We start from the raw sequence: 72,089 nt of genomic DNA, 5'->3' as shown, positions 1-72,089 counted from the left end.
ACAGCTCACCAGTATCATTTCATATGTAAGTAAGTGGTGAGAAGGATAACAAATGTTGCATTGTTAATATTACCACTTAAAGTAACAGCCATGTAAGGAATATTTAGTGATCACAATTAGGACGAATTTGACCCGTCAAGATTGTTGAGTATTCAGAAACTTAGGCCTGGGAGTCCGGAGGGAAACAAAATACTGAACAGGGCCATTAAGGTAAATGCCATCTTTAGCTATCTATTTAACTTGATGGTAGTTTGTACAAATAAGGTATGAAAATTGTTTGTGTGGAGTATGTTGCAATTCATCTTTTCCTTGCTATTTGCAAAAGGGCCAGAGATTTCACTGTCTCTTTTAAAAAGTAGACACCTGGTATGACCAAACTCTAGATTAAAAACACCCCTCCCCCCAATTCCTAATATTTAGAAGAGAACATGAACTCAAAGAGATTATTGCTCTGGGAATGGGAAGAAACGTACCTATATAAACCACTCCTTCCCATATGAATTCACTCCTTTCTGGTATGATATTTCTGTAGAAGTGTATACATGTGATTGCAGAGCTCAGCAGACATAACCCAGTTCTTTCCACCATAACTCCATGCATCCCCTGGGCTCCAGGGAGGAGCTGGCCCCAGTACGAAATGCAGGTAGGAGTTAGCTTATGCAGGGCTCACTGTGGGAGACAAGGTAACCTTCAATGCTTTATTCATCAGCTCCCCATCACCTACCAAAGAATACAATTCCTTAACCTGCTCCTCAAGGATTGCCACGACCACTCACTTCATGTTGGTTATGGATATACTGCGAAGACTTTGCTTACAAAACTTTGCCTTTCTCTGATCATGCTGAGATACTTTGAACTGAATATGTTTGAACTATTGAATGAACGAACTAGAATTATGTTTGGTTTCCAAATTCTGTAAAATTTGGAATGATCTCTGCCCCAGGAGCCACATGGTTTAACAGGGAGATAAACCAAAGGGCTGAGGAAGGCTCCAGAAGGTTTGGTGCAGGAGCCCAAGTGCTCAGGTGCAAGGCCCTGGAGCTCATGTAAACTGTCCAGGTGCCAGTGGCTTTGCCACCTTGTGTATAGCAGTGGGCATAGGTTCAGTGACCAGGCTCTGAAGTCTGTGAACCTTCTCTGTATCTCACATGTCACGCTCACTGGCTGCTTTTATTATTATTATTATTATTATTATTATTATTTATTATTATTATTATTATTATTATTATTATTATTATTATTGTTTAAAGTATTACTCACTGGCTGCTTTTGACCTTTGAAGTGATGGAAGCACCAGATAACCAAAATAAAGAAGACATGAGGACAGAATAACTAGTCAAAATCAAAGTGTATGAGCGAAAAGGAATGTTTTCTGGTTGCCACAAGTTAAATTTTTTCTTATAAATATATTGGCATAAAGAATAATTCCTGGGTACATTCCATTTGTCCTTTGTTTCCTCCCTTGTATGGTTATATTATTATTGATGTCATTAAAAGTGCATCCATCAGGCCTAGCTGTCAGAGAGTTGCACTTATTTGGTGCCCACAGGCAGTTTTGAGGTAAATCTCTTGCTTTAGGGCATTAGCTGATCAATACCGACATCTATAGTGAGGGATTGTTTTCCCACCTCCCTCTGCATGAAATCACTCTGGACGGAGTGGGGAGTCTAAGAGAAGGTGCCCTTACAGACCCTTCCTTCTGCATCCCCTGCCTTTTCAGGAGGGGCAGCCTCCTAGGTCCAAGGAAAGGCCTTGGAAGGAACATGACAGCTTCTGATCACCCCTATCCCTGCCGTTTTTTCAGCTTATTCACTCTTCCTTCCTGGTTTTCAGACTGAGACTCTCAAGTCTTATTTTGTCTTTGAAGTTTATGGGACCAACATTCCTTCACTTCAAGACCAAAACCTTCCTGTTATTGCCTTTATTTACTTATAAGCAGGAGTTTATCTTATTCATTTCTGTAATTGGAGACTTAGCAGGGACAATACACTTGACAGGTGGTTAATATTGCTGAACTGAACTAATTCCTAAAATGTGAGTTTGTTTCTTTTGTTTAATAAAAGGCATCCCCCTGCCCTCTCTCCTTTCCTCCCCCCACTCACCTCACCTTCCCCTCCCACCAATTCAGCCGCATTTCTCTGCTGTCTAAATCACACAGGTATTCCACCAGCTTCATGTTCTTGGAGACATGTCTTCTAGAGCCTTCTTACCAACTCTAAGCTGAACTGGTTGTTCTCCTCACCCAGTATGTAGGGGAGACCCTGGGACCTCACCTCATCCTCCTGGAAAGCTCCTTCTCTCTGTGTCAGACCATCTGTTTCTTGGATCCCATGTGGCCTTTGGTTTGGTTTACTGTCTCCCTTTGGTTCTTCAGTACTTTCCTGATGAAGGGAATATGGGAGGTAAATTATTTTAGGCTTTGCTTGTTGAAAATACTTTTATTCTATCTAACAACTAAATTAATGGTTTGATCAAGATTTCCTCAGAATTTTGAAGGCATTATTTTCCTTTCTTTTATTAGCTCTTGCTACTGATGGAAGTCTTATTCTTAATCTGTATTTTTCTCTCTGGAAGCTCTTATGATCCTCTCTTTGTTCTCAGGGTTCTGAGATTTCACCATCATGTGACTTGGGAGTCTCCTAGCAGTGACTGTGGTGACAGCAGTGACTGAGGCACAGGCTCCAGAATCTCACTCTTTAGGTCCAAAGCCAGTGCCACCACTCAAATAGCTTTCTGACCTCTGTGCCTCAGTTTCCTCATCTTGAAATGGAGATGATAATATTACCTACCTCATAGGGTTTCGTGAGAATTAAATAAATTAATATCTGTAAAAAGCTAAAAACAGTGTTATTTAAGCATTATCTTTTATTAATATTCAAATATGAAAAAATGATCTCTTAGAGTTCTGTGAAGTTTTTTGACCCTGTGCCTTGAGTATGAATGTTGGTCTGGAGAGGGGGGATGGTTGTACAGGGGAAGATGTGGCCGAGTCTCTGATGTGAGACGAATTTCAACAGGGTGAGGCTGATAAAGAAATAGGTAACTGCTATTGCTGGTAAGACACCCCTGGACTATGGATTCTCAGCTCAGGATTGGAAGAATAACAGGGAAAGGAAAGACAATCTTTGAAGAAATCTGGTCACTCCAATTTAGAATTCAGATATGCTCCCTGGAAAGGTATTTTTGTTTTTCAGTTTATAAGGAAATATCATGACATAGATTCAGAATGACAGAAAAATGGGAGGATGCTTTAGAGATTCTCGATGTCTTTATGAATGAGAAATATCTGGTGATGATGCTGTCATTGTTAGTCTTCATTAATGGTTAAGCTGGACCAACACAGGCATTTCCTAATTTCTATATTAGGAAGTCAAACAATTATTTACCTTTCTAGTAATTGAAATTTTAACATATAAAGTGTTCACAGACTTATACTCAAAATGCTCTATTGATAATAGGAATGACAATTCAGGGTAATTCAAGAGCCCGTTAATGAGGGGAAGCTCTACATTAAATAATAATTCCAAATAATTCATTTAGAATAAAAATTTTTGAAATCACCATTTTGTACCACTCTCATGCAATAATTGATTTGAAGACCATTAAGAGATGCTAAAACCACTAGTTGAAAGGGAGGGGGAAAGGAGTATTCACATGGTGCCAAAGTATTGTACATAGAATACTTACTATTTGCAAAGAGGCTTCCATTACAATGGACAGATATGCTATCAACAGATGATCCCACTATTCAAACACCACATCACTAATAGTGAGATAAGCCAGCACGTGGATCCCAATATAATAAACATATTTGCCAAAAAATCTTTATCCTGATTCTAATAACTAAGCTTTTAGGTCTGCCTTCCATCTTAGAGAATAGGGGATAGAGGAACCAGGAACATGATACCATGAGGAAAACATCAAGCCAATCCAGAATGTGGAACATTCTACAACTAGCCTTATCTTTTCAAAAAGGGGCCAGGACAAGGAGACTGGTCTACATTATGATATTTAGGAGATATAACTATATGTAATGCATGATCCTTGATTGGATTTTGGTTGAAAAAACTATGAAAGATATTTTTGGCATGATGGGCAAAATTTTAATAAGGAATGAGCATTAGACATACTATGCCATCAATGTTAATTCTGTCAGGTGTCCTAATAGCATTGTAGCTATGTAAGAAATGTCCTTTTCAGGGGGAGAGGGGAGACTGTCAGCAGAAGCATTTAGGGGTGTGATTTCATGTCATGATGTAATTTACTCTGAAATAATTTAGATAAATTGATATGAAGCAGGTTATGGCAAAATGTTAACTGTTGTTGAATCAAGATGGTAGGTACATGGATATTCATTGTTTTATTCTACTTTTCTATTTGTTTGAAAATTTCTATTAAGAAATTTAGGGAAATGGCCTGCAGATGCAAAGTTGTGTACATCTGACCTGACAGTGTTTTCGAAGGAACACGAGTGAGTGTGTCAAGGGCCACATTTGCTTTGGGCACCCTGGAAGGAGCATTTGCTCTGTGTGTTCACCACAGCAATGGCGTGAGATAGTCATTCGCTCCAGAATATAGGAGAGTTTTGGAAGAATTAATGTGCTTCCCAGAGTGCCCACGTTATCGTCAGGAATGATTTACTCACTGGAGGGGTCAGATTGAATGATTCATGTTAGGACTGCAATGGAAATGCTCCTTGTTTGGTTGCTAGTGAGATTTTCTCCCCCAAATCAAGTCACTTAAAATTACCTCCTTTACGTAAGTTTTTTTTTTAGGATGTATTTTCTTTTCTTTTTTTTTTTAAGCAAACTAGTTGTCCTATCCATTCAAGCATTGATGTAGAGGGAGAGTTAAAATGCTGAATTGCTTCCTGCAGTGCAAAATTGTTCTTAAATTGACCTTGTTGCTTAGGAAGTGAGTTCACAGCCCCAACCAGTTCCTTCGTTTCTCACGTGATTTCAGGGAACTGGACTGTGCCATGTTACGCCGCCTGGAGAAGAGGATTCTGGTTGACCTCCCCAGCCAGGAGGCCAGGAAAGCCATGATCCACCACTGGCTGCCCCCTGTGAGCAAGAGCAGAGCGCTGGAGCTGCACACAGAGCTGGAGTACGGCACGCTGAGCCAGGTAAGCTGCCCCGGAGAGGCATCGTAGGCCAAGCAGCCACCACGTGACCGTCTTCTCGGCAGGTTCTTCTCATGAGCTGCTCGGAGCCTCTTCCTTGAGTCACTTAGAAACGATCCAAGCTCCCCAACAATGCAACGGGCCTCTTCTTCATGAAAGAATGAGCTCTTTGTCACTCGGAAATATTCAAGCAGGGAGAAGCAATATGATATGGTAAAAACAGCACAGGGTTTAGACCTGGAGAACCTATGTCAAATCCTTGCCCTGTCAGCTGCTTACTATCTGTGTGACCTCAGGGGAGTCACTTATTCTCTGAGCATCAGCCTTTTCATCTATAACAGCGGTTCTCAACCTGGGGGTCGAACGACCCTTTCACAGGGGTCGCCTAAGATCATCAGAAAACACATATATAATTACATATTGTTTTTTGATTAATCACTATGCTTTAATTATGTTCAATTTGTAACAATGAAATTGGGGGTCACCACAACATGAGGAACTGTATTAAAGGGTCGCGGCATTAGGAAGGTTGAGAACCACTGATCTATAAGGTGGGTAACAGATATGCCACAAAGGATTACTGTGATGATTAAATGAGAAGTCTTTTACAAATCCAAAAGCTCTAGGTGCATATCTGTTGCCTTCATTGTCACTGCTATCATTGCCTTCTCTGAGTGGATACTTGAACTTGATGTTCATTGAGGTTCCTCTAAGGCAGCTTATGGTCTTATTTGCAAGAACAAAAATGTCTACTTAAATTTGATCATCCTTGGATTTGGCACAAGGGCCCCATTAGACTAACATGGGTGGTCTAGTCTTCACCAACATCTTATAGCATATATTTGGAGGGGAATTAGGAAGTTGTTGCCCAGCTTCTTAGGTTATCCAAACATGTTAGAGACCTCTCTTTCCCCAAGCATTGTCTATCTGGGAATCTTTGTACAGTGTCCATGTGGGGCAGATCCAGAATCTAAACAGGGGCTCTGACATACTGGGTCCTGACCAGAAGGATGTGATCACCAACATTCTGCCTGCTGACCAATGGCTGGTTTGGGGCTCTTTCAGGAGACTGAGGGCTACTCAGGCTCAGACATTAAGCTGGTCTGCAGGGAAGCAGCTATGCGGCCTGTGAGGAAGATCTTCAATGCACTTGAAGATCACCAGTCAGGTAAAGCTGGGACCACAGCAAAGGTGCTCTGGGAGGGAAATCTGTTTAAAAATCCAACTTTCACCAGCAGGTGGAGCCTTGTGCCTGTTCTTGGGGGCTCTTTACTCTTGCACACAATCTTGGTCTCTCTTTCCTGCACTCACTCAACTCCTTCCTCCTCTGGTGTTCTGTTTTGGATCCACTTTGCCCCAGATGATAAACTCCTTAGGGCTCGGGCTTTTATTTCTCTGGCACACGATGATGTTGGGCTGGATCCACTGCGGCACTATATAAATATTAAATAAAACTTTGATGATACATTTAAATCACATATTTTTGTCTGGACTTCAGGGGCTGAGTTGTACATTAAAGAATTTTCATCTGAGCCCTCTTTAGTGTTGACTTTTCTGCATTAACCATTAAGAATGTTGCATTATGCATTGTCTTGAAAGAAGGTCTATTAGCATTTCAAGAGCATTGATCACCATAAGGTCGATTGTTATGCTGTTACTGTTGTTTTTATCTAGAGAGCAGCGATTTACCTGGGATCCAGCTGGGCACAGTGACCACTGCTGACTTTTTGGATGTGTTAGCTCACACCAAGCCTTCAGCAAAGAATCTGACTCAGAGATACTCAGCCTGGCAAAGTGAGTTTGAATCTGTTTGAAATCACATTGACCCTGACCTGTCCACAAAGACAACCACAGAGGCCTTCTGCTTTATTAGTGTAAGTGGAAGAACATAATGATTGGAATAAGAAGAGAGAAAATCATTCTTGAAGACTGAATTAATTTGGACAACTGTATTGCTTTAGAAATGAGATATTTTCATTAATTTTTCATAATTGATGTCAGCAAAATATTAAAGATTTCAATTACAGTCAGATGTGCTATTAGGTCATACAATGGAGACTTTTCTTACAATTAAACTCTGTAAAATTTTGAAGAATAATCTGTTGCCGTGTTCCTCATTTGTGACTGGGATTTTCCTTTTGATGGAAAGAAAAATGTAGTTAGGAAAAGTGTGTTGGAATGCAGGGGGTGGTTCTGAGATGGGGAGCCAATTGGAAGCTAAGCTTGATATAGACCATCTGACCTACAGACAATTCAAGGGTGGATAAGGACGGGAACAGGAAAGGAAATGCAGGGTCTATTTCTTTTGACAATATTCTGCATTTCATCAGCTCTCAGTACTTCTGACCTCAACCAGTTTTATCAGCAGCAAACCCCTAGCAGAGTAGGCCTCACTCGGAAATGTCACTCCATCTCTAGAGACCGCTGCTTGGAGTCTAGAGCTAACAGCAGTGGTGACTAGCACACCACCACCACTAGCTACCAGTTTGAACATTTTGAGTTCTGACCCCTAATAACATCTTTTGACTTTACTGTGTGCGCTGCCCGTCTCTTCCCATTACACAGCACCTCGTTGGATCCAAAGCTTCGGCTGGATCTGAGCTTCTAGAACAGTCATCCCCAGTCTCCCTGCTCTTAGGCTCCTCCATCTCTCCATATGGGTCATGAACAGCTAGAAGCATCTCCCTCAGAAACCCCCATTGGAGAAGCATCCACTTTCAACTCCTGATAAATTCTGAAGGCTTCCACTAATAACATCATCCCCACCCCCAACTAGAACTTATCTACAGTAAGTCACCATCTTTTCCTTGCCTTGTTTCATCATCCCTGCAAGACAGGCTCCTCCTCCAAAGAAAAACTTCCAGTAAATGGGACATTTGGATAGGTAAATATTCCAAAGGACTTTGTTTACCCTTTTAAGCAAAAACAAAGCATGAGGGGGGACATTATTTTGAGTAGAATATTCTCAAATGTCTCTTAAAATGCACTCATGGGAAACTGTAGTCAAATTTAAAATATACCTTACGTAACAAATTCAAAGTAAACAAAAAGGTATTTTACCATAGGATATGCTAAAAAATACTTCATTATCATTAGCTATTACCCTATGCCGCACTAGTGATACCTGAGGCATAGGTCTCTGAACTAAATGGCCACAGGCTGCTAACTGTTCAATTTCCAACATCTGCTTCCTGTGCTTTTGGGTTATTTCCTTGGTCAGGCTGCCAGCTGACATTTCTTGTAGCTGGTAGTCCATTTGCTTGTGGCTACTTGTCCTTTCTGATTTCATAAAATCCCAATTAGCTGGATCCACTATTGTTAATTTGTTGTGGTTGGAAAGTAGATAAGTTTGCATTGTATGTGTATCTAACAGTGAACACATAAAGGGCAGGACACTCTGTGGACATCCTTCGTAACCATATTTGGGCCCTTTTAGCTTACGGCTGCCCGTTCCTGACTCCTCTCAGGGTTATGTGTGGTTTTGCCATCCCTCACAGTAAAGACACCCAATCTTCTTCCACTTCCAGAACCCCACACAGTCCACTGTGTACCGAACACATCTCCACATCCTTCCTCCATTCCTTTTAAGAATCTCTAAGTTCATCTTGTAATACTTCCAACTTCATTCAGTCACATATTTAATCCTTCTCTTTCTCCCTTGCAAAGATTGTCTCCAAATAATTATGCATGTGTTTTCAGGTCACGCTTTTATTTTCGTGAGTTCTTTTTTAAAAGACAGTTTATATATTAAAATGACTTCCTGCTTTGGATGAAATTAAATGTAGGTCTTTCATCCCTCTGCCCTGTCCCTACCACACAAGTATGTCTTTTCTTATCATCCCAAATAGTCATGTTATGACGTTAGGTTAACTCAGTAATCGGTATTCACTGCAGAGCCAATTATCGAATTTTCTTTTTTGGTGACTTTTGTCTTACCTGGAATTAATAACTGCCCTTTCCCCCTATTTGCTTAGTTTTCTAAGTATCTTTTTTCTTTTTTTTTTGCAACACATCCTTCAGATCAGTCAGTTACCCATCAGTATTATTTTCCAAATGGCCAAATATCAGACAAATTTTCAATTCTATCCCCGGGCCCTCTGGTCCTGGGATGCAAGGGGAAGGGAACCGAGGACCCCTGTAGTATAAGTAGACATGTGCCTAATTCCCATTGTCAGCCCCTCATCATCTCACCCTGGCCCACTGCCATACCCACTGTCCCCAAGGCCTTAACTTTCATGGTTTCACTTTTTCAGAAGATAAACCTCCATTCTCCTGCCTAGGCTGGGGGTACTCATCTGGCTCTCAGGGTGGGCAGGGTCTAGGGCTCCATTGTGTTTACCAGCTTTCAAACAATTCCTTGCTCTCAACCCTGCCGCACACCTCACTTCCTCTCTACCTAGTACCTCCCAGCCTTGAGTCTTTGAGGTGGTTCTTCAGGATGAATTTTGGCTCTTTTCTTTGCGCTGATTTTAATTACCAACACTGCATTCACTTACCGTCTTCCAAATTCTCACATCCTCTCATCCACTGATGTTTCTTCTACTGTTCTCTTGCAGGTTGTCTTCCTGGATTTATGCATCCTTTCTTCCTTTCCTCTTTAGTAAGGCTTTGAAAGAGACCACCTAACATATATGATTAATCCACTATGTTTATAGAATCTACGATTATTTTTAAAGTAGATTAAAAGCACATCTGAGTTTATAGGGATATGGGAGATTGACCGATTAATTGAAGGAAGAAAATGTAACCTAAGCCAACATGTGGTGTTTTCTTCTAAAGCAGAGGTCACAACTCAAATTCCTTTAGAAGCCTAGACTGTAGTAACACATGAGTAAAGTGAGGGGGGTGTAAGACAAGGAAGAGTTGGGGAACATGGGGAAGTGGAGAGGGCCAAAACTCTCTGAATGGCAATAGTGACTCAGCTCCAACTGAATACAGAAATTCAGACCTAACCTTGCCAGATCTTCCAATCTTCCGAGGAAAGCCAGTAATTGATCTGCACTTGAAATACCTGACAGATGTTGACACTACTCATCTAAAATAACCCCCTCATGTTGGGAAAATTGGACAGATACATGCAAAAAAATGAAACTAGACCACCAACTTACACCATACACAAAAACAAACTCAAAATGGATAAAGGACTTAAACATATGACGGGAAACCATAAAAATCTTAGAAGAATCCATAGGCAGCAAAATGTCAGAAATGTGTTGTAGCAATATCTTTACTGACACAGGTCCTACAGCAATGGAAACTAAGGAGAAAATAAACAAATGGGACTACATCACAATAAAAAGTGTCTGCACAGAAAAAAAAAAAAAAAACCATCGACAAAACAAGCAAGCCCACTGCATGGGAGAACATATTTGCTAATGTTATCTCTGATAAGGGTTTAATCTCCAACCTTTACAGGGAACTCATACAACTTAACAAAAGGAAGATAAACAATCCAATCAAAAAGTGGGCAAAGGACCTACAGAAAGCCTTTGAAAGAGGACATACAGAAGGTCAAGAGACATATGAAAACATGCTCAAAGTCACTAATCATCCAAGAGATGCAAATCAAAACAACAATGAGGTGCCATCTCACACCTGTCTGAATGGTATCATCAACAAATGACAAGTGCTGGAGAGGATGTGGAGAAAAAGGAACCCTCTTGCACTGCTGGTGGGAATGCAGACTGGTGCAGCCACTGTGGAAAACAGTATGGAGTTTCCTCAAAAAATCAAAAATGGAACTCCCATTTGACCCAGTAATCCCACTTCTAGGAATATATCCTAAGAAAACAGAAACACCAATCAGAAAGGATATATGCATCCCTATGTTCACAGCAGCACAATTTACAATAGCGAACATTTGGAAACAGCCTAAGTGCCCATCAGCAGATGAGTGAATTAAAAAACTGTGGTACATCTACACAATGGAATACTATGCTGCTGTAAAAAAGAAGGAACTCTTACCATTTGCAACAGCATGGATGGACCTGGAGAGCATTATGCTAAGTGAAATAAGCTAGTTGGAGAAAGATTAATATCACATGATCTCACTCATTTGTGGAATATAATGAACAACATAAACTGATGAAGAAAAATAGAGCCAGAGGAAAAAATATTTTAAAATAGAAGTAATCTTGTTATTTGCAGGTTTTTAATATTTCCTACAACTTGTGATATTATGTCAGTACAGTTTTGGTAATATTAAAAAAATTTTTTCTTGAAATATTAACGTTTATTGCATTAATATTATATTTAAAATAGTTTTTCTTGCAATATTAATGTTTATCGCATGTAAATGGCTAATTATTTTGTATTTACAATGTGGTAACAGATTTATTTTGTATATTGTAAAATAATAACATTAATTATAAAATAACCCCCTCACTCTTACTGGCTTTAGTCATCTTCATCACTTTATCAGTATCTGTAGTTATGTTTCATCTGCATACTCTATTCAAATGTTAACACCATGGTTGTGATACTTTTTACGCTGCTATTGAATGAATGAAACATTTGGCACTGGCCAAAGCACTTAGCTCACTGCACATGACCTCCTCTCTGACAGGACTTATACAACCCCTTGAACTTGCCAGTGTCCTTTGCACTATTAGTTCTATTTTTATATGCATCGATTTCCCAACTAGAAGATATGCCTTTAAGGAGTGGGAGCTACATTCTGCTCTCTCTTCCTTAGTGCTTTACACACAGTGGGCATTTAATCTTCTCAGGCACAACAGCTAGTGAAACAAATAGGTGTTGAGATGTGTATGACATGAGAGTAAGCACTGAAAAAAGTAAGGTATTCAAATTGTTGGATTTTAACAGATACATAGTTTCAATTATGATATTTTCTGGTGCTTAGGCGCCTTGCTCTGGTTGTCTATTATAGGTACCCAAAGACTTCAGTTTCATATTACAGAAACGACGATTGATCCAAAACCAACTGAACACAACCTGTGTTTTTTACTTACCTGTCCAACATGCTACTGTAATATTTAAATGTGAAATTAAGGTGAGGAAACTTCTGGCATCCACAGCTACAGGTGTTTGATGAACTGTCGCTTAGGGTGAGCTCCCTTTCCTTTCCTAGACATTACAATCGGCTCTGACAGACGTAGAATGGTAGTAGAGCTATGCAAAACTAGCAGATTCTGGAGGTGTGAGGGAAGGTGCAACAAGCACGTGTCTCCTCTACTGGCCTGGGGCTTCGTCCTCCTCCACCCTAGCAAGGACCTGGCTCACAGCAGATACTCAATAACCATCTCCCGACAACGGGTGTTCTCCAGTACCCTTTCTAGTCCTAAGATGTCACTTAGTCCCTATTCTGGGCCCAGGACAGAATTACAGTAAACCGGATGCAAATATTGTCCTTGAGGTTAGGACCACAAGATAGCCCTTTACATGGGAGGGCTGAAAAATGAAGTCCTTTAGATAGTTTGGTTTTAAAATCTGCTTCATGAGGCCCAAGACAGACCAACCAGCTGAGCTGGGAAAATTTATACTAACCTGGATCTAAACCAAGATTTTTATTTATCCTCATGAACCTGTGGACAGGTGGCTAGTGAGCCCTATATAATGTTTGTTAAATCAATAAAATATCAAACTGAGATGGTAAGGGCCCACGGGGCCAAACCAGAATGAAGCAAAATAGAGAAGCCATTTCTCTTCGCTGGATGTTATGCTTAAGTGATCTCACCCATTCCTGTCACTCTAATTCCTGGCCATCAGTGATGCCTACCTCTTGGCTTTGGCTCTAACCTGTCTCCAGAGCATTGGATCCATTATTTCCAAGTGTCTAAGGGGGCTTCCCCTATGGCAACAAGTCTAAAATGAATCTTATTTTGTCCCCCCCACCCCACAGCTATACCTTCTAACGTTAAATTCCTGTAATATTTACAGCTAGTTTTGTATTGGTTCAGTAACCATCTGAGGGCCTGTGCTGTAGCAGATATTTTTTAAAAAAATGAGCCACAGCCCTGTCTGGTGGGGACAAGAGACGTGTGAAGACCTAAGTGTAATCTAATAAGTGCTACGCGGCTCGAAGGTGGGAATACCTCTCTCCATCCTGCAGTCAGGATGACATCACAGAGGACGGATGGAGTATTTATGTCTGTGTGTTCCCCTCAGCTCCCCATGAGTAAGGGTCCTCCAGGCTAACTCCTTTTCTTACACGCTTATTTCCTAGTCTGGCACGTAACACAGAGCAACTAGCACACAATCACGGATCCAGGCGCCCAGATGATAGGCCAAAGTTTAATGCAGCCCCTGCACCAGGCACCAACCAGCACTCTACCTGCATGCTGAGCTTCTCTGAGTGCGGCTGAGCTCCGAGGGAGCTGAAACATATCAGAAGATCTTTCTTTCTTTTTTTTCTTTTTTTTAAACTTGCAGGAAGACTTTCCCCATTGAAGGAACTATAGAGAGGAATTCTTTCCACATTGTTAAACAATGTGGATACTGCTACATCACCACCAATATCTAGCATTTGCTTGATTCTGTTCTAAGTACTTAATGTATGAACATGAATTTAACCCTCACAACAAGCCTATGTGGTGGACATGATCGTTATCTCCATTTTTACAGATAAGGGAAAGGAGGCATGCCAGGCTAGATCACTTGCCCAGGATTACAGAACTAGTTATGTGCTGGTTAGGCTCCCAAAGCTATGCTCTCTGCCACTCACTCATCTTTCAATCTAGGGTTGTGGTCCTGTCACATCTATCTCTAGGATGTTTAGGTACCAAGTTGGGGCATCTGCAAAAACAAGAAGAGTGATCACCAAACTACCAAAAGGAGACGAGGAGAGGAGCTGCCATTTATTTAGCTTTGCTCCCTCCCATCTAAGACCAAGCTGATATCTAAACAAGAATCAAAACCCAAAGCTCATTAACATCAGTGTGTGCTTCAATAAGGTGAACACTACAATGATGTACAATTACATGCTAATAATTCAATGCCCAAGAGTCCTGTAAAACAATTGCAAAGGCCCAGGATTATCACAGTATGCAAATGCACTGGAAAATCATTACCTACTTGGTCCCCTTCATTTTGGTGGGTTTAACATGAGAAGAATAATCCATGCTACCAGACGAGATTTCATTTTACAGCTGTAGTAACCAAGTACATAAAAGCCTGAATCTGTCCCAATAGCTTCTAAAAGATTTTTCCCATAGTGTCAGAGGCAAAAATAATGAAATCTTGCAAATGTACAGTAAATAGGACCCTCGTGGACACTAACTTCAAAAATGCATGGTCTATAAGACATTAAAGGCTTGATTTTAGTTTCTGCACTGTTCCTGTTAATAACAATGTCTAATTAAAACATCTGTAAAATACTGATAGTTTTAATTTTACATAAAATTTCCAAAACAACTGTTACACACTATAATAGGTATCTGCAATGAATAGGTTATTAATGGAAATATTATTTTAAATTAAAATCAGGTTCTAAATTTAAATTAGTCATCTCTGGCTAATGAAGAGAAAAAGAAGTCATCCGTGCTGGGAATAATACTCCAGATAATCTAGTTTTCAACATCCGTTAAAGCAAATTCATTCAATCACTTGGGCTAAAGGACAATTTATTTTGCTTCTTCTGACTTGTACTCCACTTGGCACTTTTGATGGGTTTCACAGCTGAACTGAATATTAAAACTATAGCGTAATGCATCTTTCAACTTCATTCACAATCTGAACCCACCCTCCCAATTTAGCAGTGAGGAGACAGCCGAGAACTCGACTCCCTGCAGTAGCTTCTCCCTCCCAGCCCTGCCTAATCTGATGAATATTTTAAAAGGCATGGCATAAAATCTCAGCTTTCCTTTTCTTCAGGTCTCATCTTCTTTTACAAAATACAACAAAAGAGATAAGCAAGGCTTAGTGGCTAGCTGTAATTCAATACCTTTCTTTCTAATTAGTGCACAATACAAAAGGGTTACACATCTCAGCACTGGGGGCTGTGTCTGCCTGTGCTGGCGCTGAGTTGGTAAGGAATTCATTCCAGACGATGAAAAGCTGCATTTCAAGTTGCTTCTGATCACACAATGGTTCACAGTAGATGCTGCAGAATGTGGTCCACAGCATGAGGGAAACTCTCACACGTTAAGTAAGGAGGTGGACTAATTTTTTCTTCATCTGCTGCTCGGTATTTTCCTGAAATGGAAGTAAAGATAGTGAACGAAGGCTACTGCTAGAATGCCAGTGATCACAGCCTGTGGACACCTAGGCCACTGCAGAACTGCCCTTCCAATTACTCGAGAATCAGGGTCCATATCTCCCAAAGCACCTTTTACTGAGGCTTCAGGATGCACTGAGGCAATTCAAAGAAATATCACATTCAGCATTTTCCAGGCCTACCTCCAGCCATTCACAATCAGAGGTACTAGGTCACCTGACAGCTAAGGGTCCCTTCAGAACTCCACAGCTGATGAAATTATTTTCTACCCCCACAAGCCCTGAGGACAGAAATGGTGAGTAAATCAATGCTTTTAAATGGAAGCCCAGACCCCACAGGGCAGAGGCCCTGTCAGCTCCCGAGGGTGACTGCTGCCAAGCAGGAGCCCTATGCACCTGGGACATGAGAGCGCCTGGGGGTGGGGAAGGGAAGAGTGATGGATGCTCATAGGTCCGGGCCAGACCGTGTGCATGGAGGGGCTCAAGGGGCAGGACACTGTCCAACTCTCCCCAGACTCTGGGCCTCAACACAGCAGAGGCCCCATTTCACAGTGGTCACAGAGAGCTTTCACTAATGAAAATCAGATGACTTGTGGTCTCTCTTTAAACACTCTTACTGGGTCCCCCAACCCTTCGGAAAGAGCCCCAAATCTCTATTGTTGCCTAGCAGGCCTCTGACATGGGCCCCAGCAGCCCTGTCACCCCGGCATGTGCACTTGTCACAAGGCTGCAGTCCTAGACTGGACCTGGCTCTTTTGAGGGCTGTCACACCCGCTATTCTCTGCCTGGAACATTCTTCTCACCCGATTATCACCCTCATACTTCAAGTCAGATTCCATATTCCATCCAAATTAGATCCCCTCCTGGTTATTCTCTCTTAGTGCCCTGTTTTTTTGCCTCCACAATATTTATAACAATTTATAATCTACATATATAAAAGCCTAAGCAACCGTTATGACCGGACGACCACACAACTGGATGACCGGCTGGTGGCTATGATGCACACTGAACACCAGGGGGCAGATGCTCAACACAGGAGCTGCCCCTGGTGGTCAGTGCACTCCCACAGCCAACCTCACACGGTTCCCCCCATCCCGCCCGCCAGTCAGCCCTGATCACTGGCCAGGCCAAGGGACCACACCCATGCACGAATTCATACACCGGGCCTCCAGTCTATAATAATAAAATCATAATATACTCATTAGACTGGATGTCCTTCCGGACAACCTTACGGACAAAGCCAGGGCTGCGAGGGAAGCCCGAGTCCCGGGTGCTAGAGGGAAGCTGGTACCAGCAAGCATGAATTTCGTGCATTGGGCCTCTAGTTATTTATAAATTTGTTTAATGTTTGACTCACACCTGAGATTATTAAACTCTCTGAGACTAGGCACTAGGCCTATTACATTCCCCAATGTACCCTCAGCACCTGACATAATGACTAGCACATTGTGAGCATTCCACAATTAATTTTTTTTAAAAATATATTTTATTGATTTTTTACAGAGAGGAAGGGAGAGGGATAGAGAGTTTGAAACATCGATGAGAGAGAAGCATCAATCAGCTGCCTCCTGCACACCCCCCACTGGGGATGTTCCTGCAACCAAGGTACATGCTCTTGACCAGAATCGAACCTGGGACCCTTCAGTCCGCAGGCCGACGCTCCATCCAGTGAGCCAAACCAGCTAGGGCCACAATTAATTTTTAAGAATGGAAGAAGAGCCCAGCAGGTGTGGCTCAGTGGTTGAGCTTCAACCTATGAACCAGGAGGTCACGGTTCAATTCCTGGTCAGGGCACATGCCTGGGTTGCAGGCTCCATCCCCAGTGCACGAGGAAGCTGATCAATGATTCTGTCTCATCATTGATGTTTTTATCTCTCCCTCTTCCTTCCTCTCTGAAATCAATAAAACTTTTTTAAAAAGAATGGAAGGAAAGAAGGGAGGGAGGGAGGAAGAAGGGTTGGGAAGATATTAACTAAAGAACTTACATGCATATACTAGTATGCATAACCCCTGGACATAAACAATAGTGCAGTGAAGGCCTCAGGGAGGAGGGCACAGGGTAGAGGGGGTAAAGCAGGAAAAAGGGAGACATCTGTAATACTTTCAACAATAAAGATTAAAAAAATAATAAAATAAAATAAAAGGGAGAGAAGAATTGCAAAACACTGCTTCAGCTGAGGTCTTGAGGAAGAGCCAACTGCCTTGTAGCCACCCTGGCTGCCTTTGGACTTCTCCTTGCTCTCCATTCCTTTTTCTGTGGTCTCTGCAATTCATTTTTCTGCATTTTCCAGTATTCTCTGCCTAAATGCAGCTTCCCCAACACCAAACCCACCATTTTCTACAATTCCTTGTTTTCTACAATTTTCTCTTTAAGAGGCTTTGCCCAGCAAACACAAAGCCTAAAAACCCCGTTCCACACCTTTGCACTGCAGTGGTGAAGATGCTTCTTATCCTACTGACTGTGAGTTCCTACAGAAGAGGAGCCAGCAGCAAATGTACAAAGGTAATGAACATATACCTCACTCACCTTAGCATCTTCAAGGTACCTGTCCACAGTACGCAGCAAACTACTGCTAGTTTTTTCTCAAGCTTAAATCCCTTTAAGGATTAACTCCTTTGCAAGGTTTCTACTGGTCTCATAGGTAAGTTAATGACTAACTATTCCTCTATCACCTAATCCCTGCACCCCATGGTCTAAGGGCAAATATGTGAAAGGCAAGTTTTGTGGCCATGTTGATAAGGGCTCGCAGAATGCTTCTGCATACACTGGCCAGCAAGTGGGCTTTCTAAAAAGTACAAATTGACACAGTGGCTTACATATGTGTGATAACTCTAGCACCTCCCATTGTGTCAGGCATACAGTTGGTGCTCAATAATGTTGGCTGAGTGAATGAAGCAGGCCATCATCACTCCTGCCTGACCCACTCACTGTGGCAGTCTGTGCTTTCCTGGATGGGTAAGTGAATAGGCTTCCTGATCTAGTACTGCACAGCATGGGTCCTCCCATGTTTTTTCCCTGTAATCCTAAGACCATTTTATTCTTGCTTTGTGGCAGAAAGAGAATTACAGTGTCCAATGATTTGGCTTTGCCATTTCTATAAGAACTTTCCTTTAAGCAACTCTGTATCCCACCATCCTGTTTCAGAAAAGGCTTACAGAAGATACATACCAGTTTTTACTAAGATGCCCAGCATGCCAACATCCTGAGCCCCACCAACATCATCCCTGCAATCCTAGAAAGCACAAAGAAAGCATTTAGTTCAGGGTCTTCAATTTACTTGCCAATAAAACCTACCAACCAACTGATTTGACTTATTAGGCTGGGATGGCCAACTGTAACCCCATGTTTGTTTTTTAAATGAAAGACAGAAAGATGTAAAAATGGGTAAATTCACATGTAACAGTCTGAGGCAGCACACCATTTGGAAAGGGAAGTGTCACAGAGGTGGATGGTGTACAACAGAGCAGTCATTCTAGTACCAAACACAGAGAGCACAGTCACAGTTCTTCAATGTTGCCACGTGCGTGCATCGATCTCCTCTTAAAACAGATCATGGAAAAAGCATCCTATCCATTTGGCAGCGTTTAAGGTGGATGATCCAACTGCAAACAGTGAATGAACTAGACTCAGAAGAAAGCTTTTCTGCCACCCATGTAATATATTATCCTTACTTTCCATCTGATTGTCCGTAACAGCCGCAATCAAGTCAATTCAGTATGTTTAGACCATGGGACTGTCTGACATTCACTTCACACTTGGGAACAACAGATCAGTTAGAAAAGGAGGTCCTCTTTCCAATTCTTACTCAAGATGGGGATGAATATGCTTGGTTGATTGTGATGATAAACACAAGGTAATAAAATCCAAGGGCTGGGAGAAACATCAAGAAAATCAATCCTGCTAACACATATCTATAAGCAGGATTCATTCAGATCATGCCTGAAGAAAATATTTTTCCATTAAAGTCATTAATATTATTCAACAACAGCCCTTGGAAATGAGTCCTAGAATGTCAAAATCTTCATTCAAAGTCTGACTTAAAACCTTTTCTGTAGCATCTAAACTTTCCCTGTTGAAGCAGTGAAGATGGGGGAGAAGAAGAGAAAGAAGGGAGGTGGGGAAAAGTGGACAAAGAAAGGGAGGGAAGAAATCATGCCTCTCTGGGCTAACCAAGGACCCTGCATGAAGCTGCTATTGCATGCCTTTCCTGCCTCCCACCCTGTCCCCAAACCAGTATCTCCCGGGATAAAAAACTCTGATAACCACCTTTCAAACACATATCTGCCTAGGAAAGTCAGATAAAGACTTGATTATAGATGTGACTGAAAAGATGGCTTCTGAAAACAATACCAAGTTCAATGACTATCCTATTCAGTATAAGGTGAACACACCCCAAAGTGGAAGAGGTGTCAGGAGAACTGTGAAACACTTGCACCATCACAAGTTACAAAAGCAAGGGATCTCCAGTTTGTCTTGGCAGGGTCCAGAGCCTCAAGTTTTACTTCCAGCTGTGCCACTAATTAGCTGCAGGAATGGAGGCATGCAGACTTCCGGCTCCAGGCTTCAGTTTCCCAGTCAAAAATGGAGAGATTCGGACCAGACAGTCTTGATGGCCCCTTCCAGCCTAACACGTTATTCTTTATAACTAAAATATACTAGTAATCACTGCCACCTATTTAACACAAGGCAGTGTGCTTTCTAGCTCTTTCCCCCTCATGGCACACGTGGATGTTTCCCCAGGACACTAGAGTAAACTGACAAGGTCTTGCTCATGGCCAGAGCCTCCAAACGTCCAGACCTGCCACTCAAAAGGGCTGAGGCAACCAATGCCTGTAGCTATTTGTGACACATTGGGAAGTTCTTCCATATAGCATTTACTAAGAAAAAAATCAATAATGGTAGAATTCTTTAGGTATAGGTTGTTCCCTGCATAAGTAATATTAGAAAAATCTAAATTTATGTAAAGGTTTCTTTAAAAAGACCTATCAAGCATTTGAATGACTTGCATTTAATGGTCTTTTGAATTATATATATCTCATCATACTATAGAGAATGTCAGAAATAATCAAAATTTCAGTTCTTTAGAAGAATACCACTACACATCTACGTGAAGCCTGACTTAGAGGCAGCCATTTCTCTCCATCTGATGTCATCAGCAGCAGAGTCTGCTTGGGTGTGAAGCAGTGCTTCCAAGCTGGCTCAGCCCAGCATGGCAGGTGAGCTCAGGGCATTTCCGGGGCTCTTCTACTTACGTCTCCTATCATGACGGCCTCCTCAGGTTCACAGCCAGTGCCCCGCAGTGCTTCCAAAAAGAATGTTTTCTCTGGTTTTCCTACTACTGTGGCTTTGGTATCTGTGGCATACTCCAAAGCAGTCACAAATGGTCCGGGCCCCAGGGCTAAGCCATCTTTCCTCTTGTAATACCTGGCTTTGTGGATTGCTATCAGAGGTGCCCCATCCAGGAGTAACCTAAAGAGATAGAGAAAATGGAGATTGGCTAAAAGCAAGGCCTTTATGACTGGAAAAGAATGTCAGACTTACAAAGTGGTTTTACAGTATTCACATTCACAGAAACAAAGAGTTTCTTATTAACTTTTAATGACTTGCTATCTTCTAATGAATTCTCTAAGAACTGCTGGGAATTAAATTCAAATACACTGAAGAAAGGTGATAGATTATTAAATTTGGGATTGCTTCAACCTTTTACCTTTAGAGGTTTCAGACACTTTACCGGAATCACCAGGGAAAGAGAATTAAGAGAAGTAAAGCTAAATAAGACACTCAAGGGAAGAAGCTTAACTTAATGAGACAAGTTGTTTCAACCTTCCCTAATGGTAAGCAGGAGGCTCTTGAGCCCTTTCCAGTATCACAACTGTTGCTGCAGTGACACATTCAGCTAACTCCAAATACCTGACTTCCTGTTTCCTCTACTCCAACATGTAAGTTTCTTTCTAATTCAGGAATTTCTTTTTTTTTTTTTAAATATATTTTATTGGTTTTTTACAGAGAGGAAGGGAGAAGGATAGAAAGTTAGAAACATCGATGAGAGAGAAACATCGACCAGCTGCCTCCTGCACATCCCCCACTGGGGATGTGCCCACAACCAAGGTACATGCCCCTGACCGGAATCGAACCTGGGACCCCTCAGTCCGCAGGCCGACGCTCTATCCACTGAGCCAAACCGGTTTTGGCAGGAATTTAATAGAGCATTTTACAAACGCTTTCTGCTTGTACCTTTACGTCTTCATTCTACCTTTTGACTGCTTCTGACATTACTTTGCAAATCAGGCCATCTTCCCTGAAGAACACACCAACAAGGTTTAAGGGAGATCCTTTACTGCCAAATCTCTTTTGTTGCCCTGATATTAGGATAATTATTCTCATACCAACTAAAGGGCACAAAGCATTTTACCATTAATTTGATAAACAAACTCTACATATAGTTAAGAATCCTCATTAGTGACTTAGGCAAAACGTAAAACAAATCCAAGAACCCCCACCAACAACTTCTTAATACTCACCACCCAACCCCCATCCAAAAAATATCTGCCATCCATCCCAACAGTGCAGCCTGTAGTCTCACAGCAAGAGAGTCACATGAATATTATCATCTAATGGAATGCAGGACATGATACACTTAAACTGCTTTTAACCAACGTAATGAATGATCTCACAAAGCTTAATTTACTTTAAGCCATCTACTTAGTTAAAATATTTAGTATGTCCATCGAGGAAGAATTCATCACATCTTACCCCTCACAATTATGAGTAATTAAGCGCTCAGCTATGAAAGTGCTAAATTATTTTTGTCGGTGGGCATGGAAATGCCTTCCTGTGGGAGATGCAGAATTCAGACATTTATGATTAAATATTTTATTAAGTAAAAACCAATACTGGACTATTACAGGGCCTTTCTGTTAGTTACTACAAATTGCTCACAGCACAGGACAGATCCTTCAAATTTATTCACTAATATTAATACAAGTTTACTTCTTAAAGCAGACCTTAAAATCCAGCTGTTAGGAAACCTGAAAAAGCCACTATGCTGGCCTTAAAGAACCACAGCTGATAGCAATGAGATAATAATGGGTGATTTATCTATCTCCCTTCTTGTCACCCACCCCCAATCCCATTTATTTGCTACTCTACCACGGAACTGGAATTCTTTATGCAACAGACCTCAAAATTGCTTTCCACTTACATAGCTAAACTAAAAACTCATTTGATTTGGCTTTGTTAATATTTTATTATGTATTAACTGGGGATAAGACTTATCAGCCTGATTGATGTGTGTACTCAATTCCCAGGCAGTGCTTTAGTGCCTTCCCTGAAAGGGCTGAGACTATGGGCTCCTCTACATGTCTCTAAGTGGAAACTGGACTACACGAGGCTGGAAAAGATAGGCATCTCTCAGGGAAGTGGTTCCTGCTTCTGTCATCCTCTGCACAGCATAAGCTTTACCGAGTCTTTCAAGAGCCAACCATATTCAGGACAGACTGAAAGGTAATTTCTAGGACACAGATTAGAAGATCTTTTATAGTTAAACATTTTTTGAAATATCAAAAATAGACACCCCAATACTTGGGAGTGTTTTTATACCTACCAGGCAGGGCAGCAAAGGGTTGGCTGTTCTTGACACCAGAAATAATGTATCAGAAGGAAATATCCTGATAATTTTCTGTCTATATCTAACTATAAACCCACCGAAGTGCAAGAAGCAAGGAAAAAAGGGCACAAAGGCCTGACGCAAAAAACTCTGGCTGTGATTTCCGTGTGCGCAACGGAACAAACTGAAAAATCCTAGTGAGGGCAGGGCCACAATATAAACATCTCAGGCAAACATCTAGTCCAGTGGTTCTCAACCTGGGGCAGTTTTGCTCCCCAGGGACATTTGGCAGCGCCTGAAGACTTTTCTGGTTGTCACACTGGGGAAAGAGGGGTGCTACTCGCATCTAGTGAGTGGAAGCCAGGGATGCTGCTAAACATCCCACAATGCATAGTACTGCCTCCACCCAGCCCCACAGTATTTTCTGGTCCAGAATGTAGTGTCCACACTTCTTAAAATAGGTAACAGCAAATCACTTCATGTGGGCCTAGGTTTCTTATTAATGAAGGGACTGAACTATCAGGGTTTTTCAACCTTAGCACTACTGCCATTTTGACACATTGGACTCTATCAAAATTAAGAACATCATGCTCTCATACTATTAAGAGCACAAAAAGGCAGGGATGAGATATCTGCAATATATATATATGTATATCCAACCAAAAACATGTATATATAATGAGTTCCATCATATACACAAATCAGTAAGAAAAATACAACCCAATCAGAAATGGTAAAAGATTTGAATGGGCACACTGCAAAGAAGTTGTCCACGGGTCAATAAGTACATGAAAATGTTTCAAGAACATTACTCATCAGGGAAGCACAAACTAAAATCCAGTAAGATACCACTATACACACCAAACAGAATAACTGCAATTTCATAGACTGGTCAGAGACTGGTGGGAATTTGGAGCAACTGAAACTCACACTCATAGCCAGTGGGAATATATGACTTGCTCTAATGACTTTAGAAAATTGTTTAGCAATATTTACTAAAGCTAAACAAGTACTTATTACCCAGTAATTTCACTACTCTACAGACCTAAGAGAAATGAGCACATATATCCCACAAAAAAACATGTTGAAGAACATTCATAGCAGCTTTATTCGTAACAGCCCAAACTGGAAACCATCCAAATGAACAATAAATAAACTGTGGGACGGTCTACTACACAAGAGGCTACTACACAACAAAAATAAAGAAACAAAACAACAAGAAAGTACTGCTATCCGCAACAACTTGGATAAATCTCAACAACAGACAAAAAATTATACAATTGTATGATTTAATTCATATGAAGACCAAGAACTGGCAATCCTGACAGGAGTCAGTAGTGCTACCTTAAGGAAAGAGTGTACTACAAGGCAGGAAGCCTCCTAGGGTGCTGGAAATGTTCTAGATCTTGATCAGAGGGTTACAAAGGCATACCTATGTGTAAAATGCTATTGAATTGTATACTAACAATTTGTGTACTTTATTGTGTATGTTTCACATTAATAAAAAAGTAACAATATATTTATGTGGCTTTTTTAACTGCAAGTTTTATTTAGAGTAGCAAAAGTTGCCTTGATCGTATAACAATATCCCCATATGAAAAAATAAGAGCAGTTAGTGACAGATATTAAACTCAATTCTGTATTCTGTGGATTTCAAATAGGCATAAAATGGTTCTCTTGCATATACTAATGGAATACTTTAAACAACTCAAGTTCTTAATTCTTAAACAATTTCTCATGGTCTGGACTTGAATTAAAAAACTGCAAAGCAGCAGTCAGCACTTTCAAAATGGACAAAGCCCACAGAAATATTTCTAATGTGAGTCCTGCTGTCACACTGTTCTGGAATTCCTCATGCTCAGGGCTCTAAATACTTAGAAAAGATTCAGGAGTTACTGTACAAATGCAGTAATAATTGAAGTCGTAGTTGTTGACCTTTTTTCTCCCTATCTCTTCTTCCCTTTCTAAGGAATTGAATATATTGGAGCAATTAACTTTTAATTTTTTTTCTTGAGGAGATGGGAAAAGAAAAGCAATCTAATATTCCACAGGAACCATTTATGGTGATAAGAATCTCTTCCTGAAAAACAAAAAAATTAATTTCTGCACATCTCTAAGACTTTTAGAGGATTCTCACATCTTGTAATAATTATAGGAAGAAGTCATTAACTTCAAAAGTAAGTCATTTTGAATCTTCAAAACATTGCTCTTAAGCAGCCTTTCACCTCTTGCATTTATTTTTTATTTTATTTTTTTAATTGTTTTATTGCTTAAAGTCTTACAAAGGGTATTACATATGTCTCCTTTTTCCCCCCGCCCTTGACAATACCCTGGCCTCCCCTACCCCCCAGTGTCTTATGTCCATTGGTTATGCTTATATGCATGCATACAAGTCCTTCGGTTGATCTCTTATCCCCCCCTCCTGCTCCCACCCCCCGCCCCGGCCTTCCGGCTGCAGTTTGACAGTCTGTTCGAAACAACTCTGCCTCTGTATCTATTTTTGTTCATAAGTTTATAATGGTCTTTATTATCCATGAATGAGTGAGATCATGTGGTATTTTTCCTTCATTGACTGGCTTATTTCATTAAGCATAATGCTCTCCAGTTCCATCCATGCCATTGCAAATGGTAAGAGTTCCTTCTTTTTTACAGCAGCATAGTATTCCATCGTGTAGATGTACCACAGTTTTCTAATCCATTCATCTACTGATGTCACCTCTTGCATTTAAATATGAAAGTTGTGATGTTATTTATTTTCAGATAGAATAACTTTTTTTTTTTGGTTAATCCTTACCCGAGGATATTTTTCCATTGCATTTTACAGAGAGTGGAAGGGAGGGGGAGAGGCAGAGAGAAACAAGGGTGTGAAACAGACATACTGATTTGTCGCCTCCTGCATGGGCCTGCGCGCCCTTGACCAGAATGGAACCCAGGACCTTTTGGTCCTCGGACCATTGCCCTATTCACTGAGACAAACTGGCTGGGGCTAGAATAACATTTTAAATAAGCTCCTCTAGAAGCTGGAGAGCAGTTGCTCTTAATTTATTTTAAAAACTTGAACTTTTCCTAGGTTAAGCTATTCCATGCAGTTTTTCCTCAAAATTCCTTTGATCCAACAACTATACTTCTGAAAAAAATTTAAGGAACAAACATAAATATTGCTTAACTAACGTTCTCAAAAGGTTTTTTTGTTTTTTTTAAAGTTAACTTCAAAAACCTGGAAAATAACCAACAATAAGAAACATATGGCTATTCAACTAATTGCACTTCTGAGAGTGGAATATTCTGTGGGAACCAAAACTGTGAAAATGAATACACCAGAGCTATAGATATTCATATTGATGAATCATACAGTATTACTAGGGAAGAAAACAAATTGATAAGTAAAGTATAAAACATGCAAAATAATACCATATACTGTCTAGAAATACCTACATGGTATTTAAAAAATGCATGTAAATGATAAACACAATTCAGAATCCTGATTACTTTTGGGTCTTGGGTGATAAAATTGAGGAGGGATATCAAATATGTCAATAATTTGTATTTCTGGAACTGCTTGATAGGCCTAAGGATGTTTGTAATATTATCCCTTGTGTATTTTAGTAGTAGGTAAAAGGAAAAAAGACACCAATGGCTCTTAGGATTTAAATGTTTTCTAGAATCCAACCCCCCAAATCATGTCTATTTCTTTTCTAAAATCAATCTCTAGTATGCAGTGTTCTCAATTCATTCAAACATTTAGGAAATATTTGTAGCCAGATTGTACTATGCATTTTTGGGGGCCTACCCATTTGAAATAGTAAATAAGAGGCAGTGTAATGTGGAAGGCTAATGCATCCACCTGAGGGCAATATGCCCCCGAAGCTGGTGTTCAAGGCAGCTATGCCATGGGGTTTAAAATCCAATGTTTATTCTCATTATCAACCTGAACAGTAATTTAACTAATCGGTGGTTCATTTGAGATGTCTGTATTTGCCACTTACAATCCAAACAGCTGTAGTCACTGGTTGGAAGGCACAGTCTCTGTGGAGACATCAATATGCAAAGAAGGGCAAGACCTAAAATCCTTCTGTTAACTCTCCACCCAGCTGTTAAGTGCATTTGTGAAATTAGAGTTGACCCATAAGTGCACTGTAATGCTTCAAAGTGTAGTGTTTAAAAAAATCAATATGGTTAGGGAAGTGTACTAATTAGACAGCATCCGAGCAATTATAAAGTCAGTATTATGTCAACATACATTTTTATTACCCTGAGTCCAGCATTCATCTAAGGCAGAGACCTATTAAATATGTCCTTCCCAAATTACCAGCTAAAATCAATCAATACCTTCTCCTTGAATTCTGTGGTTAAAGAAATGAATAAAAGATAGTAGGAGTAAATTAGGAAGTAGGTTCTCTATTTCAAATGAAAACCAATTTTGGTATAGTTGTAAACCTTACTTAAGGAGCAGGTGATATAATATTGCCCCCACCCCAACCCCAAGAAGCCACAGCAGAATAACTGAAGTAGGCGAAGCAAAAGAAATTTTAACACCACATACCCTCACATATACACACATGTGGCACAGCAGTGGACCTCCAGATAATAACTACAGTAGCGGATACTGAGCAACTATAAAAAGCGAGTATGTTACTTTTAAACAAAGGCTAGACTATCACAATGACTAAGTGCATTAAGTAGCCGTAGTTCCCATTAACTGAGGCTCTAAAATGCACACAGGGAAAAAGGTGCTATTTCTGGCCACACAGATTGTACACGAGGATAGCCATTTTCAAGATTAACAGTAAATAATGTGCCCAGATGTGTGAGCATTGTAGTGATTCTAGGACATATACATCAAGAAATGAATTCTACATCAAATATAAGTTAGAATGATTCTTGTAGATCTTTTTACTGTAAGGAAATGATGTTTTTATAGCATTCTTGAAGTTAAATACCAAAAATTTATCAACCCACTAAAAAAATTTTTTAAGCTATTACAATGTATCCTTATGTAATATTTTGAGCTACTTGTCATAAATTCAAAAACAAATTATACTGTTTAATGGTTTGACAAGCAGTAAAAGACAACATAAGATGAAAATGAGAAAAATCCAAGGGAAAAAGTCACAATCTCACTCTAGAGCAGATTTGTAGGTAAATTCTGATCCAGTTTATCTTACGAACTATGAGAACCAGTATGCAGTCTTCCCTTTGTAAGCAGCAGCGAAAGTTCATAAAAGTGAAATGCACACATAACTGAAGATTTATAACATTATATGTGGTAGTTGTGTTTCCCCCAATTTCAACCAACAGCCATTGGAACATCTCCATTTAGATGTCCCACATGCCAAACAGCCCCAACCTGAACTGATCGCCTCCTGGACCCCACACAGGGAGTGTTCTCCATCACAGGTGCCCAGGTGAGAATATGATGTCCTCCCTGCCTCACTGTCCTTCACTTCCTAACCTCAATCACTCATCAAGTCATGTTGATATGACCTGAATCCCTACTATTCCAGGTCAGACTACCATTATCACTCATAGAATAATTTCTTTGAAAGTATGGTCAAATGTGTGGATTTTTCCCCATAGCATGGATTTGCACTGGAGGAAGAGTCACGTTTACTGTTTTTGGGGGCATTAGCCTTGATGCTGTTTTCTGTCAGAAATTAGCATAGTCAGTGGAGAATCATAGGAGTGATGATAAAAGATAAAACTGCTAGCTTTAACAGATGCAATTTTATTATGGATTTCTGCTCCAGAATACTGATTCTATAAAAAACAAACAAACCAAGATTATCACATTTTAACATATTGATAATTTTTTTAAACTAAGCAGGATAGTAATAAATAATATTTGATGTTGATCTTGAAGTGATTTTGAAGATGTGCGTCCTCATGTATAATCTAGGTGGCTAGAAAGTAAAACATGTATAACCTTACATGACAAAGACTCAAGAAGGGAAAGAAGGAAGTATTTGATCAGATGAAAAATAAATAGCTAAATAGCTAGAGACTCACCGGAATGCTTGATTCAGAGTTTGATAATGAAAATGTTCTGGTGCCAATCCTATGACCACAGCATTAGGATCACTTGTTTGTATTCCTGGGAATGAAAAAAATATATGATTGTTGAAAAATGCAATTAAAAGTAATGTTACATTTTATAATAAAGAGTTTTAGTAAATCAAGTGCAAATTGTTATTGTAGCAATAATCTGAAGTTTAAGAGATTATCCTGCCCTGTGTACTCTGGCAATAGTGAAAGAGATATTTAAAGAAAGAAAAAGTTCTCTTAGTATTTTTGCATATTTCTTTTGCATGGTTTTACAGCTACTCAGTAACTAGAATCTGAGTTGAAACTTGTAACCTGATGTTCTCAAACAAGTAATTTCTAACTTCAAAGAGCTTTACTGATTACAATCAACAAGAACAGCCATGAATTCCCTATGAGCTATCAGATCAATAGCAACTGATGAGGAAATGAAAATCTAAGAGGCAAGGGAAATTAGACACTCTAATTGACAGTTGAGGTTAACATATTCATGATAAACATGGAATGCACTGTAGATTCTGCTATTTTCTACATAATGTCTCATCTACTTTTAGTGTCACAAATATTACTCCATAATTTAAGCATATTTTAAGGCCTTGGTACCTGACCAGACAAGTATATTCACCAACACAGTTACTAAAAGTCAGACGGTTCTGTAGATTACCCATATGCCAATTCCTATTTGCCTCTCTTACTGCTTGCCTTAAAGCATTTTTCATATCAATTCCACCAAAATGTAAGGGAAAGAAATAGGAAGAGTAGATATTCAGCTTTCCCATTTCCTCCTTACCAGCATCCATGAGTATTGAGTAATTGGTTAAAGTTTGCTGAAGGAAAAAAACCAAATTGTTGGCTATAGTTAGAGTTAAAGTTTTTTGTGTTCCTTCCATTATCTCCATCTACCACTAGCAAAGATATTCAATAACAGCAGAAAAATTTCTTGCCTTTCAAAAACCCATCTACTTTGGGTATTTTCATGTATATAAGCATGTTCTAAGTATTGTCCTGGACTGACTGACAAAGATTTCTTCCTTCTCAGGGACTCTGCTTATGTATCCCAACTGCAGCTCACTGCCAATACAACTAGAATCTTCACCTTCTTCAAATAAAGTCAAAACAGAAAAACCTGATTAAAATATTGTTTTATAGTACTTCAGCTAACCCAGAGACACAAATACACTGTAGATGCATGTAGATCATTGTTTGTACAGCCATCACATGGTTTTATACCCATTTTTCTATATTGTGTCATTTCACGCCGAGTATCACTTACAAAACAAAGCAATGTGGCAAAGTTTCATAAAAATAGGATATTTTTCCAGAGTTTATTAATTTTCCCAAAGAGAAAAGTTTGATTGAAATATTTCATAATCACTGCTAAAATTTCATACTATACAGAATGACACCTATTTTTAAATAAGGTGATTATGGATTATCTCATTTAATCAAATTAACATAGTAGCTCTTGGATCAAGGATTATAATACTCAAAGTAATTTTGACCTGTGCTTTTTCAAGCTGTGGGTCATGATCCATTAGATTACAAAACTAATTTGGAGAGCTCTAAGCAGCATCAAAATCAAATAAACAATTAAGTAAACCAAAAAGAAAACAGAGTACTTCTCATACAGTAAAAGTATTGTTTAGCATATATATAAACACACACATATATGTACTAGGTTACTATGTAATGTGTTTCACTTACTGTGGAGTGCAGTCAGAACAGGTTTGAGAAACATCAATTTAGATTCAAGAGATCTGTTGACCCTTTCAATAATAATAGGAGGAAATCTGAATACATCTAAATATTCAGTTTAAGAATGATTTATAAGAAGATATGAAGAACCAATTTTTAAATCTTTGCAATTTCCCCTACCTTTGAAATCAGGTAGTGCCCGATCGTCAACTAGCAGCATGGGCCGGACTTGTTTCTGCTCTACTAAATTTCTGGCTGCAGTCAGAGAAGTAAATATTTCATCTTCAGAGATATCAAACTCCAACTTTTTCAACCTTTCCAGTAGGTCTCTCTTGCTCTCTTTGGTTGTATTGGTCACAAACTTAACCATTACAGAAGTACCACGTAACCTGGAAAAGTAAAATTCAGATGTCAACAGGCAGCTTTTACATTCTAGCCCAGCCGTGGGCAAACTACGGCCTGCGGGCCAGATCCGGCCCGTTTGAAATGAATAAAACTAAAAAAAAAAAAGACCGTACCCTTTTATGTAATGATGTTTACTTTGAATTTATATTAGTTCACACAAACACTCCATCCATGCTTTTGTTCCGGCCCTCCGGTCCAGTTTAAGAACCCATTGTGGCCCTTGAGTCAAAAAGTTTGCCCACCCCTGTTCTAGCCCTATAAGATCTCCTAAATTGGTAGCACTTGCCAACAGTCATAAAATGAAGGCTAAGTCACCAAGTAAATATTTTTATTACCAATAATCTTTTTGTTATCTACCCAGAATTGCTTACGTATTATCCACACCGTCTGGACCACTTTATTGCCAAAGGCTACAAAGTAAATTATAAAAGCTGTGTCTACCTTTTTGAGGACTTCTGTACTTCAACTGAATTCTACTGCAGGGATTTAGCAAATAAGTGAAAAAAACAAACAAACACAAAGCTTAGTAACCACTATACTCACAGAATATGAGAGGTAAAAGTTACCTTAGAGATTATCTACTTATGCAACCCTCTCTTCTTTTTTAAAAATATATTTTATTGATTTTTTACAGAGAGGAAGGGAGAGGGATAGAGAGTTAGAAACATCGATGAAAGAGAAACATCAATCAGCTGCCTCCTTCACACCCCCTACTGGGGATGTGCCCACAACCAAGGTACATGCCCTTGACCAGAAACGAACCTGGGACCCTTCAGTCCACAGGCAGACGCTCTATCCACTGAGCCAAACTGGTTAGGGCGCAACCCTCTCTTCTTATAAAGAGGAGAAAACTGAGGCCTAGGGGAGCTAAGTGACTCGCTCGGCTTCATACTGCTGGGTAGCAGTAGAGCTGAGACAAAGACTCCAACCTATGTCCTGGTACAGGACTTGATGTCCTATACTAGAGAACAGAGGACACCTCAAGATGTTGTTTTTCCTTCTTAGACAATCAGAAGATGTGCTACCAAATCTATAAACAGAATCTATCTGGACAATCTATCAAAGAAAATCTTTTTTTTTTCTTTTTAAATAAAATGTGTTTTTCCCTTGAACTACTTACATATAGAATTGTTTTGATTCTGTGATCTGTTTTCGGAACCTAAACTGGTAATCAGGTATCAGAGAAAGAATTCATGACAGTCTAGCTTTCTTTGAAATTGAAAATTATTTTCTTGGTCCTAAAGTGTTTTAATCCAAAATCTAAAAATAATTTTAATTTAGCTACAATTAAAATTTTATATTAATACCCTATTGCTTTTTATTTTGTGCCTGCCCCAAATGAATACAAGGTGGAAAAGCACTAAACGCAATTGAAAACAAGCAAGCAAATAAAACAGAAACAGAGATTTTTAAGTATTCACCCAAAGAACATTAACTAAATTTGTAAGATTAAATAGTTCACTGTAATCATGATTGCCTCTATAATATCTGTGTGGTAGCTTTTCTTAAAAACACATTAAACTTAGTGGTTTATCTCTCAAAAGAAACTGATTATTTCAACGTAACTATTATCCTAAAAATGAACAAGTAGAAGTACTGAAATAACCATATCATTTTTAATGAGGATTTAAAAAAAACTTTTCTTTTTACTGGTCCCTCAACTTCCCTTAGCCTGTTTGTTTCTATAGAAACCAAAACCAGCCATAACAGTATAGTGATGTCTCTGGATGTGTAATTCACAGGCTCCTGGCCCTCCAGAATGGCAGGCTCATAGTTACAGAGCTACTTAGTGGTGTCATTCATTGCTCACCAAAAATAAAAAGATTTTTCTTCAATACAAAGTAAAAAGCTTATCTTTAAAGCAGTAAAAGCTCCTTTCCCAGAGAAAGCCTAATTAAGAGACAGTGTCAAGGAGTCAAGAGAAAGTCCAACTGTGAATCTGATTTTCTTTTGGCTTTAACCAGTTAACGGCCACGATATTTTGAATTTAATTAAAAAGGTCTGCCACTTGCGTCTATAGATGCTTATGGCGTACAAATGGTTAAACAACATGTTGTCCACCTATAATATGAACATCATGACTCCTAACTAAACTGATAGCTTCCAAATAATGCCTACCAGATACATAAGTCTCTTTATATTTGTTGATTCCCCAAATGGAAGCTCCGTGAGAGAATACAAGCAAGATCTGTGTCAATTTTTGGCCCTTATACCTGGTGTTGTGATACTAGTCACTAGATTTTCTGAATAACAGTACACTGTGACTATTTTAAGGTGGGAAAATAATAAGCACCACATGCTAAGTATTGCTGACTTTGAAAACTTCTCTAAATAATTTTAATATGAAGGTATTTAATACCAATTACTAGTACTATTGTACTGATGATTCTTTTTTCCAGGACACTCAGAAGCAAACATTCACATTCAGTTTACTTTTTAAAAAATATATGTTTTTATTGATTTTGAGAGAGAGGAAGGGAAAGGAATAAAGAGACAGAAACATCAATGAGAAACCTCATCCATTGGCTGCCTCCTGCACGCCCTCTACTGGGGATCGAGTATGCAATCCAGGCATGTGCCCCAACCGGGTTCAGTGACCTCTTGGTTCCTGGGTCTACACTCAACCACTGAACACACTGGCCGGGACATGTTCAGTTTGCTTTAACAAGCTTTTACTACGTATCCCCGTTTGTATCTAGACATGTTAAGTACTGTGGTTGGTACATCAGAAATATAGAACAGTCGCTAACCTTCAAAGGCATTAAATTTCACTGATAGAAATAATTCTAAAATTTCAAGTCCCTCAATTAAATTTTATTTGAGCTGCTGCACACTTCATGCGAGATCTTCGGTGAAAGGGGAGTGGGCAGCACTATGCCTTTGTGCATGTGTGCGTTTCACTTTGTGATTCCTTCATTTGTGATTTTTCCAATGCTATTTAATTTACATTTTAGAATCTTGAGTTTTCATCCACGAATTTACATTACTTAGAAAAAAACATGCACACAAAGAACAAAAAGAATAGATCAAAGGCCAAACCTAATAAAGGCTTAGAGAACAATGTTTGGAAGATATTACAATGCATACATCTTCTAGCTAAACCCAAGGCAGTTTTTGTATATATGGTAAGCTGGTGAAATGCCATCTTAAGGTCATCCATTCAGCTAATGATCTGCCTTGGTAAAACGGCACTTACAAACATATTTGTCAGCTGAACCTGGAGGATAGCTTGCCTTTTAAGAGCTTCCTGTGCGCCTGGCACAGCTGCATCTTCAATGTGAAGTGTGCCATTGAGATCTACCAAAACAGCTTTTAATGCACGGCGTGCTGCCATCCTTCATTCCCTAGGAGAGAGCAAATGAAATTAAAAATACAGTTTAGGAAACAATGGACAATTAAAAACTGGGGAAGTCTTCAAAAATATCATTCATATCCAGAAAGATACAGCTTAGTGTTAAGCTGTTTCTTTTGGGGGAAAAATGTGTTTTTTAAAATCCAAATCCAAAATTTGACTCATAAAACTTTCATAACGCTTAGTTATTTAAAAAATCTTTAATTAAAACGAGAAAGGGAAAAGGGGGAATTAATAAAAAAAAGTTACTATTTACTTTCAGATTTCTTAAAATAACTCTTTGGCTTAACAATTTATTCATTTATTTTAGTTCTAAATATGAGAATAATGCACTCTGAAGAATGGGTGTATGGGAGCCCTAATTCATTGGCAACATCTTTTTCATCTTTGGTTCTATGTGATGACAATGTTCTAATCACTCACCTCCACTATTATACCCTGAAATGACATATATGGCCAAGGAGCTAACAGTATGAACAAGCTACTGTATGACTTGACCCGTAACAGTGTCAGGAAATACTGTCCTTACTTAGTAATATAAAAGTTCCTTTTGCATATTTTCTCTTTAAAATTTATTGTAAGCTATATCCTAAACACAGTGGAGTATACGGTATTGGTTAAAAATAAAAATAATGAAATATTTCAGACATACAAAAAAGTATCAAGGATAATACAACCACCTCCATTACCCATCATTCAACTTTAGAAATAAAACATCACAGATGGAGTTGGAGCCCTCTGTGTACCTTTCTTCGAACTAATTTCCCTTATTCCTCTCACCAAGTAAACTACTCTCTTGATTTTGATGTGTTGAAAGCTTTGTATTAATGTTATTATTGCTACTCTTAGTGATTTGCCTTACCAGTCCACATCATGTTTGGAAAATGTCTCCATGTTAACACATGTAGCAACTGTTCATTCACTTTCACTACTGTGTACAGAATTCCATTGTATGGATATATACTTTATTTGTCCTCCTGATCATGAATATCTTGCACATCTATATATATAAAAGAGTAATATACAAATTGACCAAAGGCAGAACGACCCCTTGACCAGCCACTATGAGGCACAATGACCACCTCTCATTTCCACCCCTCCCCGCCCCCAGCAGGCTCCGATCACCCAATGGCAAACAGGGAACTGGGGGTGGGAGGGGGCGTGGCTGGCTGCTGGCAGCCAGGGAGGGCCCTGATCACAGGCCAGGCCTAGGGGCTGTACCCGCACACCAATTTCATGCGCTGGGCCTCTAGTTTTATTATAATGAAGAGTACCTCTTTGAACCTCCTTGTACACATCTCCTGGTGAACATAGATGTGAACATTTCTCTGGCATCTTGCTGAGTCTGAGGGTGTGTGCTCATCTGTATCCTTACAGGAATGTTGCCATGTTGCCAAGTTGTTGTATTCACTTGTATCTTTACAGGGCAAATGTTTACTGAGCACTTCTTATGTGTCAAGCCCTATGTGACAATGACAATGGACATGGAGGAGCCATCTCCTTTAAACTTAGAAGCAGACGGAAAGGGGGAAAGAACCTGGGAGATATAAATAGGTAATTACCACGAATTTGTGGAGAATCTATGGCAGGGGTCCTCAAACTACGGCCCGCGGGCCACATGCAAATACAAATATTGTATTTGTTCCCGTTTTGTTTATTTCAAAATAAGATATGTGCAGTGTGCATAGGAATTTGTTCATAGTTTTTTTTTAAACTATAGTCTGGCCCTCCAACGGTCTGAGGGACAGTGAACTGGCCCCCTGTTTAAAAAGTTTGAGGACCCCTGATCTATGGAATCTATGGGAAAAACTTAATAGAATCTTACCTTGGGACGGATGGTGGGTGGAGGGAAGACATCTCTGTCCTAGCTAGGTTCCTATGAAATGTGATCGTGGAGCCTGGGACTGACAGTAGGCTCAGGTGGTGGTCCTCATTCTGCCTCAAATTCATTGTGTGACTTTGGCCAAGTGTCTTCCCTGCTCTGGTCCCAGGTTACCCTCCGAAGCCTTGATTTTCTCCTTTTCAATATGGGCCTGCTAATCCCTGCTGCTGGTCCATCTCCCAAAGCTGCCAGGAATACGCTAGATTGCCCAGTGTCGTCCTTCTAAGTGTTGTTCTTTCTTAGGTGCATTCCTTTCAGGGGGCAAAGATGCTCCCTGAATTCCCTCCCAGCTTATAGCTTACAGCTCCTTTGCTCCTCCCATTTCCCAAGCTCTGTTCCCACTCCAAGTCAGTCATCTCTGCATAAAAGGTATAAATATAAAAACTAAATAAACCCATAGTAAGCCCCAGAACTCAAAATATACTTCTTCAGTTAGCCTCACTGTAGGCCTTGACTACTTCTACCCCATAATGTATGGCCTGGGGTCACAGGAAAAGCAAGAGAAGTGGCTGGAAGGAGAAAAGCCAGAACAGCTCCCATTTATTGGATGCTGTATATGTTCTGTGCCATGCTAAGTTCTCTGCAGCCTTTATCACTTTATTGAAACTTCTACGCAATCTTACCCAGACTAGCAAATTCAGGCACTGAGAAGTCACGAACTTGCCCATGTGCTTTTAGTTTTGGCTTTGAACCATGTTAATGGCTTATATATTGAAATTGAAATTAAGTCAGACATTTAAATATTTAAATTTAAATACAAACAGAAATAAACTAATCTTGCTAAAACACAGAGTACTCTGACTCTAGTTCTTCAGCAGGATATATTCAAAGGACAAAAAGAATTGCAGTGCCCAGCTGGTGTGGCTCAGTGGTTGAGCATCGACCTATGAACCAGGAGGTCAGGGTTCGATTCCCGGTCAGGGCACATGCCCGGGTTACAGGCTCCATCCCCAGTGTGGGGCGTGCAGGAGGCAGCCGATCGATCAGTGATTCTCTCCCATCATTGATGTTTCTCTCTCTCTCCCCCTCCCACTCTGAAATCAATAAAAATATATTTTAAAAAAAGAATTGCAGTGCTAAAAAATATACATATTTTTATTTTTAAAAATTTTAATTGATTTTTAGAAAGAGAGGGAGATGGAAAGAAAGACTGGCTGTCTCCTGCACACCTCCTACTGGAGATTGAGCCCACAATCTGGGCCTGTGCCCTGACTGGGAATTGAACCAGCAACCTCTAGGTGCATGGGACAACGCTCCAACTGAGGCACACCGGCCAGGGCATATATTTTTAAAAATGGATATTAGAGAGAGGAAAAAGGAGGGAGGGAGGGAGAGAAACACTGACATGAGAGAAATACATCAATTGGTTGCTTCCCTTATGCGCCCTGACCAGAAATCGAACTTGCAACATAGGTACAGGTAATTGGACCTGTGACCTTTTGGTCCACAGGACAATGCTCTAACCCAGCGGTCACCAACTGGTCGTCTGTGGACCGCTGGTGGTCTGTGAGGACCGAAAGGTTGGCGACTGCTGGTTTAAGGAAACCTTTGGAGCAGCGGTCACCAACTGAACCACACCAGCCAGGGCAAAAATGTATACATTTTTTAAATCATGAATTCTTGATGATCTTCAATTCCAAATCAATGCCACAATGTTCTTCCTCTCATCCCATTCCACATTCATAGTTCTTTTCTCCCATTTGAGAACCCTGATTTGCTAAACATCAACATTACATTTACTCATTTATTCAATACTACAATAATCACAGAATAGTTCTGGAACTCATACGATTACCATTACCCACAACAAACTGTGAACCTGTTGATGTCTGTCATTTCCCATCAAAATAAAATCCCACCTTTTGGGATTCTGACTAGAACTGCATTGACTCAAATAGAGCATTATTAGGAGAACTGAGATTACTAGATTGCATCTAAACTCAGAGATACAGAGGACAGATTGGTGACTGCCAGAGTAGAAGGATGGGAGGGAGAAATGGGTGAAGGGGGTCAAAAGCATAGTAACTAGAGTTAATAATACTGTATCGCATATTTGAAAGTTGTTAAGAATAGTTCTTCATTACAAGAAAAAAAAATTAGCTATGTATATTGCCAGACATTAACTAGACCTATCATGATCATTTCTCAACATATACAAATATCAAATCATTGTTGTACACCTGAAACTAGTATAATGTTATATGTCAATTATGTCTCAATAAAAGGAAAAGAAGTTATTCGATAGCACAAAAAAAATTGTTTTAAAAAAAAGTTGTAAAATATTTGTATCACTCCCAGAAGAACTGTAAAGGCTTCAAAGATAGTCCATATTCCTGGTTTATCTTGAGTCCATGGCCCACCATCTCCCAGTTTGAACAAATTATATAGGATATACCTTAGAAGAGACACAAACAATTGATACTGGTACAAAGTCGAGGCAAATTCTCTCTCATCCTAAGAGGAACTCTTCAAGATACTTCAGAGGACCTCTCCCCTTGCATATCCAAGGGGCATCTCAATCCAACAAGTCCTAATTAACAACCCTCAAAGTTGCTCTTTTTCCTAAGATCCATAGGAGTGAATGGCAGCACCATCAATCCGGATGTACCCAGCAGGCTCTCCCACTCCTTCCTCCCATCCGTTCAGTTGCCAAATGCCAGTCCTACCTCCTTTACAGTCTTGAATCCACTCACTTCTCTTCATCATTACTAAAACTTAGTTTTAGAATCATCACTTTTCATCTAGTCCAGTTCAACAACTTTCTAAATGTCCCCTCTGCTTTGAACCTTCTATTTCCAGCTGCAAATCCATTCCCGGGAATGCAGTGGTGAAGGGCAAGAACCAAGGAGTTGTATGTGCCTCAATTCACTAGCTATGCGAACTTGAGCAATTTTATTAAGCTCTCAACCTCAGTTTCTTCACCGCTGAAATATGAAGGATAATACCTGCCTCTAATGGTTGATAGAAAGATTAAAGAAAATAAGGCATGTACTGTGAACAGTGTTTCACACATAGAAAGTCAGGGTTATGTATGTGTGGGGGAGAAGGGACCGAGGGAAGGGCACATGATGGATGTGTCCAGGACTGCAAAAATCAGATATGATGCAACGTCCTAAAGCATTAGGGTAACTTGAGAGTTTGAGAAAACATTTTATACCCAAATAAGGATATACTGTGGAGGCATGCAATTCAAAACTTGCATAAATATTTAACATAAAACGAGATTTCAATAAAATTTTTCTCCGGGGAGGTTAAGGCTGTTCAGAATATGCCTCCTAGAACCTCCAGGGAGTAAACATTCTCTTCTCTCCCCTACATGCGTCCAGTAGAAAAGTCTGGAACCACTGGATGCACTCAATAAATGTTATTATCCAGTTAAAAACCTCCCAGTGGCTCCCCGATTCCTTCAGGATGAAGTCTGAACAATGAACACCGCTGCTCAGAGCCCGGGGTTACCTCTCCACCGCATCTGTCTAGACTCCCGCATCAAGTCATCACTGCAGGGGCAGGAGTCCTATACCCCACCCTCATCGCCGGACTTCGGTCCGGGACCATTTCCGCTCCCTGGATCCTACCAGCCCCGCCCCTACATCCGCCCTTCCCTTGGCCCACTCCTCTGTCCTTGGGCCCCGTTTTCCCCCCCGGCATTCCCGAGTTCAGCTCCTCCTCTCCGGGCTGGGCCAGGACGCCCGCGTGCTCTCAATCACACCGACACTGCCCCAGCTGTTAGGTTCTGGGAGTTATGGGGCTCTGTTGCCTTTTCCACGGTACTACCTGGCGCTCAATAAAGGCTTTTGAATTAAGTAAACTTAAGAATCCGGGTCGCTACGATTTCTAGAACTAGAATCAGCACTCAACAGCGATTCCCGCCATCTCCCCGTGGGGAGGGGCGCCGGGACTGGTCTCTGCGCTCCGCCCCAGCCCACGTTCCAGGGCCTAGCAAACGCCGGACTGACCGGGAAGGACTCCAGCTTCGACATACAGTCCAAGGGCACGTGCCGGAGAACCACCGACGCCTGTGAGCCGCGCTCTAGCCCTGGGCAACCACAGCCGGGCGAACCCCGGGCCTGGCGGAAGCGGCGCGCGCCCTCTCCGCGCATGCGCGGCAGCGCCGCGACCCAGGGGGCGGGGCCCAGCGGAGGGGCGTGACAGTCCTCACTGAGCAAGCGCGCGGGTTGGTCCCTGCCCCAGGAGCGGGGGGGTGGCCTAGAGACGCAAACAGGTGGGGCCCGAGCCCTTCCACAAAGGAACGCAGCCTCCAGACAAGCGGGCGGGCGGCTCCTCACCCCTGTTCCGTTCCGTCCTCAGCAAAGACCCCGCTAACAGGAACGTCGCACAGTCCCGCGGACACAGCGTCCTCGCCGCGGGTCCAAAGCGCCCGGGGCAGCTCCGGATTGACGCCGGAAGCTGGGCCTAGGACCGCAACGGAAGTCCCGCCTCCCCCCGTCCTTCTCCGCTCCATCCGGCCTGGGTTGCCCTCTAGTCTCGGACACCCAGTACCGGGTCTAGTTCCGCTCTTTCACCACCATCGAAAGGAACGATAGACTGTTCTGGAGACCCATTTTTTTTCAAGGGCGCTGCCACGATGCAAGAGGAAGTACAAACCCCCTGCCTTTGCTCGGTAAATGTTTCCCATTCCGCAGCACCATGGTCGAACCAAGTTTTATTGGGTAACTTCTTTGCTGCAACCCTCTCCACATTCCCTAGGGGTAACTCAGAAGTCATCTCCTAGATAGTTTCCTTGAAACACCCAATCTCTGAGGTCATGTTCTGCTTTGCTACTTGAATACTGACATTGCTATTAACCATCACCTCAGGTAGCGTCCCTCTTTTCCTGAATTAGCTACCCCAAAAGCTGACATGGTCGTTGCCCATCCTGCCTCTGCTCAGAGAGTGCTACCACAGGCCTTGCGTACCACCTCCAGGGAAGCAATGGCTGACTGCAGCACTGCGCAGGGGTGTCGGATGGTGTTCTAGCAGCATCTGAGCCTCCAGTCAAGGACAGCGCAGTTTTGTCGAAAGGTTCCGTATGTGTAAACCAGGTTGTCCTATTATGTCGGAATTTTTTTCATTTAGTCATTTCCATAGAGAATTCATAAGATGACCACCTCTGCAGTCAAGTATATAGTTCATTTGGATCTAAGGAAGACAAGTACTGTAGAGACTCCCAGCGTGGGTGGGAGCAGTAACGAAGGTGGTCCTAAGTATCCCAAAATACTATATATATAGTACTCAAATATATTGCTTTTTCTCGACATTTTATGAGTACATACAACACACAAGTGACTACATATACCTAAAGAGCACAGATCACCTTGCCTACTCTATATAAAGCAGGGATTTTTTAAAAAATACTTTTAAGCCATGTTTTTTTAAAACTTAGGGTTTTATGGAAGTGCCTTAGGAAGCTTGACATGAGTAAGGGGGAGGCTGAACAATGGGCCTTTGGGTCCCATCCCTGCTTCAACTAAAAAGAAATAGACCTGCTTTCATCTGTTTTAGATAATGGAGCATTACAGTTCTATATTATTCTTTGAAAACCTAGTTCTGCTATTAGCAATCGAAGTTTGAAATCATTGTACTTAAATAAGAATTAGGGTATAGCCCTAGCTGGTTTGGCTCAGTGGATAGAGCATAGGTCTGCAGACTGAAGAGTCCTGGGTTTGATTCTGGTCAAGGGCACATGCTAGGGTTGTGGGCTTGATCCCAGTATGGGGCATGCAGGAGGCAGCCGATCAATGATTTTCTCATCATTGATGTTTCTATCTCTCCCTCTCCCTTTCTCTCTGCAATCAATACAAAAATATATATATTTAAAAGTATTAGGTTATAAATTTGGTAAATATTTATAGACTAGAGTCCTAGCTGGGTGGCTGGGGTGGAGCATTGTCCTGTAAACCAAAAGGTTGTGGGTTCGATCCTCAGTCGAGGCATGTTGGAGAGGCAATGAATTGATGTCTCTCTCACACTTCCACTAAAATTAATAAACATTTCCTAGAGCAAGGGTTAAAACAATTAAAACATTTATAGACTGGAGCCAAGATCCTTCATGACAGGTCAGAGGCAAACAGATGCAGAGTCAGACATAACACCATAAATTGAATATAAAAGTTGCTCATGAGTCTTCTTGATGTATGTCATCAATTCACTGAAGAAATTGAACTGGATACTTGGAGGCCAGAATGATCAGGAACTGAATTGGGATATTTGGAGACCAGAATGATCACAGATTAATTCTGAGAATGAGCGAGGAGGATGTGGGCAGGCAAGCAGGGCACTTAAATTACTGCCTACTAAAAAATTACTATGGCTACTAATTCACAACTCACCTGGGGAAACCAGGGTTAACCTGTGAAAGCTTGCAGACCTCCCCTCAGGCACATTACAGTTAGAAATGTATATGTGGCTTCCAGAGATGAAATACTTTGATACTCAGGGCTTCACTTTCCCCAGAACTGCTTTGCTATAGAATACTCTGATCCTGCCCTGCTGTGCCTGCTCCCTAATGGGAGTTTGCACTTCTGCAGTATCTGACACTAAATGAGCATGGTGTGGTGCAATATCTAACATGAAAATGGCATCAGGACACTCTCTTTTCTTTTTAAAATTTTGTATGGTTCATAGCTGTTGGAGAAATGGGAGTACCCGCAATTAACTGCTTCTTTTGAATCTGGTCAGTGGCTTATACTCAGTCAGACTCATGCATGAGCTCTTTGTAAGGTCAAAAGAACATTGCCTTTTAATGCCGAATATATTACCACATGAACTAAGTAATCAACTGTGAATCCCTGGTACTTTTCTTTGGTTCTGCTACAAGCCTGGGGCCCAGAGTTAATCCATCTGTAACTCAGGGATGGCCAACAGGCATCCAATACTTGCTCCAGTTTTAGAAGTAAATTAAGTCATAGGAAAGTCGCTCGAGTCTTCTTGATGTCAATTCAATTCACTGAAGAAAAAAATGGCCTGGCTGGTGTGGCTCAGTGGTTGAGCATTGACCTATGAACCGGGAGGACAAGGTTTTGATTCCTGGTCAGGGCACATGCCCCGGTTGCAAGCTCAATCCCCAACAGGGGGCATGCAGGAGGCAGCCGATCAATGATTCTCTCTCATTGATGTTTCTATCTCTCCTCTCCCCCTCCCTTCCTCTCTGAAATCAGTAAAAATATATATTTTTAAAAAGTGGATTGTAAATGTTTACTTTCATTAAAACTGTGCTTAGTGATTTTACAGAAAACATATATAACAAGTGTTACACACAAAACGAGATTAATTTCATTAGCACCTGACAGGTATTCACTAAGGTAAAAAAACACATGCTTGACTTAGAAATTTTACTTTATTTACAAATGTTGTGCTATAAACAAAGATGCAATTCTACCCCTTTTAAATATTATAACCCATAATTTCTAGAAAAAACATTTACACACTTTTATTCTTTCTGCATAAAACTGTATTATGGGATGAGTAAAATACAGAATGGTCTAAGACATCAAAACAAAATTTATCCAGCATGAATGCCCTAGTGACAGATGGAAATAAGAATTAAGAGTCACACTCCTTAATGTATTACTCCAAGAAATGGAAACACGGTACTTTTGAGACAGGTAAATGCTTCTTACATAGGTAAGTCTTCTTACATAGTATAGTTTATAATTGTGATTGTTTAGGATTGCCCTTAGAGGCTAATATTTATGCTGATTTCAAAAAATAAGTCACCATTGTAAAAAGGGTCTATACTTTTCTACCAATGAAAATATGTAGATACTAATCTGTTCTCATCATTCAGACCAATTACTAAAATAAGAAATGCATGAAAATAATTTAAAACAAAAACACAATCGCTATGTGACTGACTTACAAAATTATAATTCTCCCTAAAGTCAGACCGTATTGCTCCTCGATAGTTACTATGAATTTGAATTTTTCATAGCCAAGACAATATAGACAAAATATTTAACCAGAGTTCAAAATAAAATCATCCCAATTATCTATTTATCACTTTATATATAGTAATTAGTTTTTAAATCCTTTAAGTTTTATCTAGGAGGATAATCACTCTCTGAGCATAACTTAGTCACAATGAACTTCAAAAGTTAAAAAAAATCATCCCTGAGAAGTGAGAGAAGCTCTAAAAATACAGAAGTGACAGTCTTGCACCCTTTGAACAATCTTAACCATAGGACAAACTTTTATTAACAGTCATCAATCAAATGTATTCCAATCCTGGATAGTTACTACCTCTGATGATCTGATCTTTTTATAATGAAACTATAAGTGCAGCATTTAAAAAAAATCAGATAAATAGGGACTCTGGTTTTATTATCATGTTTACATTTTTGTCAAGGCCAGGGACAGCCAGCTAAGGTATGTATATTCCAATAAAGACGAAAGTAATAACTTCCGCTGACATCTCTTCTTCTGAGTCTCCATTTCCCCCACTGATCTTCACCCAAATAGTAAAAGCAATACAATTGCAATTGAGTTTACTATTATCAATGGCACTGCAAAAAAAAAAAAAAAAAGTTAGTTATTATAAAGAGAATAACAGAAAAACAACGAAGTCATAGTTACTAGCATCCAAGAAGGTCAGTAATACCTAACAATATGTCATCATAATCATATTACAAATACTTATAACAGGAACATTCAAACATGCACTGGATCACAAACTCCAAAACTTAATTTAAAGAGGGCTTGTGTGATGGGGGTAAGAGTCACACTGGTACCAGTAGATTAATATGAAAACATCTGTGGATGATGCTAGTGCAGCTCTGGGAACACAGAAGCACACTGGACTTAAGCAGAAAGAGACCCATATGGCTACCAGTGATACTGGACATTAGAAATATGTACAAAGATGATGCCATAGTTTCATCACCAAAGTAAGAACTTATCATTATATTCAAAGTTGTGATTAAAGCAGCTAAAAAAGGAGGAAGACAGACAGAAAGAGAGACCCTAGTTTTAATGGTTTTCAATAAAAGGTTTTGAACTCTTCTTTATTGAGGTACTCTAAAATATTTCCTAAGAGAATAGCAAATGTGGGATCCTTATTTTTCTCTTGAAAACCTGATGGGACTCTAGATGACTTTACCACTTGGAAGCAACAGAATTTCCAAAAATATCATTGCCTTTCAACTCTGAGGTAACATACAAACAGGTTACACCACTGAGCATTCAATTTGCCAACTGGCTTAGAAATAAGAGGCAAAGAAAGAAACCAGTAACTTTTAAGCAATAAAGCCAGGTTAACGAGAAAAAAATTTCCTGCTACAAAGGTGGTATGTGATAGTATTCACACCCAGAAGCTTTGCTACTTAAATCAAACCACAAAATTAAAACTTAAGAGTGTTCTACTAGTTTTTCTTCTTACCTCTCATTACGGTTCTTACAGATCGAATAAGGTTCATTAGTTGAGATTTAATTCCTGGCTCCTCTCCGAATCCACCAATTCCCTGGTCTGTTCCCCAGCCAACTGTATAATATAAAAACGATTAGCAGTGTTAAAATGTATTATGCCCTTGCCTTGCTCCTTCATTAGTCATTTTCTAAAAGATTATTTGAGCCTTTCTTAAAGACATAAAATATAAAGTCATATGACTTAAAAACACTACTAAGGGAAATGCTTTACGGTATTTTTTTACTTTTAATAAACAACAAAAACTCATTTCATTTCCACTGTGGTGTTATACATTATACTATAGTCTAATAAATTATTCCATGGTAAAGATGAACACTGTAACACCCTGATTGATTTTTTTTTTTACTCCTTTTTCAAACAAGATATTTTTCAAGTCAGAACTGAAAAAGCAGTGTCAAATTGAAAAATTAATTAGATCAATTCAGAATTTATGAAGCCCAACATTATTATTGGTATAACAACACTGTACTAGTAACGGAGATTCACCATCTACATTACATAGGGGAAATTTTGACCTAAACCTCGTCACAGCCTGGTCAGCCCTTCAGAGCATGCCCTATCATGCCAGCAGGGGCACATCTTTTTTTTTTTTCTTTCCCCTGATCATTCTTCATTTCTCAGATTTGAGGTGAGGAATTTAGCTCACTATCCCACTTACTTTCTGTAAATGAGTCTTTCACCTTTTTCTACATCATTTCCCTGATATTATAAATCATTTTTTCTTTACCTGCTAGTTCCTTTTTTGTTGACTGACACATTCTCCTGAAGACTTACATGTCCTCATTTCTACAATGTGTCTTTCTCTTGTCCTCATTTCAGGTTCACCCGTCATATCTCATAACTCCAGTTTTTAAACATCTCAAATGACTTAATTCCTGACATGTTAACCCTTAAACTTGACAGAAAACAAGTCTTTATTTTATACATGATATCAATATCATGAAACAAAATTTCACTTTGCTTAATGATTCTTTGTTTTGGCAGCCCCAGCTGACTAATATAGTTTCATGTTTCTTTTGTATTACTCATAATTAGTACTGGATATAATAAATACTTGTCTGATTTTTTTAAAAATGTGTGGTTTTAAAAAAAGTTTTACTGAGATACAATCACCCAACATCCAGTTCACACATTTCAAGTAAACGATTCAGTGGTTTAAATATGTTCAGAGTTGTACAACACTCAATTTTAGAACATTTTTATCACCCCCAAAAGAAGCCCTGTACCCATTAGCAACCACTTCCCATCCCCTCAGACCCCTCTAGCACTAAGCAACCACTAATCTGCTTTCTGTTTCTATGTAGTTGCCTATCCCCAACATTTCATATAAATGAAATCATGATATGCAGTCTTTTATGACTAACTTCTTTCACTTAGCATAATGATCTCAAGGTTCAGCCACGTTGCATATGTCAATATTTCATTCCTTTTTATTAACAAATAATATTACATAGTGTGGATACACCACATATTATAGTCATCTATTTATCAGTTGGTAGACATTTGGACTGTTTCCACTTTTTAGCTATTATAAATAACTAGAGGCCCTGTGCACAAATTCGTGCACGGGTGGGGTCCCCAGAGGGAGTGAGGGGTGCCAGGACGTGATTGACGGTGGGATGCCCTTGCCGGCCTGAGAACCGGATCCCGCCTGCTGGCGGCGCTGGTCCATCAGTACCTGACCTGTTCTCTGGAGATTAGACCTGCAGGACTACTTAGGGAGTGAGTGGTTGTTACCAGGGTGGTGGGCTGCTGGGATGGGTCAGTCAGCTGAGCAGCGCTCCTGCTGTGGAAGCACACTGACCACCAGGGGGCAGCTCCTGTGTTGAGTGTCTGCCCCCTGGTGGTCAGTGAGCATCAGAGTGACTGGTTCACCAGTCATTCGGTCATAACGATTGCTTAGGCTTTTATTTATATATATATATATATATATATATATATATATATATATATATATATATATAGATGCTGCTATGAACATTCATGTTCTTCTATGTAGATCAGCGGTTCTACATGGGCCAGCGAATGACCCTTTCACAGGGGTCGCCTAAGACCATCGGAAAGCACATATATAATTTCATATTGTTTTTGTGATTAATCACTATGCTTTAATTATGTTCAATTTGTAACAATGAAAATACATCCTGCATATCAGATATTTACATTACGATTCATAACAGTAGCAAAATTACAGTTATGAAGTAGGAACGAAAATAATTTTATGGTTGGGGGTCACCACAATATGAGGAACTGTATTAGGAAGGTTGAGAACCACTGATGTAGATGTTTGTTTTTCAATACTGGTTACACCTAAAAGTGGAATCACTGGATCACACAGTAACTACTAATGTTTAACATTTTGAGGAACTGCCAGACTGTTTTTCTAAAGCTGCTGCTCTCCACATTATATTCCCACCAACAATGTATAAATGGTTATAATTTCTCCACCACCTCACCAACACATTACTGTCTTTTTTTATTATAGTCATCCTAATTGGTGTGAAGTATATTTCATTATGGTTTTGATTTGTATTTCTCTAGTGATTAATAAGGTTGGCCATCAGATAACCTGTCCAATTTTTTAAATTGGATTGTTTACCCTTTATTATTGAGTTGTAATAGTTCTTTATACACTCTGAATAGCAGTCATATATCATATATATGATTTGTAAATATTTTCTCTCATTCTGTGGTTGTCTTTTTATACTTTTGATGGTGTCCTTAAAAGGCACAAAAGTTCTTAATTTTGATGAAGCCCAATTTATGTATTTTTCCTTTGGTTCTTCTACTTTTAGTGTTGTATATCTAGGAAAGCTTGGTCTAATTTAGGGGTGGGGGACCTTTTTTCTGCCAAGGGCCATTTGGATATTTATAACATCGTTCATGGGCCATTCATATTTATCAACTTAATTTTGCTGTATTTGGTCAAACATTTAATTAACTCACCCCTAATGCCTTGGCAGGGCCAGACCAAATGATTCCCCACGTTCCCCACCCCTGGTCTAATCCAAAGTCACAAAGCTTTATGCCTGTATTTTCTTCTAAGAGTTGTATAGCTTTAGGTTTCACTGCTTAGAAGTCTATGGTTTTGAATTAATTTTTGTGTTTGGTATGAAGCAGAGGTTCAACTTCATTCTTTTTCCTATGGATATGCAGTTGTTCCAGCACCAGTTGTTGGAAGACTATTCTTTACCCATTGAATTGTTTTGGCTTCCCTATCAAAAATCAATTTACCATAACATAAGGATTTATTTTTGGACTCTCAAGACTGCTCCATTGGTCTATATGTCGATCCGATGCCAATACCACAATGTTTTGAGTGCTGTGGCTCTGTAGTAAATTTTGAAATCTCAAAGTGTGAGTCATCTAACTTTGCTCTTCTTTTTTAAGATTTTTTTTTTTTTTTGGCTATTCTTGGTCCCTTTCCTTTTCTTTAGAATTCACTTGTCAGTTTCTGGAAAAAAAAAAAAAAAGCCAACTAGGATTTTGATAAACATTGCATTATATCTGTAAATCAATATTATTGTTTGGTATCATCTTAGCAACATTAACTCTTCTGATCCATGAACAGAGGATGTTTTTATTTTAATTATCTTTAAAAATATTTATTTTTTAATTTTATTCAACAATGCCTTGTAGTTTTCATAGCATATGATTCACACTTTTGTTAAATTTATTCCTAAGTACTTTATTCTTTTTGAAATTATAAACAAAACTGTTAATTTTTTTTATTATTCATTGTTCATGTATAGGAAAAGAATTGATTTTTGTTACTGATCTTGTGTTTTATAACCTTACTGAACTCATTTATTAGTTTTAATAGTTTTAGTTACTCCTTAGAATTTTCTATACAAGATTGTCATTTACAAACAAGAGATAGTTTTACTTTTTTCAATCTCACAACCTGGATATCTTTCCTTTTTACTCATCTAATTGCCCTGGCTAGAATCTCCAGTACAATGTTAGAAGTGGCAAGAAAGGGCATCTTTTCTTATTCCTAATTGGGGAAAGCACTCAGTTTTTCATCATTATATATAACTAGAGGCCTGATGTACAAAATTCTTGCAAGGGGCTCAGCCCTCGCAGCCCCGGCTTTGTCCAGAAGGTCGTCTGGATGGTCATTCTGCTGTTCCGTCTAATCAGCATATTAGCTCTTTATTATATAGGAGGATGTTACCTGGGGTGTGGGAGGTGTGAGGGGGGTGTTTCTAGATGTTCTTTATCAAATTGAGGAAGTTCCCTTCCATTCCTAGTTTACTGGAAGAGATTCAAGGACTGTACTGGTCACCAATTCCCTTTGTACTCTTCTTTGCCTGAGCAATTTCATCTTTCCATATGGCTTCATTTATCATCTGTGGCTGAGAAACTCAATGTTCAGTCTCCACTGTGGCTCTTGCTTTGTTTTTTGGATTTAAGTCCAACCCACTACTACTTCACATCCCTACTCGTATATCTCACAGACATAATCTCAAACTCAGCATGTCCTAGACTGACTTCATTCTCTTCACCTTATCCACCACTACCACCCAACTTTCCTCCAGTACTCTGTAACTCGGTAAAGGTACAACCCTTCACTCGGTTGCTTAAGCCTGAAAACCAAGAGAGATCTTTGACCTTTTCCTTTCTTCCTTATTTCCGACGTCCAAACAATACATTTTGCCTTTTCTACCTTTAAAGTATCTCCTGATTTGTAATAGTTTCCTAGGGCTACCATAGCAGAGCAGCACACACTGGGTGGCTCAACACAAAGGAAATTTATTTTCTCACAGTTCTGGAGTCTAGACGTCTGAGATCAAGGTGTTTGTAGAATTGGTTCCTTCTGGAGATTCTGAGACACAATCTCCTCCACGACTGTCTCCCAGCTTCCCACAGTTACGGTAAACCTCGGCACTGTATGGCTTGGAGCTGACTCACTCGTCTCTGCCTCTGTTGTTGCATGGCCTTCTCCCCCGTCTGTCTGTGTCGCTTTCTCCTTACATGGACACCTCACTGGGTCCAGAGCCCATCCTAATCCAGTGTGACTTCATCTTAACTTAATAACACCTCCAGAGACTCTATTTTCAAATAAGGTCACATCCACAGGTACCAAGGGTTAGAACTTTATCTTTTGGGGCGGGGGGGGGGGGGGGGGGGGGGGGGGGCGCACACAATTATACCCACAACATGATCCCTTCTACTTTTCTGTATGTATAGTGGTGAAAAGATAGCCTTTTGAGTCAGATTGCCTATGTTTGAATCCTAGGTCTGCCACTTTCTAGCTGCGTGATCTTAGAAAGGTTACCTACCCTCTCATCTGGAAAGTGGGGATGGAAACTATCGCAGAAAGTTGCTGTCGGGGTTGCACAAATTAATATATGTAAAGCGCCTGATACAGACCTGGGTGCACAGTGTTAAGTGTTAGTTGTTATTATTCTTGTTATTATGCCCACCATCTCTACTTGTCCACTCTCGACCCTTCCAACCTGTTCTCCGAACTATAGCACATTACACACATCTGGTCAAGTCACTGCCCTGCTTAAACCTTGCTTCCACCTGCCCCCCGAGTTTTCGCACCCCCTCAAGGTCTCCCAGCCCCTCACCTGCACCTCGTTAATGTTTACTCACTTATCAGATCTGGGGTTAGACACACTTCCTCCCAGAAGCTTTCACAGATCCACAGGGTAACGTCACTGCCCTTCTCTTCCACAATATTCTGCATCTGTGTTATTGTGACTTGTTCAGTTTCATTTAGAGTAACTTCCACTAGAAGGTCAGGATAACTGCTGTGCCCTCATCAGCTCTTGCTATGTGGGCCTGGCACATAATTTGTGCTCAATAACTTTATTCTGACGGAATAAACATAACGATCTTGTTCATGGGTTTGAGTGTCAATGATTCACACAGATGTAGCCGGCACACTGTGGCACATGGTGCACGGAGCGCAGTGCCCTGCCTCCATGTGCCTCCTACAGGAGGCAGCAGCCGGCTTGCCCAGGATGGGGGAGGGGAGGGCAGAATGGGGGTGCTGGACTGTGAGGTCCCGGTGGGCATAACCCGTGTCTTCATTTCTGTATGATTCCAGTACAGTTCCTGGCACATCGTAGATCCCAGAGCTATGCGCTGAATAAACTTTCTTGGAACGTGGGTGGCTGGATGCCGTGTTAATACCATCACGTTCCCTTTCCTCGTAGCCCCAAAGCCCGCGAACCCCCACGCCCTCCAGCAGTTCATTCACCCGGTCACCCGTGCTCCGAAGGAGCCACGCCCTTCTGTCTTTCACGGAGACTCAGACCCCGGGTTTTCCACCGTCGGCGGCCACAGAGCAGTGCATTAAATCACTAACCGAGAGGAATCGCGGGCAGGGGCGTCCCCGGCTCATCGCAGGGTCCCCCGCATTCCCACCCCCAGGACCCGCACGCAGCGGGCGTCTGTGGAACAACCTTCACCCCGCTGGTGAGATGCAAACGGCTCGGCTTCCCCCCTACCCCCGGAGGCAGGGCCCCAACATCGGGCCCTTGGCCGCCTCGGGTCCCGCCCCAGGCTGTCCCCTCGCGCGGCGGTCTCGGGTCCGCGCCCCGCGGGCAGTGCCGCCGCCACCCCAGCCCGGCCCCACGGCCCGCTCACTGTTCTTGAGGAATCGCTCCTCGTGCAGCACCGCGATGGCGTTGACGCAGAGCAGGGCCGCCTGCAGCAGCGAGTACAGGGTGAAGGCCATGGTCGATGGGAACCACCCCGAAGCCCAGCAGATTCGTCCGCAGCCGCCGCAGGGAACGTGGCGCCGCGGCCGGCGCTCTCCTACGGCGGCTGACGAGGCCCAAAGCGCCCTCTCCGAGAAGCTCCGCCCCCAACTAGCTAAGTCCCACCCCCAACTGGCAAGCCCCGCCCCACGCTTACGTCAGCAAGGCCTGCTGCTTAGCTGTCCAGACCTGTACTGTCCAATGCAAAAGCCACGTGTGACTGTGGAAGGCTTGAAATGGGCTGGTCCGAATTGTGGGGCTGGAAGTGTAAAATACACATCGGATTTCAAAGATTAGGGACGAAGACAAGAACGTAAAAATCTTTGAATAATTTAAAAATGTTGATTACATGTGAAATATTTTGAATATATTAGGTAAATAAATTAACATTAACTTTATTTCTACTTTTTAAAAAATGTGGCTGTGTGGACATTGAGAATGACATGTGAGCTTGAATTATATTTCCATTGGATAGTGCTGCACTAGATACTGCCAAGAGCTATATGCGATGCTAAAATACCTATTTTACAGATGAAGAAATGGAGGCTTTGGCAAATAATTTTTTTAATTAAAATAAAATAACACGTCTTAAAGTTACTCAGTGAGAAACATTCTCTGTTTGATCGAATTCTAGTCAGGCTGCTCTGAGCCCTCTACTAGGCCTCAACCTTGGCATATAAAAACTATAGATTCTCAACACATGATTTCATCCAATCGCTTACCCCCACATTAAAAGACTTAAAAAACAAAAACATTAACACAGTTTCTAACAGCTCAAGACCTTATTCCTAGGATGACCCCTTAAAGTGCTTGCCTGGAGGAGTTTAAGTCTGCCAAAAAATTCCCTTAGTTCTAGCCAACAGCTGCAAATAGGCCCCTGGCCTACCCAGTATCACAGCACTTACCTAAAGGGCTTACAATTGTGAGTCCTTCCTTTGTCCTTTTGAGATGTAGATGAATCTCCCACAATTCAAGAGTGTCTTTCTTACGGACCTGAAGGCCATACTTTACAATGTAAACTTCAGGAAGGCTGGGGCCTCTGTCTCCCAGTCACTGTGGAAGGGCAAGATCCTAACCGACAATTGCCAGCTAATAGACACAACTGGCTAACCAACTTTTACTCGGATCACACTTTGTATTTTTCACATTCTTGATTCTAAGGAGCCCCTGCTCTCCTCCCTTTCTACTCCCTCATTCTCCATTTAAAATGCCCAGTCACCTCTGTACAGATTGAAGTTGAGTTTAGTTCACACTTCACCCTCTTCCCTATTGAAATAGTATACTACTGATAAACTGTCTTTACCATTCTAGTTGGTGTCATCTTTGTTTAACTCTGACAGCAGCAGTAAGAAGTTGAGTCTGATCATGTTAAATTTTAGATATTGAGAACGAGTGTAGTATGCAAAGTAATCATCTCCTGAACTTCTCAGGGTCCCCTAAAATGGAAAAGGAGAAAGCAGCACATTAGTCCTAGAAAGGACTTTGGAAGCCCATATGTTGTTGCTGCTGCGAGAGACACTAGCCACAAAAAGAGAGAGAATAATTAAACTCCCAAGAAGAAATGAAGCTTAAATAGGCCAAATAGTTAGTGCCTGTAGGGAAGAAGAAATATATCGGTTCCCACAGATGTATATAAACACTATCCCTCAAATCAGTCCTGAGTGCAATTCAGGTAGGAAAATAACAGGATACCAACAAATCCTCCAGTTTTAAAAGGCCTACGAAACTCTAGACCCTGATGACAGTGATGGAGAAGGAAGGTGGGTGTGAAGCATAGTAACCTCCATCTTGGGTAAAAACTGCTGTTTGAAATTTTAACCCTGCTTTTTTGGCTTCTGTAAACACTTGCTTGCTTAAATAATAGGGAAAAATAAGACCACTCCCATTCCAGAGAGGCCATAAACTATACCCCAGACAGAGTTGTCAGTGCTGGCGCCAGGCCAGGCCTTGAGATATGGTCTCACGGCCCTGTCCCAGCACACAGGACTTCTTTCTCAGAAGGTCCGGAAGTCTCATTCCAAATTTGGAAGACAAAGAACTGAAAAAAGTATAAATAGGAAAGACTTCCACCATGTTGGGTCCCAGAATTTGAGAAGCAATATTTCCTCTGGGCCCGCTAGCGCTAGCGAAATAAAAAAGACTCCAAATTAATTTGGCTTATTGATTAAGGCGTCTTCTGATTTACAATATAACAGGTGGACAGTGAGCACTACAGGATTTCTTCACTGTGATGAGTGGGAGGAAGAGGCAACTATGGGGCCTTGTTTGGAAGCTTTGGTTGAATAGTGAATCGGTTTTTACTAGATTGTAAATTTACTGAGGAGAAGGGATAAAGGGGGAAGACTAGAGATCATGGAGATGGATGGAGAAGAGGTGGGACTAAAGCCTCCCACAGTTACCCCTGGTGTCACCTGCCACTGGGTTACAACTCACATGATCCAATCCTTTTATTCTCAAAAAAATCAAGTTAACCTCCTTGGGCCTCTGTTACTTCATCTAAAAAATTAGGTGATTACGATCTCTAAGGCTCCTTCAGCACCCCCAAATCTCTAGATCTAGCAAATCCAGCTTAAAATATAAGGCAGTACTAGTACTGTGCTGTCTAATTCATTATTTTTCAAAAATCCAGAATTACTTGCAGAGATATTTTAAAAGCCCAGAATTTTAAAAATATATTTATAAGTAATTTTCTCAGTTTTAAAAAAATCTCCCCCAAATGCAGAGAAGGGGGTAAAATGCATATTCTACATTTTTAGCAGCTTCGGGGGTGGGGGGGGGGGAGATTGGCAATGGCCTGTTTAAAGTTAGAACCCCCTGCTTGGTGTACAGCTTCTGATACGTGTTCATGCATTCATGTTAGATGTTCTATTAGACGCTGCCACTGAGGATGAAACTTTCTTCAATTTCAAACACAGTTGTCTCCGTATCATTTGCTTCTCCAAATTTTGTTTTGCTTTTTTTTCTCATCAGACTTTAGATGGTATGCTTGGGTATCTTGGAGCATCTTGCCAAAGACTTGCTTTGTAACATGGAGTCCATGTTTTCATTGCTTTGACAAGAATCAAATAATGGGTGCCTTCAATAAAGTTCCTCTAGGCCAGGGGAGCAATGGTTAAGATTATGTCTAGAGTAATCTGTATGCCTGGTCCCTAGTTAGACATGGGAACCGTTTAAAGTTAAAATGCCCCAGGATGGACTTACAAGAGATTGTGTATTGAACTCAAATCTTTGCCCTTCTCTGTATCACTGCCTTTGCTTTATTATTTTACTGATCCTTGACTTTTGGTTCAGTTATGTGACTTGATTAGGCCAATAGAATAAGGAAGAAGTGATGATGTGCCAGCTCTGGGCCTAGATCTAACCGTGGTATGTGCTTCTGCTTTCTCTCTTGTGCCTCTGAAATTGCCAGGAAACACACACACACACACACACACACACACACACACACACACACACATGCCTGGGCCAGTCCTCAGGTTCTAGGATAAGGATTAGAGACACTTGGAGCAGAACCAAATGACCCCAGCCTAGATTAGCAAATCCTCATCCAACCAAAAATCCATGAGAATAAATGATTGTCATTTTAAATCATTAAATTTGGGGGTTGTTCATTCTATAGTATTTTTTTATGAGGGGAGGGAGAAATTGGGGAGAGAGAGAGAGAACATTGATGTGAGAGAGACTCATCAATTGTTGCCGTCAGTTTGCACCCAGACCGGGGCTGGGGATCAAGCCTGCAACGGAGGAATGTGCCCTTCACGGGGAATCCAACCCATGACCCTTTGGTCCATTAGAGCAGGCCAATGCTCTAACCACTGAGCAAACAGGCCAAGGTTATAGTATTTTTGAAGCAACAGATCTCTATCACTCCCTTGCTGACCTAATTTATTCTAATCCTTACATTTATATACTCTGAAAACTCCCAAATTTATATCTCCTACCCAGAACTCTTGGCTCATATTTCCAAGTGACTATACCACTTGGGTGTCTAGTAGATATCTCGAATTTACCCCAAACAGAATTCCTGATTTCCCTCTGAAACCTACTTATTTTGCAGTCATCGTGTTGAAGTTAATGGCAACTCCATCCTTCTAGGGGTTCAAGGCAAAATCCTTGGATTGTCTTGTCTCTATCTCTTTCTCTCACACCCTGTATACAATCCATCAGCAAATTCCTTTAACTTCAACACATATTCAAATCTGACCAGCTCTCACCTTTTCCACCACTAAAGCCCTGGACCATAGATTAATACAATACTTCCTAGCAGGTCTCTATAGTTCCACCTTGGTCCCTCTACAGTTTATTCTCCCCAGAGCAGCCCAAGTACTTCTTTTAAATCCAAGTAATAACTATTTTTTTGTTGAGAGAACTGGGTCATTTATCTTATAGAACTTCCCACATTCTCAGATTTTGCTAATTGCATCCTTATGGTCTTTCTTGACTGACTTAAATGCTTATACACAATCTCGGAATCATCTGTAAAGAGTGAAAACACTGGCTGATTGAAGAAAATAGTCACTATTTAAACTGGCTAAAATCTTTCACTAACTAAATGGAAAATATCAGGTCTGTGGTAAACAAAAACTTTTTCACAAGTTAGATCTTAGAATAATTTTTCAATAAATGTGCTGTCTGCTCTTTCCACTCATATTTTTTAATTTCAGCATTTTTATTCCCACATTCATTAAAAGTAGTTTATTAAGGTAAGGATTATGCACGTTACTTATTAAAAATTTAGACTCACCTTGAAGAATGATAAAAATGGATGATTGGTTTTAACCATTTTTATCCTAATATATTTTAATAGATTTATTTATCTTATTGTCTGTGTCTGAGATATGAATCAATGATGACTGAGGTATGTTTACTTTTAATCCTGCTATTTACAATGGCAACTTTGAGTTTAAGTGGGTTGATGGCAGCAGAATTCACCCAAATGGGTTCAATTTGAGGTAAGCATTGGACTAAAATAGGAAAATCCCACAAGAAGAGCCTCATTCATGTTTATGGATTCATACAAGCTATTCCTGGTATGAAACTCAAATGAAACCATTTGCAAGCTGAAAGCTTGTACATTATGAAGTGATTCTTGAAATAGGGCTATTGGAAATGGAAAGTTTCTTTAAAAAATAAAAATGAGTCACTGTATCTATTTTTAAATGGATTAATCATGAATGGCTATGGATAGCTGGCTGGATTTTTTTTCCTAAATACCACCTGAATGAATAAAAGCAGAATAAAAAAACTAGAAAAACCACTTACTCAAATTCATATCTCCTCTTCACTCATACATTCATTTATTCATTCTTTTACTCAAGGATAATTTATTGAACTTCTAAGATGTACCTTACATTGTGCAAGGGGATAGGTAGGATGCAATAGGTTAAACACAAATAATAATTAGACATGCTCCTGCCATGATGAAATTTATCAAGTAGTAAGAAGGATGCATGGAGTTACCAAGGAGTAAATGTCCAGTGATTAAAAGAAAGGGAAAGTATGAACAGAAGATAGTTTAGAACAGTCTCCCAAACTTGGCTGATCATCACAATCTCCTGGTGATAGGGACAGAAATAGAATATTGCAGACCAGCTATAATTGCAAGAAATATTAATCATGCTCTGTTAACTATGATTGTTTTGTTCTGATTAAAGAAGGCACATTCTAACCTGGCTGGGAGTTGCACGTGGGACCTGGGAGCTTACCTGGAAATTCAGCCCATCCTCCCCATCAGGGAGCTGCCTATCACCCCTCAGTAGCAGGGGGAGGCGGAGAAGCCCTCAGGGGCGATCTGGGCCAGCATCCGCATCTCACACCTGCTGACGGTGCAGTGATTGGGTGCGAGCGCTGGGCAGGACTGCAGCACATGGGAGCAAAGAGTTTTCATTAACCACCAGAGGCTCGCCCCGATGACAGTGACCAGCACCCCGCCTTGGTCTGGCACCCCTGCTCACCTGCTCCACCATCCCACTGCGGCCACTGCCCACCATGTTCTATGTGTCCCCTGGTGGTCAGCACACATCATAGCAACCAGTTGTTCGGTTGTTCTGCCATTTGGTCTATTTGCATATTAGCCTTTTATTATATAGGATACTTTTCTTCTAGTTCAAGATGGTGTATCAAGCACATGTATTTCTCTTTACCACTTCCTGAAACTCCATTAAATTGTAAAGAAATAAAAAAAGGAAATACTTTTCTAATAGTAAAGATAGAGGAACATAGAAATTTCAATAATCTCTGGAAGACAAAAAAGTAAAAATGAAAAATGGAAGGAAGCATATGGATGGATGGCACTCAGGGGTAAAGCTGTAGCCAAGAATAACCATGAAGAGGTCACAGTGAAGGTGAAACTTTTCATTGTCCTGAGAATTTCACAAAAGCTCCTGATTTGGACTTAGAGGTATAACAGAGAACCAGAAGGAGAAGCGAGGCTGAAAAGAGGTGGATGGATTGGTGATTTGTATATGAATTAGTCAGCCTTCCCAGCCCTGGCACCCAAAGTGCTTGGACAATACAGCAAACAGTCCGCATCTGCCCCTGGGCAAGACTGAAAAGACTTTGCTCTTAGGAAACTGCACTATCTATCTGAGGAGCGCTGAGGCTCCCACTGTGCATAGTGCTGCTCTACGGCAGGGCTGCTCTTATTCTGGCATCTGGCAGGCTGTTAGCTTGACTACAGAGTCTCTGCTAGTTGCATCTACAGCTAAGCTGCTGATTTCATACTTTTCCAAGTATGTAAAGCTTCCAGTTAGATATTTCTCCCCACCCCATTATATAAATATCCACTCAAGATATTGTTATTAAATATCAACAGGGAACAGGAAGCATAATGAAAACCAGCAACATGAAAAGGAAGAACTAAGATGAAAAAACCAGTAAAACTGAACTCAGAAGAAGACAGATAATTCAGGGGGAAAAGGCTACTTAATGATAATAAAAGTGATTTGAGAGGCATTTAAGCACAGAGGGGTTTCCCCCACCGCAAAACATTTCTATATAAGAGGAACAATTAGTGAAAAAGAATTAATTCTTAAAATTAAAACATAACAGCCCTCTAAAAACACTCATTAGAAGATAAAATTAAGAGAATATTCAAGAATATAGAAAAAGCATAGAGACAGAAAATATAAGACATAAAGGAGACATAGGAAAAACAGGAATTTCATAAGGACAGAAAAAAATAAAAAAATTTTCAGAGATGAGAAATATATGAATATTCAAACTGAAAAGAGTAGGTTCTGAGTAGATTAATTGGTTTAAAAAAATCAATTACCAGGACCCATCATCATGAAATTCCAAAAAGTATTAAATCTTAAATGTTAAATCATATTAAAGAGAACATTCTAAAAGCTTCAAGGGAGGAAAAATGCTATCTATAAAAAATATGAAACTGATTGGCACTAAATGTAAAAGACAATGGTGTACTGCTTTCAAGTTTTAAAAGAAAATAACTTTTGGACCTAAAAGTCTATAGCAAATCAAACTATTAATGGTGAGGGTAAAATAAATGTTTTTTAAATGTGCAAACATTCAGTTTTGCCTAGTCAACCAACAAATATTTATTGAATACCTGTTTTGGCATTATTTTAGGCAATAGAAATAGAACAATAAACATGACAAAAGAAGGAAGAAAAAAAGGGAGGGAGGGAGGGAGGGAGGAAGGAAGGAAAGAAGGAAGGGAAGGAAAAGGTACCTTTTTCCTTCAATAAGAAACAAGAAATATAATCAGGACACAACAAAATAAAATGAAGAACAACAAACTCATGATCCAATAAAAAGTCAAGATAAATATGACCATCTATGAAGACAGAAGCTTGGTTCCAAGGAACAAATAAATCTATGCAGAATTAAGAAAAGGGAATTGGCAGAGACAGGAAAGAGAAAGGGGGCAGCAGCTTAAGGAGAAGGCAACGTTCAAGAATGACTGTGGCAGGTTCATTTATTCATAAATCCAGTGACACTGTACAAACAACCACCAGTCATTTGCTGGTGTTAGTGGAGTTAACCTACTTTGCATCTGAAGCAAAGCTACCTAAAGTATGGAAGCTGTAAAGCCAAGAAGCATCTGTGTGTATAAGCAGAAGACAGAACTTGAACTGCTGAATCGTGAGGGTTGGACAGATGGTGTCATCAAAGACAAGAGATAGGCCAAGAAAGGGAAAGGGTCCTGCTGTCAGATGGCAAATGGAGATTGGTCCAAATTATACAGGGCCTTGGACAACAGGTAAGGATTTGGGATTTATTTTGTAGACCATAGATAGCATCAAACATTTTCAAGATGAAAATGGTGGTACAAAACCTTATACCATATTTATTTCTCTAGTATTAGTTTTTAAGCCTTCGCGTATGTGAGAATACTATCTCAGTTCAGTTTGGTTCTGGAGTAGCTACAAGGGTCAATTAGCCTTGGCTTATTGAGAGTTAAGGATAAAAAGTTCTGTTCTGGAAGATGGAACACCCATCTGTTGTTGCCAAGATTTTTTCTTTCCTTATTGCTTAAGGTTAACGGATGGAAACCTCTTAGGAGTTCTGAGGATTAACTAGTAGCTCCCAAGGGACTTTCTTATGTCTGTTGTTATTTATGTAGCTTATTAAAGAAAAGATCTCTCTTTACAAACATTACCTTATTAATCTTCGTCGAATCAACCTCATACACTCAGGAAAGATGAGGGGTAGGTGGGTAGGGAAACCAGAGTGTATTAGGAAGTGGGCCTATAGACGTTAGAATGGATTTGGGGGCTATGAGGGCTCTGAAAACCTGTTATATTATGAAATAGCTTTCCTTCTTCTGGACATTGCATGTTTTTCTTCCACCATACTTTTCCTTGAGCAGGAAGCAAAAAGATGTCTTTTATATCTTTAGATATAGACATAAATAAGTGTAGAACTCCAATAAAGCAACACAGATAGGAGGTTAAGCATTTGTTTGGAGATTTTGTTTGTAGAGGCATATGCAAGTTACTTCAGGCAATGGGGTTGGACTGAAGAATATATGTGGCAATAATGAAAACAGGACTCTTGTCTGTGCAGTAAGCAGTGGAGCTCAGTGGGTAAAAGCAGAGGTGTTTGAAGTCACAATGACTGAAGGTTCAAATTCCCAATTTTCCACTTAGGAGCTGAGTGAATTAACTCCTTCAAGTTTCAATTAAATAGTTAAACAGTTCCTGCCTCATAGGGTTGTTACAAGAAATAATGCATTAAGACACTTAGCACAATCGTTGGCTTGTTGTAATCACTCAATGAAAGTTGGCTGCTGTTATTATTATTGGCTGCCAAGTAATTGGCTGATGGTGCCATATAAATAGAGGATGAGAAAGCAACTGCATATAAAATCACAGTTTCACCAATGATGGCTTAGTACTGAACTCAAACAGTATTTAACCATGTTTTAAAAGCACACAATTTGGGGGAAATGTTGATTCTTTAAAAAGTCAATCTCTAGAGGGTCATAAAAGTTATTTTAATCACTACAACTAATTACAAGGAAGTATAAATCAATAAACTTTGCTAAATGGTCTAAAATATAATAAAGAAAACCATCCTTAACAATTATCCAGGAAGCTACTGTCTTTAATAGGGAGATGATGTGAAAGTTGGATGAGGAGAATGAGTTTTATTATTTGAAAACTCCAGACGTTAACAATGCTTTCAGGGAAATTCTGAATTTAGTTCAGAGTTGTGGCTTTTCACGGTAATTATTTACTTTATGAACTTGAGTTTATTACTTCTCAATTATGTGTGTCCTAGACATGCTATGGAAATAAGTGGCCATTTGCAGAAAGGTATTCTCTTCTCTTAGTGTTTTCCCCAAACTTTGATTTCAAAACCAGCCCTCTCTCCATTCCTACTCCCAAAGCTGCTTCACTTTTTCAGAGCCTCCATCAAAGATCAAGACGGGAGTCAAGCTGCATTTGGAAAGCCTTAGATCTCCTCTCCCAGTCCTGTGTGGTGGTTATGGCCCAAGTCCCAGAGCTATCACCTGATCTCTCAAACTTACCTTGCTGCCCCCTCTGGCTACGACAGCCAATGCCCACATGGGTTCCTAAGCCATGCTGCTCTCACCTTGGCCCATTGAAGCAAAATGAAATGTCCACATTCTTTGAGAGAGGGTTTAAGTGATAACAGTGAAATGATCTTCTCTTGAGATTGGCTCAAATAAAAGAAATGAAATCCATTTACTCATTCAGCAAAATGTTTGTGTACCTGTTACTTGCCAGGGACTGTGCTCAGCACTTGGGGGATGTACAGTGAGATGAAACAACATCCCGTACCCCCATCAGGTTTTTTTGTGTGCACCTTTCCACAAATGGAAGAGTGTATGATTACAAATTGTGGGGGTTATCTATGGGGCACCTTGTAAGATGGTCAGACTTGAACTTTGTGTGCTCACCTCTGTAGAGAGAAAGGATCCCCCTCCCCCCTCTCTGTTTGTTAATCCTCACCCGAGGATATTTTTCTATTGATTTTTTTAGAGAGAGTGGAAGAGAGAGGGAGAGACAGAGAGGAACATCAATGTGAGAGAGACACATCGATTGGTGACCTCCTATAACCAAGGTATGTGCCTTTGACCGGGATCAAACCCAGGGCTCTTCAGTCCACGGCTAGGGCAAGGAGCCCTTCCCTGGACCTGGAGTCAGCTGAGAGTGCCCCATTCAATGACAGTTGTGTCTCCTTAGCACGCAGATGGTGTTCCTCTTCTCCGGCCTTCCTCCCTGCCGACCAAGGCTGTCTTACCTCTTGGCCTTACATGAAAGAGGTCCTATCTGCTTGACCATAGCTCCTGTAGCTAGGAGAGTTCTCCCTCCGTTTCCCACAAACCTGAGGCTACGTTCCTTGCTCAAGCCAAGGAAACTGGGATGTGATGTCCCACTCTCCTTGCCTATGGCAAAGAGATAAGCAATTACTCAAGGCATTCCAAGGATCAAAAGCATTAGTCTGAAATGTCTGGTCTGTCCCTATAGGAAATGCTGTATTGGTTAGGGTAGGATTTCTGCTTTGATTGCTAGTGCCTTTCTGATCTTATAATTTCATTTGGAATGAAAATGGAGAATTTTGTTTGCATTGCCTGTATTCTTCATTAGCTAATAGCTGGGTTGACCTTGAAATTTTGACATGACAAAATAGTCAAAGTAAAGAGCACAGCGTTTTTCTGCTGTCATTTTGTGCAACCAAGAATTATTTGTCCTTCTGAAGAGTGGCTTTATTTTTAGCCCCATGCAGTGCTTTAGATGGATGTCCTGTCTGTTTCCACAACGCAGCTCAGATAACCCAATCACATCCAGTTTTAGGGACAAATTCTTTTTGTTCCAACTTAGAAGCATCAAGCTTTGCAAGAATAGAGAAGATATAGTCACTCTCGTTAATGAGAAAATATATGGGTAAGCGATGTTCCCATACCACATGTTGGATCTCTGACACTTTTGGGTTTTGGTGTATAATTTCATGGTTGCATGGAGGACTGTTAAGCTCTGGTGCTTCTAAGGAATAGACTCAGTCTGATAAGACATCTCAAATGATGGGGAAACTCTAAGGCTGTAAGAATAAAGATGATAGGAGTCTCCTAGCACTCAGGGGAAGATGCACTGCGGGTCTCCTATGGAGCCTGGAATGTAGATGGAGAATTGGAAGGAACCAGTGTGGTTTCAGCATTCTCAGTAGCAGAGGCCAATGGTCGTACACACTTGACCATTAACTCAGTTCAGAGCTATGCCATGGCTAGTAACTCCAGGCTCTCAGACATACTTGCCAAGTTATCTGGTTCTCATTTCCCTTTTGCCACAAGATCATTTGCTGATCTTGGCACTATAGACTCTGAGCCATTTAAAGTTGCAATTGGAAAGAAAAAAAAAGACATTTCAGGCTTGTTTACACTGCCAGTTGAGGAAGCTGCAGGGCAAAGACCTTAAATTCATCTGCAGATCTCTTAGTTCTCCCCAGAAATCTCTAGCCAAGCTGCTGCTCTTGCTCTGAGAAGCTATCTGGTCCCCGAGTTTGCATTGGGTTCTGCAGAAAAATGATCTCTGCTGTTCCCTGGTGGCTGGTCATGAAGCCAGGTTTGTGTCCTCCCAGATAATTTTCTGCCACCTTTGGTATTATTGGCTTCAGTTACAAAGCTAAAGACATTGGGCTTCCAACCCTATATGAAATTTAAAGTGTACACAGGAGAAAATGCTCCGTCAACATGGCTGTCCAGTTACTCTCCCTCCTTCATGCCCCCCCCCTCCACCAAGCACAGTTGCCAGTCTTAGAAATGTGTGACATATCTGAAGGGCTATGTGAGCCCCCTACCTAGATCCAGGCTTCTCCTGGAAGAACACTATCAGTATCAGTATCTTCAGATTATTTCCTGCTAGTCGTTGCTGAGAACCCATCCTCAGACTCCAGGACTTGGTGTACATCCCTTCTCTGACCGGCTTCCCATTCTTCATAGGCTAGGATGAAAATCACCATGAGTATCCCTCCTTTGATTTTCTAATGTGGCAGCTAAGGATAAAAAAAAATTATCTCAAGGATAAATAGTGAAGCTTTTTAGGATAATTCATGATAATGAAGATGGTGGAGGGAAGTATCAAATATCACAGTGATGCATTTTAAACCTCTTTGGAAATCTGTCCAGGGATGCCATTGGTGAGATGCCTCTTTGGTTAGGAAGGTCCTTGCCAACCTCAGCGTAGAAGGTCATCCACAGTAGACTCTGTGCAGCCCCGCACTACCTGAGCAATCCTGGCCTCAAAGGAGTCATCATTTGGGTCCTTCTATTTCTCTGAAAGGCAGGATTTTTGGCATAAATTGATCGCATGGACTTTGACTCAACATCACAGTAAGGAGGAAGGCACAATATGAACTCCATGGCCAACATGTCGGAAGACCTAGCAGGAGTTTAGAACATTCCTTTACCCATATCAGGGTCCTAATGTGATGGGAGGACTCCAGCTGCAAACAATGGCCAAAGGCTAATCTAGACTTTAATAATCATTTTGGAAGGAATACTGTTTTCAAAAATAATTTATTCAAATATTTTATGCCAAAATAATTCTAAAAAGTATGTTTCTGTTAATTGACCCCAAGCAAACGTGCATTTGACTACATGAACACAACTATTATTTCATAGTGTTTTTTTATTATAGACTTTTTTTTATCCACATGAATGTTAAAGAAACTACAACAGAGTTAAATACCATTTTTGATAACATGATTATATTCTTAATTACACTCAATATTAAACTGTAAAATATTTCCAGAGGAATACAATCTTCATTCATACAGCAGGCAAAGTACCAGAGAGGAAGGGGCCACGTGAAAGTCCGTCCAGTTTGCTATGAAAAGCAGTTTACACGGCTGATGCCATCCTAGCTGTCGAAACGTGACCCCCACTCCAAGGACAGGTTTTGTGTTTTCTTTCCACAAAGAATCACTTCTTCAAAAGTTACAGACAGTCTTTAGAGCTGCCCTCTCCACGAGTGCAACACTGAGCTCACTTGGGACCGTCCATGAATTTCCCACCCTGGTTGGCTAACAGCACTCCCAACGCTCTGGGTTCAGTTGGCCTTTAAAAACACAAAGACTCAAACTTTGGTTCCACCAAAAGATGCGACAAGCATTGACGGCTCTGGTTGGCTCCCCCTCCCCCCACTAAGGAACGGCCGCCACAGTCTATCTTACATGGTTGTCCATGCGGCTTTGAGGTCACTTGTCCTTGGGTTCTCCTGAACCTGATTTTCTATTTGATTCCCAAGCCCTTTCAATCGCAGTCTTTGTGTGGGTCGGAAGTGCTCAGTGGCAGGCTGTATCTTACAAAAGAACAAGAGTAAGTGGTTCTGTGCACCTGGGATAAGACAAAAAGCACAGAATGACAACCTCAGCGTGATGCAATCAGATAATTTAAAAATATTTAAAGTATTATTTAGTATATCCTTAAAAGAAGACATTTTTAGTACAGTTTGGACAAAAACTTTTAAACAGTGACCATGAAATCATCTTCTTTTTTTTGTATACTTGCATCTCCATGAACATTGAGCCAAACTGGAATTACCAAATCAGAGTGTGATGGTTCGCTAAGCCTTCTATACGTAAAGCCATTGTGTTGGATTCTAGAAGCTCCCATTTGTTGTTGGGCAAACATTAAGACAGCCTGTGGTGAAAGTGACAGACAATTTCATGCTCGGGGGGCTCAGTGGGCCTTGGCTGGATGGCCCAAGTTACATTTACATCTATCTCTCCTGTCCTGGGATGTTAGGGCAACTGTAGAAGTATCCCTGAAAGTTTGTGATTCAGCATCAACGAAACCACTGGATTGGTTATGAACTGGATTTTAGTAACTAATACTAGAAAATGTGAATTAGGCCACAATTTTAGGCCAGGAATAAGAGGAGAGCAGGTGAAGTGTGGGCTTCAGAGCAGGGTAGCCTGGCTCAAATCCTGCCACTTGCTAGCAGTGGGACCACAGATAGCTTACTCTTCTCTCTGCATCTCAGTTTGCTCAGCTGTAGAATGGAGAAAGTAGTAGCACTTCTCTCAGTGGGTTGTTTTGAAGATTAAGTAGGATAATTGACAATGTGCTTTGAACAGTGGGAGCACATTGTCCTTATCAGTGAAGACTCTTGAAAAAGCTTGGTCCTCTTATGTCTGACTACAGATGAGAGAAATGAATATGCCATTCCACTCCCCCTCCCCATCTTCGATCTCTACAAAAAGAAGACACAGAAAGTTCAATTGCAATCCCGCAACATCCTTTTACCTTTCTTTTGTTGTGATTTTTGTAATAATTATTCGATAAGTAAAATAAAACAACGAGAGTTGACCAAAGAGGTAGATATTGTTAGCATAGGAAAAAAATCCTACTTTCAAACTCTCCAGAAGGATGCAAAGTAGTAATTAGTGATGAAGACAATGCAGACATAAGGCAAATGTAGGTGGGTCATGCCCTTGAGTGTTGTACATGATCTTGAGCAGGAAAGGAGAGAGAATGTGACAGGAGATTTGCATGCAAGAGTCACAATTTTAGAGCTGGCAAAGACTTTGATCTGGTTTGGCTGTCACATTTTATAGATGAATGTGAGATACAAAGAGATCAAATGATATTACTCAAGATAACATTGGGAGGTAGTATCAGATTTAGAAGCTAAATTTCTCAAAACTGGCCCAATGATTTAGAAAGACAGAGAAGTGGTTTTAGAGTCACTTCTGACCTGGATTGAATCCTGGCTTTATTACTTATAGCTAAGTGACCTCACTGAGTGAGCCTCAGTGTTCTCATGCATGAATTAGGGATAATAATAGGATCTACTTTATGGAGTTCCAAGGACCAAAAAAGATAGTGTGGCAAAGAATTTGTCTGCTACCTGGCATGGTTAGTGCTCAATACATGGCAGTTGTTATCATTTCCAGCTTGGCCAATGAGTTTCTGTGTGACTATGAATGAGCCATTTCCTGTGATGCACTTTCCACTTATATCAAATGACTTGAGTTCTCTGTGAAATACATGGCTGTTTCAACCAGGTACATGGATGACATTTGCATAACGTTAAATGATGCTTGGAAGAAAAAGAATGTAAAGTAATAACTAAATTAGTGTTGACATGGCATTTTTATTTGGGGTGATTTTACACAGATTACACTGGGGTGTCTGTGCAGGACACAGAAACAACCAAAATAAGGAAGACTGTCAGGAATAATTCTGGTTGTTAAAAGCAATCCCAGATGAAAGAATAATACGCACAAAATTTTGAAATAGTTTTCAAATCGTTTCCATTGTACTCATGAGCTCACAATGAAACAGATACGCAGAGCAGTAGAATGTCTAATCTACTAGGGCTTGTTTTAGGAGGTAGTTTGAAGATAAATAAAATAAACTACACATTACACAGCTGGTAGCTAAACAAATAGAATTCATTGCTCCAAAGGGGACTACACCTTGGTTGAAGAAAGGCTTATATAAATCCATGGGTAATGGATCTTTAAGGACTTACCAAGGGAAAGGTAAGAGTATTCAGTGTATATGCCTAAATTTTGAGATTGGTATTGTTAAGAACAACAATTTGGCTTTTTAAATGGGATTACATAGTAAATAATCAGGGTGGACCTTTATTTCGACTCAACATGGAATTTCTTATGTCCTAATGTAGTGCAAAAAAAGATTTGTAGAGCAGTGATATGTGGCAGTACTTGCTCAGCTTATTAAGTGGATTGCCTGTGGTTTTGAAAAGCTTCCTCCGCTTAATAGTCATATTGGAATCCACTAGGTGGCAAGAACACAGCACACTACCTTAAGGGTCACTCTTGCATAAGACATTAATGCATCAGTCCCTAATTTGGAAACCTGCGGTCACTCAGCAAGACAGAATTTGTCTCTCTCCCTCAGTGTAATGATTTTTATTTTGTAATCTCTCTTGGGGTAATTCCTTGCAGGCTTGGCATGTTGAGAATCAAATACTGCCTCTAACAATATGGTCGTGATTCTCTGCTTGGCTGATTTAGCTCAGCATTTAAGTAACCACTAATCTTCTGAAAGCACCAGGGTCTACTTAGAGAAATCCCTGTTGTCTGCAAGGATGGAAACAAAATCAGCATGGAGGAAGCATTAGTTACTAAACACAAATCAATCTTTTTTTCCACCTAGCTGGATGCTTTGTCACCCTCAGAGGCGTGGTTTCTGGGCAGTGAATCTTCATTTGTAGGTGTAAGAGCAGCTCAGGTCTGACAAGCAAGGAAGATGAGTTGGGGAAGTGGAAGGAGTAAAAAGAGAGTTTATTGAAGTTCCTAAGTATAAATCAAACTACATTCTAATGGATGAATCTCACAAATATGGAGTAAAAGAAGCCAGACACATGTATTGTATGACTTGCATGACTTTATCATTTGTAGACTTTGTTCTACTTCCATTAAAGGTTACTAACAAAAACATCCTAATATATTCTCTTTGGTTTGAAAGACAATTACTTTGACACTTTGGGTTTATCAGCATTCATTTGGATGATTCATGCCTTGTTTTCCTTGATATTCTGGGTTAAAATTTACTGGAATTTGAATGTTCTAAAATTATTCATTTCACACTGCTGGTGCAAACTTGTGTACTGTAATGCAAAATTGCCCAAAATCAACTTCAAATTTAAGAAAAATACTTGAATCTAAAGAATGCAGTCAAGCTTACAGGACCATTTGTGTATGACTTCATGGAGATGAAAACAAAATAACTAATTATTTGACCATCTCTGTTGCAAAAATATCTGCTCACAGAAGACAGGAAATGCATACATTAGAACAGGGGTCCTCAAACTTTTTAAACAGGGGGCCAGTTCACTGTCCCTCAGACCGTTGGAGGACCGGACTATAGTTTAAAAAAAAACTATGAACAAATTCCTATGCACACTGCACATATCTTATTTTGAAGTAAAAAAACAAAATGGGAACAAATACAATATTTGTATTTGCATGTGGCCCGTGGGCCGTAGTTTGAGGACCCCTGCATTAGAAGAAAGTAGGCACTGGATCTAAAGTTAGGAGTCCTGGCTTTGCAACACAGACATAAAAGATCACATCTCTTCACTGTACCTCAGTTCCCTGTTCATAAAATGAAGAGAAAGTATATGAATAAGAGTATGTCTTGGAAAGAGTTTTGAGCTCCAGTGAAATGTGACATAATTAAAACAAATACTAAAGATTACCACTAGTATAAATGATGCAAGAAGTGGGACTGTCATTTGCCCAGAGAAGAGGATGCTTTTGATATGCATGAAAGAAAGAGAAGAAACCATGAGCCTGTATTGTACGATTGGAATTATTTTTGCCAATAAATTCCATTGAGTTGAAAATATGTTCCAGAGGGAAGAAGTGGGAAGAACCATTCTGATGGGAATAGCCAAACTGACAAATGACCACAATCCTAGTTGGCCATGAACATTTACAAAAGCTACCTCTATCATCTTGTTACTTACTTTTCTGATTTAGCGATTCCAATTGTTAAGTCATCCTAACATATTGTTACAGGAAAAAGAAAATCCTGGTTTTTGCATCTCTTACATTCTAATAACTATATGTCTTCTTCCACAAAAATAAAGAAGTTGCTTTTGAAATGTTTAGTTATATTCCGAATATAGTTATTGAATTTTCACTGTGTTCTTTCCCTTAGGAGCCCAGAGTATTTGTCTTTCAAATTGTTGCTGGGGATGCAACCTTGAACCTGGCTTCAGCTATAGAGAAACTATTATTGGTTTAGGGAAAGAATGAAGCAGAAGCTCTCACAGGTCTATAGTGGTCATCTCACCACCTATCAGTAATTCACTCAAAGTCAGATTCAAGGAAGACTCTTTGGAAGCAAGAGCGAGCCTGAGAAGATGAGACACTAAGCATGACTTGCTGACACTCCAGGGGCAGTAATTACTCTCGAGGGGCAGTAACCAGGGTGTCAGGTAGAACCAGAAACAGCAGAAAACCTCAAAACAGAATGAAGATCATTCCTACAGACTGAATAGAGAACTTCTTTCATTTTATAAAAATTTCCATAGAATCTATAAGACCCACTTAGCCGTTCCTTTAGGAAGTCTCATGCCCAGATATAATGAAGTTCATTAGTGTACTGGCTTAAACACAGGATACAGCTTTACCAACCTATTGGGCTATTTCGAAGACATCAATAAAGAACCTGGCCAACCAATACAATCAGGGAGTTCGGGAAAATCGCTTCCCTCCGGCGAACTCACCGTTTAACTTTTGCTGAGATGGGCACCAAGCTTTTCTTTCCTGATCAAGCTTGCTGCATAGGGGATCTGTAAGATAAAAACAAGCAAAACTCTGCAGGTAAGCTAAATTTGGAGACAGATGTGCAAGGGAGACCTTTCGTCATGCCTAACAATTCGAATGCCAGTGGGTCTTCCCTGAGGAGGAAAGGTCTCTATCAGCTCAGCAGTATGGAGCTTTCAGGGCATCACATTCCTAAGGCCTGTTAAAAAGCCTGTTAAAAAGGACAGGTGAACACACTGGGCTGTTGCTATAGCTTGTCTCTGAGGCTACTCTGTGATATTTCACTCACAGAAGTTTTCAAGATTTTGCATTTAATAATATGGTATTCTTATTTTTTATTTAGGTACAAAAACAAAGTTATGTTATCACGTATGTCCAAGGTCACAAAACAAGAACGTGTTTACAAACTAGTTCAATGTAACCTTTCATTTAAGTGGAGTGATGAAATAATACTATCATTATAAATCGCAAGTAAGATTAACTAACTAAACACAAACTACTACTCTGGGTTATTTCCCAATAACTACTAAAGAAGCATCAGAAATAATTGCACTGAATGGAAAATATGACCCTTGAGAATTCTACCTGGATAAACTTGAAAGTACTTGTCACCTCTGGGGCATTGAATGAGAGCCTATCACATTTGATATGCTACTTTTCATTAGAAAATTCAAATGGTTGAAACTGGACGACATATATTATTTAGATTTGCCTCTGCACTAACCCCAGTTAAGGAATTCTATCATTATGTTACTTACCATCATCATTACAAAGCTTAATGCAGAACTCCAAGGATTCGAATCTATTTTATACGCAAAGAAATAACTACTCAACCTTCTAGGATGTTACACAAAATATGGCTATTATGTAAAAGCAACAAGGGAAATAAAATTATTGTCATTCAATTAGGCAATGTTTTTTAATACTTATATATATATT

At 40.2% G+C, this 72,089-nt stretch overlaps 4 protein-coding genes across 10 annotated transcripts in view; 1 reads left to right on the top strand and 3 right to left on the bottom strand.

Annotated features, from left to right (window-relative positions):
* Window positions 1–6,968, top strand: part of KATNAL2 (katanin catalytic subunit A1 like 2) — a 35,096-nt gene extending 28,128 nt beyond the window's left edge. For both annotated transcript variants that reach the window (XM_023750862.1, XM_023750861.1), the window contains exons 12-14: window positions 4,963–5,125; window positions 6,188–6,290; window positions 6,797–6,968. In XM_023750862.1, the coding sequence (XP_023606630.1) occupies window positions 4,963–5,125; window positions 6,188–6,290; window positions 6,797–6,936 (406 nt within the window). In that variant the 3' untranslated portion in view covers window positions 6,937–6,968. The remainder of the gene's footprint in view (window positions 1–4,962; window positions 5,126–6,187; window positions 6,291–6,796) is intronic.
* Window positions 6,969–13,924: 6,956 nt separating this feature from the next.
* On the bottom strand, window positions 13,925–40,686 carry HDHD2 (haloacid dehalogenase like hydrolase domain containing 2). 6 transcript variants are annotated; one of them, XM_014452538.2, is made up of 7 exons: window positions 40,562–40,686; window positions 34,275–34,385; window positions 30,817–31,025; window positions 28,909–28,993; window positions 20,549–20,765; window positions 18,465–18,528; window positions 13,925–15,274 (listed from the first exon to the last, which is right to left on the bottom strand). In XM_014452538.2, exons 2-7 carry the CDS (start codon window positions 34,373–34,375, stop codon window positions 15,171–15,173), a joined length of 780 nt encoding a protein of 259 aa, XP_014308024.1. In that variant the 5' UTR covers window positions 34,376–34,385; window positions 40,562–40,686; the 3' UTR covers window positions 13,925–15,170. The 6 variants fall into 6 exon arrangements, with proteins under 6 accessions (XP_014308024.1, XP_006085181.1, XP_014308025.1 ...); XM_006085119.3 differs by lacking the exon at window positions 40,562–40,686 and adding an exon at window positions 40,232–40,366; XM_014452539.2 differs by lacking the exon at window positions 40,562–40,686 and adding an exon at window positions 36,219–36,634.
* Window positions 40,687–43,592: 2,906 nt separating this feature from the next.
* Window positions 43,593–52,501, bottom strand: IER3IP1 (immediate early response 3 interacting protein 1). Its single transcript, XM_006085118.3, has 3 exons — window positions 52,300–52,501; window positions 45,649–45,750; window positions 43,593–44,776 (listed from the first exon to the last, which is right to left on the bottom strand). The coding sequence occupies exons 1-3, from the start codon at window positions 52,388–52,390 to the stop codon at window positions 44,721–44,723; spliced, it is 249 nt and encodes an 82-aa protein (XP_006085180.1). The 5' UTR covers window positions 52,391–52,501; the 3' UTR covers window positions 43,593–44,720.
* A 13,653-nt stretch (window positions 52,502–66,154) lies between these two features.
* Window positions 66,155–72,089, bottom strand: part of SKOR2 (SKI family transcriptional corepressor 2) — a 38,075-nt gene continuing 32,140 nt past the window's right edge. Inside the window, 2 exon segments of the mRNA XM_023750797.1 lie at window positions 66,155–66,237; window positions 71,111–71,176. Coding sequence (XP_023606565.1) covers window positions 71,114–71,176 — 63 coding nt within the window. The 3' untranslated portion in view covers window positions 66,155–66,237; window positions 71,111–71,113.

Source organism: Myotis lucifugus, unplaced genomic scaffold (genome assembly GCF_000147115.1).
Source record: "Myotis lucifugus unplaced genomic scaffold, Myoluc2.0 scaffold_16, whole genome shotgun sequence".
Taxonomy (NCBI): Eukaryota; Metazoa; Chordata; class Mammalia; order Chiroptera; family Vespertilionidae; genus Myotis; species Myotis lucifugus.
Note: the sequence above shows the minus strand (reverse complement) of the source record. Positions and strands in the feature narration are given on the sequence as shown.

Excerpts from the sequence above, each read along its gene's own strand:
- IER3IP1 (XM_006085118.3), bottom strand. The coding sequence starts at position 52,390 with ATGGCCTTCACCCTGTACTCGCTGCTGCAGGCGGCCCTGCTCTGCGTC. Across the intron at positions 45,751-52,299 it reads GGAGCGATTCCTCAAGAACA|TTGGCTGGGGAACAGACCAG; the intron begins GTGAGCGGGCCG and ends TATATTATACAG. Across the intron at positions 44,777-45,648 it reads TGTAAGAACCGTAATGAGAG|TGCCATTGATAATAGTAAAC; the intron begins GTAAGAAGAAAA and ends TTTTTTTTGCAG.
- HDHD2 (XM_014452538.2), bottom strand. The coding sequence starts at position 34,375 with ATGGCAGCACGCCGTGCATTAAAAGCTGTTTTGGTAGATCTCAATGGC. Across the intron at positions 31,026-34,274 it reads GCACAGGAAGCTCTTAAAAG|GTTACGTGGTACTTCTGTAA; the intron begins GCAAGCTATCCT and ends TTACTTTTCCAG. Across the intron at positions 28,994-30,816 it reads GGCACTACCTGATTTCAAAG|GAATACAAACAAGTGATCCT; the intron begins GTAGGGGAAATT and ends TTTCATTCCCAG.